This window comes from Chlamydotis macqueenii, chromosome 8, assembly GCF_036417535.1.
Source record: "Chlamydotis macqueenii isolate bChlMac1 chromosome 8, bChlMac1.mat, whole genome shotgun sequence".
Lineage (NCBI taxonomy): Eukaryota > Metazoa > Chordata > Aves > Otidiformes > Otididae > Chlamydotis > Chlamydotis macqueenii.
Genome location: NC_141563.1, coordinates 2,190,105 through 2,260,628, shown reverse-complemented (window position 1 = coordinate 2,260,628; position 70,524 = coordinate 2,190,105). Strand labels below are relative to the sequence as shown.

Here is a 70,524-nt window from a genome sequence, read left to right as displayed (position 1 = left end):
AAAGGACAGGTGGAAAATACAGCTGATGGTGAAGAGAAAGGGAAACTGAGCTCTCCCTGTTCTATTCCATGTGCTCAGCTGAACACCTCTGCCCTCTGGCCTGAACATCATGACTAGGGAAAAGTTCGCTTATCCTGCATGTGGCCTTCTGCTGTCCTTTCACCTCCTCAAAGGGATTCCCCACCAGCCCCCAAGAGACACCTTCAGGTGCTGGCCTGTCTCTCAGCACTGCCTCATGACAGCTTGCAGCCAGCTCCATGCAGAGGGATGCAAGATTTGCTTCTTGCTTCCTCCACTCATTATGACATCACAAAATGTCTCGGAACAGCCTTGCTATGACATCATCCTGGTCTCTCAGCATCCTAAGATCCATCCCATCTGGTGCAATGGACTCTTAAGGACTGACCTTACCTAAGTAACCTCTGACTCCATCTCCGTCCACTGCTGTGTTTTGGCTGGGCTCTGCCTTTTAGGCACACGCAACTCAGAGACCTTGCTGGAGAAGACAAAGGCCGAGAGTACCTCCAACCTATCTATTCCTCCTCTTGCTAAACCCAGCAGTGGCCACACATTCTCTTCCTTTCTTCTTGACCTTTTCCTCAAGTAGGAACAGCTGATTGTTGTGCCCCTGAACTCCCTTGCAAGTGTCAACTCTGCAGCTTTCCTAAAACCAACCCTATTTCTCAATTCCGTCTTTCTTTCAAGTCTCCGCATCCATCTCCTGTATGCTTCCTTTTTGCCATGGAGCTTTCCCAGGAATTTCCTGCTTCCTCCAGCTTCTCTCCTGAATATCTCTTCTTCTTTTCCTGACTGTTGGTGCAGACAGTCTTGGACTTTATTTATCATGATCTCTGTTTATTGAGGGCTTTGTCTACATATTTATAGGGCTATTAAGGTTGCACACGAGGGTAGGCTTAAACTCATTGGTTATAAGGCTTGTAGCACGCTCCGCTACTATGTGACTGATTGGCTATATGCAAATATGCACGAGCATCTACGTCTTGTTCTTCTCCCCTACTTGCAATTACATCTTATTCAGCATTCTCTCTCTTCATTGCAGTGTGGCTGTTTGTCACGTACTCAACTACGTGACCTTCAGATCTCCGTTACTGTAGCTAAAGGCTGGGTTGTGCATGCAGGCCTCAGCCAGAATAGCATGCTCTTGCTCAGTAAGAATACTCTCTACAATTCCCTCTTTTTCTTTTTGCACAACCCAGGCTTTGGCCATTACACGTTCCAAGTTCCTCTTTATACACGACATGGCACAACTTAATACAATCAGACCTATCAATATGACCAAAAGAATTCTTCCTCCTTCAAATATCAATGATTGTAACTAGCCTATGATTCCCCATTCAGAAAACAATTTACTAAGCCATCCGAGGCCATCACTGACCTGCAATTTTTGCACTTGATCCTTCATGGTTTGGATGGCTTTATGAATTGATTCAGAATAGTCTGACAAATTCATGCAGCACATCCCATCCAAATCTTCACATCCATGACCATGTGCTAACAATAAGAAATCTATAGCAGCCCGATTTTGCATTGTAGCATGTCTTATACTATCCACATCGCTAAGCGAGCCACCTAGTGCTATTGAGGTTAAATTGCTCTGTTTGGCTAACCAACATCCCAGTTTCCGCAGATTGGTTAGTGCACTTGCCACACCTACTCCTGGAACCAGGAAACTGGTGGCTATAATTTCTCCTGGAGACCAGAATTCTGCGTTAGAGTCGCATTGTGTATCAAAGGCGTGTGTGCTTCGTCTAGCTCTGCTATGGTTTCTCCTATGTTGCCAAATTTGTGTATCGTTAGGGAGGAGTATCGTTAGGTGGCCTAAACTACATGGTCCGCCCTGTAATCGAGAAGTATTGCTGGAAAGAGACAAGTTGATGCTTGTGTAGTTGCACCAATCACTTGCGTTGCGATATACTGGCAAGGTTGCATTGACAATTTGCCCCTTTTTCATGGTATTACTGCTGTAATTGAACATTACGCAGTAATCCATTTTTATAGAACCAAGAAGTTCCAATTCTTGTGGCTCTACTACTAACCCAGGTAAATGAGGTATAATTCTATCCCAGTTGTCAGTCTTGTTCTTGCCTGAGCACACCTCTTTTAGGCTCAGAGGGCAGGGCCATGCCTGGTCATCCAGTGGTACTCCTACCAAACACGTGGAAAATGGGTTGCCGGGACTAGCCAAAGATAAGCACAAGGTTGATGTGTTAGTAAGGTTAGCAAGCGTGATCCATATGTTAGTTTTAGGCAAAGCTGGAGGCCATAAGGCCCCAGCAATACCCCATAATGTGAGTACAAATAAAAACAGTTTCACCATTCTGAGAAGCGGTGATGCCGCTCAGTCGTTCCTTTGAATCATGAGTCGTCTTCCTTTTCTCGCACTGCAGGTCTAGTCCATCTGCTGGGCACCCAAATTGGTCTGCAGTCTCTTCCTCCTGTCAGACGTAAATAGTTCAATACATACAGCGCTTTTGCAAGTCTCTCAGGCCTTCTAGTAATTTTCTACTACAGCATTCTTCTACTATTACAGACATAACAACTCCAGTAACTTTCTTATCTGCAAGGCCAGTAACTAGCTTTTTTTTGCAGGCCTTTGTTGAAACAAGCCATAAATTCTGCTAACAGTGTCTTGTATCTTAAAGTTTCCCTTCTCATTCCATGGCTTTCTTCCTGCGAGCACGATTGTATCCCTCTCCCAAGGTCAGTTTGCTTTCACTGACACCATACTGGCTCGAGAAATACCACGTCTCCCCCTTTTTCTTTCATGAGAAGAGGCTTGTTTCAACGCTTTATCTATTAAAGTTTGCACCCATTTTAACACACAGAATACAGATCAAAATACATATATAAGAAGAATGAATAAGCATCCTACAGCTATTTGTAATAAACTTACATCAATCCACCAAAAAGATTTCTGAATATATCAAAATCATTACTTTGTTACAGTTTCTGTACTCCTTTTTGCAAGTTTTGAATGCTTTTGTGAAGAGATTCCAAATGATCAGACAGGTTCATGCAGCAAAGCCCATCAAAATCCTGACAACCATGATTTTGTGCTAATAATAAAAAATCTATTGCTGATCTATACTGTTACCAACCCAACTATGCCAAAGACACCACCGAGCAGGAGGGTGATTATCAGCCGGGTCAGAGCAGAGAAAGGAAGGAGGCGCAGCACCTTCAGGGCATCCCCTGTTGCAAATAAAGTGTGCTCTGGGTCCGTTCTCTCTCCTCTGCTCTGAGCCACCTCTGTTGATACCCTCAGCAGATTCTGTAAAAGAGTACTGACTAGACGTTGCTGCACGCGTGGCCAGCGCATACAACAAGGCCTGTCAAATATGTGCTCTGCAGGCTAACAGCGGTTCTGTTTTGTAACGTAGCATAGTGTATAGAATCTACATCAGTTAACAGTGTTGATAGTGCCAATGCAGTTGTATGCGTTTGCTTAGCAAGCCAAAAGCCCAATTTATTTAGCGTAGCTAACGCCTGGGCACTTGCCACATCAAGTGCAAAGACTGAAGCAGCAATAATTTCACCTGGTTTCCAAAACTCTATATTATCTTGGCAATCAGATTCAAAGGTGTGTGTACTTCGTTTAGGTCTTTCATGCTGTCTGGATTTTGATATGTGCTCGCATGATTACACCATGCTGTGTCGTTGCAATGTATAGGTCTTAAAGCATTTACAATCATTACCCCTCTAGTAACATTAGCTCCTGAATAGTTAAAGAAAATAGGCAGAAGTCCATCTTTAGGGGTCCCAAAAGTTCCATCTTTTGTAGTTTTAGCACTCAGCACTCGCGGCTGCTGTTGTTTTGCTCAGAGTTGCCGTCCCACTGGTATTTGGCAGATTGCCCAAGCAAGTTCTGAAAGGCTTATTTGCAGATGATACAGACAGACAAAGTGTCCTGTCCCGTGGCATTAGCCATAGTTACCCATACATTTATTCTCTTCGTTACTGATAACCATGGGGCTGCCACACAGCTTGTTAACAGTCCGATGAACGCAAGGCAGCTTGGAGCGCTGGCCGTACCCATCGTGCAGAGATCCACTTGTTCACTGCTCCTGTAGAGACACAAGCATATCCTTTCCCCCACGTCATAAGAGGGAATGGTCCTTCCCAATTACCTGTTTCCAGATTTTTATTTTCACCTCTTTTTTTTTAATTTTTTTTTTTTTAAACTGGTCATACAATAAAATAAACAAATTAATTTGTTTTAACATTGTCCATTCAGTGCATTGTATCACATTGACCACATAGGCAGAATCTGAGACAATATGGATGGATTCATCTTTTCACTTATACAAGGCTCGTACCACCACTGCAAGTTCTACAATTTGTGTTGAACCTTCTACCAATTGTACGTCATGATGCCACTTATCATTTTTCTTCCACACAATTACAGATTTGTGTGTTTTTCCTGATCCATCTGTAAATATTGTTAAGGCATTTTTTATGGGAGTGCAGCTTAAATGAGTTGCTGGATACAACATTAATTCTCTTAAAAATTTCAGCTTTTGGTTGCTTACGCCAATGAATGGAGACTTGTAGCAAAACTGTTTGTAACGCAGTTTGTGCTTCTGGAGTCAGTCTCCTTTAAGTATTTGGAGTAGTGGAGAAAGCAATTTTGTAGAGAGGCCTAATACTGGGCGTACCCAGCTGATAGCTCCCAGCAATTTCTGCAAATCGTTTAAGGTAAACACTGTTTGAAGGATTTTTAACTTTTGTGGCATAATTTTTTTTTACATAATTTGTCAGCCGAGATACTGCTAGGGACATACCTTTTGAATCTTTTCTTGAGCAATAACCAATTTAAATCCAGATAATGCACTGGTGATATCATTAAGAACTCTGTCCACCAGAGAATCATCAGGTGCTGCAATTAAGATATCATCCCTATAATGATAAACGAGGCTATTCTTATACAAGCGCCTTACTAGTGCTATGGCCTGTGCGACGTACCATTGGCAGATGGGTGGACTGTTTTTCATACCCTGCGGAAGTACCGTCCAGTGATACCGCTGATTAGGTTCTCCCATATTGATTGAAGGCATAGAAAATGTGAATTGTGGAGCATCCGATTTTTCTGTATTACAAACACAGGTGTATTCTAGGAACAGTCTGTTGGCTTTGTACGTCCAAGTTGTAATCACTCGTCAACACACTCATTCAAATGGTGCAGCTTTTTTCTTGCTAAAACCACTGGCCAACTCAGACGGGAGTATCCGTAAACTATGGCAGTTTTTGGGTAAGCTGCCCCCGCCAGGGGCGCCTGGCGGCGGCCGCGGCAAGAGATCCTTAAAGCCACTGTTACAGGCAAAACAGACTCAACCTGGGGAAAATTATTCATTTATTACTAAAACCAAAGCAGGATAATGAGAAAGGGAACAAGACAACCTCCTCCCCGTCCCCTCCCTCTTCCCAGGCTTAACACCATCTCCACCTCCTTCCCCGGCCCCCTGAGCGGGACTGGGCAGGGGGGGAAGAAGGAATAGGGGCCACGGTCAATCACACCTTACCTTATGCTGCAGTTTACTAAGAGGAAACCTACAACAACAACAAAGTAGAAGAACATTAATACAGACAAAATGAACAGTGTACAATTTCTCACCACTCGATGTCCAAATGAACGATACTTGGTCTGGTTTTTTTTTGGTTTTTTTTTTTTTTTTGGCCCAGCTTCCTGCACCTGCTCGTTAACGAGACTTGGAAAGCCAGACAGTGTCCTTGGTCTCATTCACAACAACTCTTATCATCAGAGCATTTTATCAACATTCTTCACGCACAAAATCCAAAGCTTCTGAGAGGAAAATTAACTCCATCCCTGCTGAAACCAAGACAGTATTCACCCCTTATTTCATACCATTTACTTCATGCTTATACGCACACACACACAAACACACCACCTCTATAACAAGGAAGCTTCAAAGACTGAAGGCTCCTTTTCCGGATCTCTGGGACCTGGATCAAACAGATTTTCTGGCTCACTGTTAGTCTTTGTTTCCATGGACGAAGGAGCGGACGGGGTAACGGGTGCTGTTGAATCTCCCTTCTGTGTGTGATTCTTCAAGGCTTCAAACATTACATGCCACACCGGTAATAACTTTTGAACAGCAGGGTCACCCCGCGTTGCACAGTCCCACAGTCCAATACCTATGGTGTTCCAGGAGCCCACTGTATAGATATTACAGAGGTTTGCGTTTGATACGTGAGCGGACACCCAAGTTAACAAGCTCTTCAGGTCAGTGTTATTAATAGCACAGTTCTGCTCCTCTAACACTTTTGTTAAGACTCGTTAAAACTGATTTATGTTCCTTTGAAGCAGTGCTTCTTGTCGTTCTGGTCTGGAGGACCGCGGCTCTATCACCCGCCGCTTTCTCCTTGGTCTCGGGGACCGTGGCTCTTTTCCCCACCAGGAAAGCGCTAGGACCCTGCTCCGCGTCCCGCGACTCCTCGGGCGCCACCTCGAAACTGGCTCCAGCCTCACTATCGCCCCTCCGTGAATTTACAAGCGGCGGAGCCGATGGGGCAGAAGGAGAGACGGAGGGCACCCCCGCGTCCTCACATCCGGGGGGTCGCCCCCTCAGCCCAGGCCCCCCCAGCAAGCAAGGCGCAACACACGGGGGAGCACACCCAAACTCCATCACCCCCTATCACTGTCAGAGGCTCTCGGCCGAACCAGGCAGGCCACCGGAGCGCCACCCCCTAGTCTCCTCCATGCCGTCTCGACCCTGTTCGTCCCCCTCCCCTTCCGAGGGCCACCCTTCTTTGATTGCAGTTAAAGCCGCAACCCACACTTCGTGCGCCTCTCGAGCCTTAGCCAGCAGTCTTTTCACCGGACCTAACGTCTCCAGCCGTGCCGCCACACCCTTTGTTCTGACCCCCCCTTCTTCCAACGACTCTTTCCCCGCCACCTGTAACCGCACCACTTCCATCACCTCTCCCGGCTTGTTAATCAAGCCCCTTTTCTGCATCCATAGGATGAACTCCGTCAATGGTGCCCTGTGCACCAGACAATTAAGATCTTTACCCAACACCTTTAATACCTTCACTGTATCACAGATGGATGCCATCCTAACAGCAGGCAGGTACGACCGCCGCGCGGCCCCAGCTCAAAACCGTCCGGACGTGTCACACATTGGGGTCACCGCTTGCCGGCTCTCTTGCCAGCTAACCTACCCCGCACGCAGTGGAGCCCCGCTCCGGGGAAAGCAGGGCATCACACGGATACCGTCAAGCCAAGCCTTCAATTTAATGCTGTGCAACACAGGGCTAAATACCCGTACACCCGCTACGCACGCGAACGCACCCACCCCCTGCGCCCATGAATCTATCCGTGCCTGCCACGCACCTGCCCCCTGCGCCCATGGACTTATCCGTGCCCACCATGTATGTGGACGCACCTGCCCCCTGCACCCATGGACCTATCTGCGCCTAGCGCGCGAATCACCGCGGACTGCCCCTCCTGCATACATGAAGCCCTGCTAACGTTACCCCACAGGGGGAGATAATATAAGAAAAAAAGACTTGAGGTTTGAGATAAGGACAGGGAGAAAATCCTTAAAGTTACTGTTTCAGGCAAAACAGACTCGACTTGGGGGAAAATATTCATTTATTAATAAAACCAAAGCAGGATAATGTGACAGAGAACAAGATAACCTCCCCCCACTCCTCCCTCTTCCCAGGCTTAACATTATCTCTACCACCTTCCCCTCCCTGAGCGGCACAGGGGGGAAGAGGGAATGGGGGTTGCGGTCAGTCCATCAGACCTTGTTTTACACCACGGCTTCAGTGGTGGGGAAAGAACTCCTCACATTCCTCCCCTGCTCCAGCGTGGGGTCCCTCCCACTGGCTGCAGTCCTTCGTGAAACTGCTCTGGCGTGGGTCATCTCTTCCATGGAGTGCAGTCTCTCCAGAACAGCTGCCCCAGAGGGGCCTCCATGGGCCACAGCCTCCTTCAGGCATCCACCTGCCCTGGGCTGGGGTCCTCCATGGGCTGCAGGGGGGACAACCTGCTCCACCATGGCCATCACCATGGGCTGCAAGGGAATTCTGCCCAGGAGCTGCATTACTGCTCATCTTCCTTCTTTACTGACCTTGGCGTCTACAGCTGTTCCGCTCACAGGAAAAAAACTTCACAGCAGGAAGGCAGACGCCTCTCAGGATCTCTTCACATCTCATCTCCTCTCCTCTTCTTTCAGCTGGGCCAGGCCGAGTTGGGCCCAGTCGGCAGCCCGGCGGGAGGCCAGAGGGTGAGGCCTGCAAGGCCCACGAGGCTCATGCCTCCCCCTCTCTGCCCCTGCTTCAGCTTCTTCACATCCTCTCTCCTTTTTTTTTTTTTTTTTTTCTTTCCCTGTCTTAAATACATTATTGCAGAGGCGTTATCACAGAACATTCTGCTGCCTTGGCCACTCAGCTCTAGGCCCGGCCGAGTCCACTGAACAAAGGGGAAACAACTTCTAGCAGTTTCCTACAGAAGCTACCACCATAGTCCCCCCTTAATAAATAAAATGAGAACACCAGGGGTGCCTGAAGCCCCCACATGGGACTGGCAAATGTGACCCAGGGCTGATGGGAGCATTTCTGGAGCAGGAGATGGTGGACAGGCAGGGTAGGCCAAAGCATCTCAGTTGAGACAACTCATTTCTCTCCCTTGAGGAGAAGGGAAAATATGAATAATGGCACCCGAGCTGTCCAGTGTTGGAGGAGAATGAGAAATGAGTGGGTCTCGATGCTGCAGAGCCTGCCTGAAGACATTTCTATAGCCCAGATCTGCTGCGATTAGCGCAGGCTGTTCAAAAAAGAGCTTTTCACTGACTTTGTCCCTTTGCTTCCCTCTGTGAATCGAGGGAGCTCATGGCTTCAGAGTGTGACATGCTGTGAGCAAATATGGACAAACAGCGTCCAGGGCAGGGAGTGCTTTGGGGGCTCCTGGGCTCTGTGCTTGGCACAAAATGTATTTTCCTTTGGTCTAAGGCCATCCACGGTGGAAAGTGAACATCAGAGGACATAAGGTGGGCTTAATATACAGCAGAGGAGTGCATTTTTTTAAAAATTGAACTGGACATTCACTTAATTTTGTTTGTTTTTCTTTTTTTATAATTAAGAAACATCGTTCTGTATCCAGGTGCACGTCATTCCCCAAGTAAAACAAGTGGAAACTGGTGTCAATGGGCAAAATGAGGCAGCTACAGGCTGGAGTGGAGAAAGCTCTGATCTGAAGAGAGGTGCTGTCAGTCCCAGGCGGCTGAGGAGAGACATGTGAGGTTGTACATGGGGATGAAGACTGCCCATAGAGTGTCTGACATACAGGGTCTTGACTTCCGTACATATTCCGATTCAATCAGGACTCAAGATCAGTATCAATAGGAGCTTGCTGATGGCACGTAATGCATAAGCAGAAAAAATGGCGTGGTGCATAAAGAATAAATTGTTTCTTACTGACATTGATCACTGAGAACTTTGTACTTTGACTACACTCCTGTAGCCTCTCAAATTAGCCACATAAGAGCGGAGGAATTGAATTAAGCCCAGAGACTTGGCTTGTTAGAGCATTTTGCATGTTAATGAGCCCTCTGCTGCCAAGTTCCTGAACTGCAGGTACCGAAAGTGGATTCAAGTGGCCTCTAGAGCAGTAAAAGTCAGCAGCAAACCTCCAAGTCTCTGGGGATGTCAGTGGGCCCCACTGAGGGCCATCACTGAAGAGACCGTGGAGGAATGATAAGGTTGCTATCCCTGTGAGCTGGTGAAGTAGGAAGTCAGAGGCACTGCTTACAGGTTGAAAATCCAGTGTTAAGGCAACTGTGAAAGCCCTTGACATGTTCCATTGAGCAGGATGATCAAGGACTGACCCCATACCCTGGGCAGGGGGATCCTTTCCCTCATGGGATGCTGAGGGCCATTCCTGGGAGCAGTGAGATGTGAGGGTGTGTGATGCTGAGTGCAGGAGAGCAGTAGGACACCTCCCAGCCTGTATGGAGAGTGGGGAATGGGAAAAAAAAAGCCTTGTGGCTGTAAGGAACTCATGTTTTCTCAGGGGTCTCACTGGAAGAGACAGCAGCCAGAGTAGAAAGGAAAATTATTTCAGTTCTGTTGCGGGCTTCCAGTCTCAACAAAGAAACCATCTCCACCCCTGCTTCCCCACCTCACTCTGACCCCATGCTGTCCCAAGTTTGACTGAACTCACAATGGCTGTGAGTTCCCCATCACCTGTGCAGCTTCTTCCAAAGCCCCGCTAATTCTCCTCAGATACTGAAGGTGCCAACCCCTGACTCCCTTGACTCCTCTTTTTAGCTCCATGTCCCAGCCCTGAACCGCGCATCCACATCCTTCTGCTGCCTCAACATCAAAACTGAACATATTTCGTTTGAGCATGACACACTCCCACCCCTCGCCATCTTCTTCCTCTCTTTTACACGCACACTGCCACACACACCCCACTGCATCCCTGCACTCCCCTGTGTCTCACAATCTTTCCTCTTCCCCTGCAGTGATGGGAGCTCACTCCAGGAGGTCTGTGCTTCTTCCATGCTCATGGATGTTTCCTGAGGTCCATCCAAGCATGGAGAGTGAAGGAAGAAAACAGAGGTGTCTCAGGGCTGAAGGCCACCCATGGCATGAAGAGACAGAGGACAGTGTCTCCATGTGTCCCTTGTGCCTGTCTCCCAGACGTCCTTCTTGTCCACTGCCAACAAGTTGTTCTGTGCCAGCCCCTCTCCCAGGAAAAGACTCCTGGCCCAGGGGCTCCTCAGGCAGCTGCAGCTCCCCAGCAATAGAGAAAGCTGCCCCAAGCTGGTGCATTCAGAAATAGGTTTCTCTTGGTCATTGACCCCCTCCTGGAAGCACAGAGTTGCTCCTTTGCTCTTCCCCAGGAATTTCCCTGCCCCCAGAGAGCCGTTCTCCAGGGCAGTGTGTCCATGCTGACCTGACGTGCTGCCCCTGACCCCTCCCTGTACTCTCCACATGGCCCTGAGCTGCTGGCCATGCTCTGCAGAGTGAGGTGGTGACAACGCCATGTGGTGAATGTGGTGACAACGCCATGTCGTGACAGTCCCAGGCAGACCCCTGTTGATCACTGTCTCCAGGGTAACCAGACACCCACATGCTAAGGCTCAGCCCATTCTCGAACACGTTGCCCTACGCCCTCCTCCCTTCATCCCATGGAGAACCCCGGCACAGCACCATGGTGCTGTGGGGACAACTCCTTCAGCTTGACCTCACCTTTGGAAGAAGAGCCCAACCTCCAGACACAGATATTGTAGGAACTTTCTTTTATTATCGTGATGCAACATGGGAGGCTAGCTCTACCATTGTGTCAGACACACGTGAACAGACCTCTGGGTCAGACAGGCTGGGTCCATGCCTCTGGTGAAGTGGAGTGCGTGTAGGCATGGACAAACATGCTTAGCATAGATAGAATACCCAAAGCACAGAAGAAGGCCAAGGTGAATTTGCAATGACTTCTGTAGAGACATGGGCAGCTTAATGCTTCTGAGGAAGGGCTGATTGAATCAGCTTCTTCACTGTGTCTTTCAGCTCCTGATTCCTCATGCTGTAGATGAGGGGGTTCACTGCTGGAGGCACCACCGAGTACAGAAATGACACCACCAGATCCAACAATGAGGAGGAGATGGAGGGGGGCTCTAGGTAGGCAAACGTGCCAGTGCTGATAAACAAGGAGACCACAGCCAGGTGAGGGAGGCACGTGGAAAAGGCTTTGTGCCGTCCCTGCTCAGAGGGGATCATCAGCACAGCCCTGAAGATCTGCACATAGGACACCACAATGAACACAAAACAGCCAAGACCAAAACATGCACTGAGCACAACAAGCCCATCTTCCCTGAGGTAGGAGTCTGAGCAGGAGAGATTGAGGATCTGGGGCACTTCACAGAAGAACTGGTCCACAGCATTGCCCTGGCAGAGTGGCAGTGAAAATGTATTGGCAGTGTGCAGCACAGCATAGAGAAACCCACTGCCCCAGGCAGCTGCTGCCATGTGGACACAAGCTCTGCTGCCCAGGAGGGTCCCATAGTGCAGGGGTTTGCAGATGGCAGCATAGCGGTCATAGGCCACGACAGTGAGAAGCCAGTACTCTGCTGACATCAAAAAGGAAAAGAAAAAGACCTGTGCCGCACATCCTGAGTAGGAGATGGTCCTGCTGTTCCAGAGGGAATTGGCCATGGATTTGGGGACAGTGGTGGAGATGGAGCCCAGGTCAAGGAGGGAGAGGTTGAGGAGGAAGAAGTACATGGGGGTGTGGAGGCGGTGGTCGCAGGCTATGGCAGTGATGATGAGGCCGTTGGCCAGGAGGGCAGCCAGGTAGATGCCCAGAAAGAGCCAGAAGTGCAAGAGCTGCAGCTCCCGTGTGTCTGCGAATGCCAGGAGGAGGAACTCAGTGATGGAGCTGCTGTTGGACATCTGCTGCTTCTGGACATGGGAACACCTGAAAGGACAAAAAGTCAGTGAAAAGCTTGAGAGACTTTTCTGAGCCAAACCAAAAAAGTTTCATACAGACTCTTCCCTTCCTAAACATCTTGTCCTTTTTTTTTTTTTCTTCCATTTCTGAAGACCTTCCTTCTCCTCCATGGCTGTAGCTCTGGTTTGGTGCTGGCTGAATGTGCCCTGAGGAGCTGGGCCTCTGCCCGCTAGCTGCCCAGGTGTCAGATGTGCTCTGCAGCAGTGATTTCATGGGAATGGTAGAAGAAGGGGCCAGCTCTGGTGCTCAACATTGTGAAAGGAAACCACGCTTAACGCAGAAGGATTTGTCAGCATCTGCATTTCCTGTTCCAAGGAAAGAAGATGGTAGAAGGCAGACTGAATGTGTAGGTTTTTGGGGGTTTGATTTTTTTTTTAAATATTTGACATATTAATAGGAAATTATTTTGAGATACCAGTAACACCCAACATCTCTGCTGCACTCAGAGAGAACAGAATGAGTCTTGTATGAGAAGAGAATTGCTGTGGCTTAGTGCAGAGTGAGGGGAGCTGGTCTGTCCCTCAGTCCCAGGGGCTCTGTGCTTGCAGCATTCTGAGATTAAATGCAATCGCACTACTATGTTTCCAAAAAAGCCAGCAAGCACTGCTGAAAGTACAGGGATGCACTGCAGACCACTAAATGTCTCACCCTTACTCGAAATCTCAGTACCCCGCTTCTAGCCCACAGCACTCAGGGCTCATTTCACCAACCCAACAGCAGGGTTCTGGCCATAGCATCTCTGTGCTGAACCATGGGGTGTTCTGGTAACACAAAGATGTTATGGTAGATGTTTTCATCCTGAAAGGAAACTCACAGCTTGGAAGGATACTAGAAGAAGTTACAGTAAGTGTTTCATGATGGTATCTCACTGAGAGAAAAGCAGCTGATGCCCCAGCCCCACAGCCTGCAGTGCCCACAGCCCCACAGGTGAAAGCTGGGACACTTGTTCCCATGGACACAGCTACAGGAAAGGACCCACAAGATCAGGGGGGGACTCTGCAGCTGGAACTCCCCTCCCCAGACAGCCTGACAGCAAGAACAAGGTCCCAGCAGCAACACCACAGAGAGGTGGAGGCACAAGGGCAAATACAGCCAGGGTGCGGCTGAGAGAGGACAGGGCAGAGGCAGGCGGGCACTGGGGACAGCGTCCCCCTCCCCCAGCTGTGCGTGCCCCCTCCCCGACACCACCATTGCCGGGCAGCTGCTCTCAGCCCCTGTGCTCTGCAGAGGGCCGTGGGCACGTGGCTGGAGAGCTGCAGCACGGCTCTGCTGGAGCTCTGGCTGCAGAGGAGGGGGTTCATGGCTGGGACCCCACAGCCCTGAGGGCAGAGGCTTGGGTGGGTGTGAGAGGAGGCCAGGGGGTTTGCTCAGAGGAAGGGGTCTGCCCTGGAGGGGATGGTACAGAGATTTCTGAATTCTCCCTCCCCACCAAAACTCTGGTTTCAGTTTCCTCTCATTCCCTCATCATATCCCTGATGCCTGGAGATTTTCCTCCTGGGAGGTGTTTCCCTGTCTGATCTGTTTTCCCTGTCAGCACTTACAGACCCCATCCCAACCTCTGTGCACTCACGCTGGCCCTACACACACCTGCCTGTTTGCAGGGCGCTGGCTGGGTGCCTGTTCCTGTTTGGAGGTTCCAAAGGCCAGGGCAGGACAACCCTGCTGGGTGCAGCAAGGGTGATGCTCGTGCTGTCCCTGGGCAGAGGAGTGGCTGAAGGCACTTGAGGAGGCTCTTAGCAGACCAACTGACCACTCACAGTTACAGCTCAGAGGTCTCAAGGACTTTTCCAAGCTTGACAGCTCCTTTTCTATTTCTTTCCCTCCCTTCTCCTCACCTGCTATCTGTCCCCTACCCTCAGAGCAGGAAAAAAAAAATCACACTCAGGAAATCTCTTTATCTCTACAGCAAACCCTGCCTTGATCTTCCTCTTGAAACATCCCCGTGGAAGTTTCCCAGTGGTGATGTGGAGCTGTGAGCAGCACTGACCCACGCAGCACCCTCTCGACTGCAGAAGGACCCTGATCGGCCACAAGTTGTTCCTCCCACCCACAGCTTCTTTCCCCAGCGCCGTGGGGAGCTCACAAAGGGAGGCTGAGTGCTGAGCCTGGCAGAGGCAGAGTCCCTGCCCCAGCACACAGCCCCTGGGGCGCAGGGACCCTGCTCTGAAGGACAGCCCTGGGCACCCCTGGCTGCACACACACATTCACACCCTGCAGCCGTCCCTGGGAGAAGGCAGCCGTCATGCTCTGTCCCTCTGGCAGTGCAGCAGGGAATCCCTGCTCTGGAGCATCTCCTCCTCCTCCTCTCCAGCAGAGAAGGTCTGAGAGTGGTACTTACAGATCCCGCAGTCTGGGGGAGGTGCCAGCTTCACAAAATCCCTCAAGAACCTGAAGCTTCGATGGCCTGCAGCCAGACACTTAATATGTCAAGGGCTGTGAAGTGTTCTCCTCCAGTGGGCTCTCAGTGGCCTCCCACCCCAGGCTGCCTTTATCCTCTCTCTGCCCCGCTCCTCTCCCCTCGGTGCCTGCAGGCAGAGCCCTCAGCCCTGCTGCGCTTGGCAGAGGAGCTGCTCCTAAGAAGATCTGTCTCTTTGCAGTGCTGCATGCTTGCTGTGAGCTCCCTTTGTCCCAGGAGCCCGGCCCAGCTCAGCAGCAGAGGACCAGCCCAAGGTGGCACTTTCTCTGCCCTCCTGGTCTCCCTGGAGATGTCTCTGGGGCTCCAAGGTCTGACAGCACCTGGGAGGCAGAATCATAGAGGAGGTAGGGTTGCAGGAGACATTTAAAGATGCAACCACCCTGCAAGCATAGGGACATCAGAGTCAGCTCAGAGTTCAACTCAAACCCGGCATGAAAGTTTCCAGGATGCAGATGGAGAATACACGAAGACAATCTCCAAAGCTCTGTTCCACAGTCTGGAGATTCGTGAGGGACATTGCTAAAAAAGTCTTTGATATAAAAGCTGGATTTTGTCTGAGAACATCCATGTTCCTATTACCTCTTGCCATAGTGCAGGCCTGAATGCTGCAGAAACCACAGCTCACTGCTACCAGTGTCATCCTCAGCCAGCACCAATCACATCTCATGGAAGAGAACGGTAAAATGTTTTCCTGAAAGGGAAGAGGAAGCCTTGGGGATTTTTATGAGTAACTGAACAGATTTTGGTTAAACAAATCTGTCCAAACTTACTGATGCATTTTTCTCCTTGAAAAGGCTGGATTCCCAGGGGAAGACAATGTCCAATGGCAGTTCCATCACAAATTTCCTTCTATTGCAATTTGCAGACACACGGGAGCTGCAGCTCTTGCACTTCTGGCTCTTCCTCGGCATCTACCTGCCTGCCCTCCTGGGAAACGGCCTCATCATCACTGCCATAGCCTGTGACCACCGCCTCCACACCCCCATGTACTTCTTCCTCCTCAACCTCTCCCTCCTTGACCTGGGGTCCAGCTCCACCACTCTCCCTAAATCCATGGCCAATTTCCTCTGGGACACCAGAAAAATCTCTTACCAAGGCTGTGTAGCCCAGCTCTTTTTGTTTTTCTTTTTTATCTCAGCAGAGTATTTTCTTCTCACTGTCATGGCCTATGACCGGTATGTTGCCATCTGCAAACCCCTGCACTATGGGACCCTCCTGGGCAGCAGAGCTTGTGTCCACATGGCAGCAGCTGCCTGGGGCAGTGGGTTTCTCTGTGCTCTGCTGCACACTGCCAGTACATTTTCACTGCCACTTTGCCAGGGCAATGCTGTGGACCAGTTCTTCTGTGAAGTGCCCCAGATCCTCAAGCTCTCCTGCTCAGACTCCTACCTCACAGAAGTCGGGCTTATTGTGGTCAGTGTTTGTTCTGCATTTGGCTGTTTTGTGTTCATTGTTGTGTCCTATGTGCAGATCTTCAGGGCTGTGCTGAGGATCCCCTCTGAGCAGAGATGGCACAAAGCCTTTTGCACGTGCCTCCCTCACCTGGCTGTGGTCTCCTTGTTTATCAGCACTGGCATGTTCACCTACCTGAAGCCTCGCTCCATCTCTTCCCGATTTCTGAGTTTGATGGTGTCATTTCTGTACTCGGTGGTGCCTCCAGCAGTGAACCTCCTCATCTACGGCATGCGGAACCAGGAGCTGAAGAATGCCCTATGGAAACTGGCCCAACAGACACAGATGCACTGCAAACAGCCTAACTCCCTTCCTCAGCATGTTTCCCAAAGTATATCTTAGGTGAAAAGTTGAATTTTTTTTTCTCCTGGATAATTCTACTTATATGTAATTTTCTAGGTTTATACTACTTGTCTTGAGACTCGATCCTGTTGTGTCTGAGTGCATGCACCACACTGTGGCTGATGTGACCCATCCACTAGCAGCCTATTCAATAAAAGGACATTTCCTGTGTGCATTGTCTGATGGTTGGGCTCTTCCTCCAACATTGCTGCACAAAAATTTCCAAGCAATTGGTCTTTTGAAGTGCCTTTTCTCCTTGCATTCTCCTGATGTTTTGGGTTAAGCTTACAATTTAATTGGGTTTAATTTCACCAGAATTTATAGTTTTAAAGGCTTTCTTCTTGGAGTCCAATGTCAGTGGAGATGGTGTATGCTGCTCTCGCTGCTCTTGCCATCCTGACATCGCTGCTCTTGTTTTACTGCTTTCGCTGCTCTTGTGGTCCTGCTTTCACTGCTCTTACAATCCTGCTTTCACTGCCCTTTCTCTCCTGCTTTCGTGGTCCTGTTTCACTGCTCTTGTGTTACTACTTTCGCTGTTCTTGTGGTCCTTATTTTGCTGGTCTTGCTGTCCTGCTTTCGCTGCTCTGTGGTCCTGCCATCGCTGCTCTTGCTGTCCTGCTCTTGTGATTCTGCTTTTCCTGCCCTTGCAATCCTGCATCCACTTCTCTTGTGGTCCTGCTTTCGCGGTCCTGCTTTCACTGCTCTTGTGGTCCTGCGTTCATTACTCTTGCTGTACTGCTTTCTCTGCTCTTTCGGTCCTGCTTTCGCTGGTCTTCATGTCCTGCTTTCACTACTCTAGTGGTTTTGCTGTCACTTCTCTTGCACTGTTGCCATCGCTGCTCTTGTGGTCCTGTCTTCGCTGGTCTTCCGGTCCTGCTTACCCCCAGTGCTGTCACAACAGGCCCTACTAAACAGCCTCTCCCCATCTTTCTTGTAGGACCCCTTGAGGTACTGGAAGACCGCTATCAGGTCTCCCCAGAGCCTCCTCTTCTCCAGGCTGAACAGCCCCAACTCTCTCAGCCTGTCCTCATAAGAGAGGTGCTCCAGCCCTTTTATCATCTTTGTGGCCCTCCTCTGGACCTTCCCCCAACTGGTCCATATCCTTCTTATGCTGGGGGCTCCAGAACTGGACACAGTACTCCAGATGGGATCTCACCAGGGTGGAGTAGAGGGGGAGAATCACCTCCCTCGACCTGCTGGCCACGCTCCTCTTGATGCAGCCCAGGATGCGGTTGGCCTTCTGGGCCGCAAGGGCGCATTGGGGGCTCATGTTGAGCTTCTCATCCACCAGCACTCCCAAGACCTTCTCCTCAGGGCTGCTCTCAATCCATTCCCCGCCCAGCCTGTATTTGTGCCTGGGATTGCCACGACCCAGGTGCAGGACCTTGCCCTTGGCCTGGTTGAACTTCATCAGGTTGGCACGGGCCCACCTCTCCAGCCTGTCAAGGTCCCTCTGGATGGCATCCCTCCCTTCCAGCATGTCAACGGCTCCACACAACTTGGTGTCATTGGTGAACTTGCTGAGGGTGCACTCTATCCCACTGGCCATGTTGCCGACGAAGATGTTGTACAGGGCCAGGCCCAGCATGGAACCCTGAGGGATGCCACTCGTGACTGGTCTCCACATGGACATTGACCACTACTCTCTGAGTGCGGCTATCCAGCCAATTCATTATCCACCGAGTGGTCCATCTAGGATAGAGAGAAAGATGTCATGCGGGACAGTGTATACTGCCTTGCACAAGTCCAGGTAGATGATGTCCGTTGCTCGCCCCTTGTCCACCGATGCTGTCTCTGCATCATAGAAAGACACCAAATCTGTTAGGCAAGATCTGCCCTTGGTGAAGCCGTATTGGCTGTCACCAACCACCTCCTTGCTCTCCATGTGCCTTAGCATGGTTTCCAGGAGAATCTGCTCCATGACCTTGCCAGGCACAGACGTGAGGCTGACTAGCCTGTAGTTACCCTGCATCCATCTCCTGTACGATTCCTTTTTTTCCATGGAGCTTTCCCATGAGTTTCCTGCTTCTATTTTCGTTCCACATTCTAACAGGGAGGTGAGACCCAATTATTTAACGATCATGACAACTAAGGCTGACTCTGCTTTTCACATCCCTCACCACATCTTCCCTCTTGGTGAGTAACAGATGCAAATGAGTTTCACCATTGTTGGCCCATCTGACACCCCATCTACAGAGACCTGTTTCCCAAAGTGTCCCAAGACCCTCCAGCAACCTCCACAAGATTTGGCATGCTGATTTGCTCCCATTCCAGGTACTCCCAGGGTGACTGGTCGTGAAATTCTCCATGAGGACTTGAATGGCTTCTTTGTCTCCCACAACAGTGTGCTCCTCAGCCTGAGGACATTGGTGCATGTTTGGCCTGGAGGTGAAGCCCATCCCAGTAAAGAAAGAGAGGATTTTGAAAGCGGTTTTGGGTGAGGACATCCTGTGATACAGGAACATCGTGAAACCTGTTGGATGAATCCATGATGGTATCATCAATGGGAAGGTTAACCGATGGGGAGAGAAGAACCAGGAGGGTTTGAGAGTGACGGAACACTTGCAGAGACCTCCGTGGGAGATGTTTTGTGTTCATGTGCTGTCATCCGTCTAGTGGATGGAGAAGGGACAGACCTTGTGTCTCTGCAGCGGTGGGATTCAGTCACTGGGCAAAGGCACTGAACTGGTCTGAGATGGCCTGGCTGGCGCCCGTCACACCGCTGCTCTGAATGGGGCTGGGCTTCCTGCACAGGGCCGCTGCTGTCTGTGCCAGCTGCATGCAGCTGTGCTGCAGAGCCCTGGTGTCTCGCGTAGCACTACAAGCCCATGCTTGGCCATCAAACCCTCATTCAACTGCCCTGATTGAGGTCAGGCAGAGGAAGGACGTATGTGGGACAAGTGTCATTCTACCCAAAGGACAGGTGGAAAATACAGCTGATGGTGAAGAGAAAGGCAAACTGAGCTCTCCCTGTGCTACTCCACGTGCTCAGCTGAACACCTCTGCCCTCTGTCTGAACATCATGACTAGGGAAAAGTTCGCTTGTCCTGCATGTGGGCTTCTGCTGTCCTTTCACCTCCTCAAAGGGATTCCCCACCAGCCCCCAAGAGACACCTTCAGGTGCTGGCCTGTCTCTCAGCACTGCCTCATGACAGCTTGCAGCCAGCTCCATGCAGAGGGATGCAAGATTTGCTTCTTGCTTCCTCCACTCATTATGACATCACAAAATGTCTCGGAACAGCCTTGCTATGACATCATCCTGCTCTCAGAGCATCCTAAGATCCATCCCATCTGGTGCAATGGACTCTTAAGGACTGACCTTACCTAAGTAACCTCTGACTCCATCTCCATCCACTGCTGTGTTTTGGCTGGGCTCTATCTTTTAGGCACACGCAACTCAGAGGACTTGCTGGAGAAGACAAAGGCCGAGAGTACCTCAAACCTACCTATTCCTCCTCTTGCTAAACCCAGCAGTGGCCACACATTCTCTTCTTCTTGTAGCACAGAACAGCATTTGGAGAGACATTTCTTTCTCTTCGTGTCAAATCTCATCTTCTTAAGCTGTACTTTCTTCTTTTCTTTTTATCTCATGCTTTTTTTTCACTGTGAAGCAAAGGTCCACCGTCTCTGAAACCACCCTTCAAGCACTCTCAGGCTACACCTGTACTGCTCTGAGCCTGTCTGCCACTGGGCCAAAGATGCCCGGGTTTCTCCTTCTCTATACATAGATCATAAGCCTGAAGCTCTGAACCCCATCTTGGGAGACCTCCTCTGGGCACTCTCCAAAATCAACAGGTAAGAGCTTCAGGGTCCAGACCATGGCCTTTGAGGGTGCTAAAACTTGATGCTATGAGCTTCAGGGGTAATGTGGAGCTGTCTGAGGCAGTGCCTCCCAGGATCCCCTTGCAGTCAATGGAGTTGAGGAGAAGTTCACCTGACTTGGTTTACATGTCACATAAACCACAGGAGGATTTGTGCCCCATATACATCTGCTCTCTCATCTGCTGAATAGATATCAGACAAGAGATCCTAGGATGATAAAAACATTGAGATTCGGAGCAGACCTTGGGACATCTGTAGAACCTCAAAGCAGCATCAGGTATATGGTCACACCTGGTTGCTCAGGGCTTGGTCCCTCTGGGTCTTGAAAATCTCCAAGGACGGAGGACTTCACAATGTCTCGTGGTGAACAAAGCTTGTTCCAATGTCTGGCTAGCCTCATGGTAAAAAAGATGAGCCCTCCCCCTTTCTGTGAGGTGCCCCTCAGCCATCCCTTCTGCAGGCTGAACAAGCCCAGCTTCATCAGCTTTTCCTCACAGGGAAAGTGATCCAGCCCCCTGACCATCTTCAGGGCCCTTCACTAAACCTGCTCCAGCTTGCCAACACCTTTCCAGTGCTGGGGTTCCCAAAACTGGACACAGTGTTCTGGATGTGGCCTAACAACCTCCACATAGAGGGGGAGTGCTTTCCCCCCATCTCCTGGCCATGCTCCTGCTCGTACAGCCTAGGGCACTGCTCTCCTCTCTTGCTACCAGGGCACACGGCTGCCTCCTGTCCAGCTCCCTGGTCACCAAGTCCTTTCCCTCACAGCTGCTCCCCAGCCTGTGCCACGGCCAGGGTGAGTGCCCTGCAGGAGCAGGAACTGGCGCTTGTCCTTGTGGGATCTGCCCAGGTTCCTCTCAATACACCCTCTCCTCCTCCTTGAGCCCTGTCGCTAAGGAGAGGCCTGGGAGACCTTATCAGCAAAGCCTGAGGCAAAGAAGGCATGGAGTGCCTCAGCCCCGCCTGTGTCTGCAGTTATGCCCCCTCCACCCCATCACTCAGCAGCACCTTCCTTGCTCAGCCTTCACTGCAAACTCAGTGACTGAAGCTCTTCATTTTCTCTTGACCTTTCCTGCAGCCTCCATCAGCTCCAGGTGATTGTCAGCTTTCCTAAACACGTGCCTGTACGCTGAGGTCACACTTCCAAATTTCTCCTTCATGGCCTGTCCTTGCTTCCACCTCCTGACTGTTGTGTTATGGCTCCAATCTGTGAGGTCCCATCCAACCATGTGATTCTATGATTCTATGATTCTATGATTCTATGAGGTAATTGGGTCAAGAAAATAACAGGTAGGAGGCCGAGAATAAGATAATTATAGGTGTAAAAGAAACAAAACGAAAACCCATACAAAGTTATAAGAAAGACACACAGAATGAAACTTAAGCCTAGCTTTTCCTGAGATACAGAGAGAGTCATAGTAGAATAATGGACACCTTATTAATCTACAGTAGCTTATGTTCAAATACTTTCCCCAGGGCAGCTTTGATTTCATTGTTCCTCATGCCGTAGATGAGGGGATTCACTGCTGGAGGCACCACCGAGTACAGAATTGCCACCACCAGATCCAGGGTTGGAGAAGAGAAGGAGTAGGGCTTCAGGTAGGCAAACATGGCAGTGGTGACAAACAGGGAGACCACGGCCAGGTGAGGAATGCACGTGGAAAAGGCTTTGTGCCGTCCCTGCTCAGAAAGGATCCTCAGCACAGCCCTGAAGATCTGCACATAGGACACAACAATGAACACAAAACAGCCAAATGCAGAACAAACACTGACCACAATAAGCCCGACTTCTGTGAGGTAGGAGTCTGAGCAGGAGAGCTTGAGGATGTGGGGGATTTCACAGAAGAACTGGTCCACAGCATTGCCCTGGCAGAGTGGCAGTGAAAATGTATTGGCAGTGTGCAGCAGAGCATGGAGAAACCCACTGCCCCAGGCAGCTGCTGCCATGTGGACACAAGCTCTGCTGCCCAGGAGGGTCCCATAGTGCAGGGGTCTGCAGATGGCAGCATAACGGTCATAGGCCATGACAGTGAGAAGATAAAACTCAGCAGATATAAAAAATAAAAAGAAGAATAGTTGGGCCACACACCCTTGATAGGAAATGACCCTGGTGTCCCAGAGGGAATTGGCCATGGCTTTGGGAACAGTGGTGGAGATGCAGCACAGGTCAAGGACGGAGAGGTTGAGGAGGAAGAAGTACATGGGGGTGTGGAGGTGGTGGTCGCAGGCTATGGCAGTGATGATGAGGCCGTTGGCCAGGAGGGCAGCCAGGTAGATGCCCAGGAAGAGCCACAAGTGCAAGAGCTGCAGCTCCCGTGTGTCTGCGAATGCCAGGAGCAGAAACTCAGTGGTGGAGCTGCCGTTGGACATTTGCTCTTTCTTGGTATGAGAACACTGCTTTAAAAAGGAAAACATAGGGAAAAATGAGGACAAACTTCTCTGAGGAAAGCCCCTCCAATTTTCATAGAATATCCCCCACCCCTCCCCACTGTAATTCTTTTTCTGTCTCCAATTCGTACTGCCTGAGTTTGCTGTGAGGAGCAGGAGCTCTGCCTGTGCGCTGCTGAGGAGTCAGCTTTGCCCTGCTGTAGTGGGTGCATGGGAGCTGGTTTTGTGACAGTTCCAGTGTTCACAAGGGATGTCAGATGTAATCCAGCTTTAATGGAAAAGTTCAGTGATTCCACTCATGGCTCTGAAGGGAGTGCGGAACAGAGTCTCCGCATGTGTTTATAATAATTGTTTTCTGTATTGGGTATTTTTCAATATCACATCTGCTGAGTGTTTGTTTCAGGGGTAGAAATCCTTGGGTTTATGACTGCAAGTGTGAAGAATCTTGAGATGGGACAGGCAAATGGCTCAACTCTGTGTCTTAGTGCAGCATCTGGAGAGCGGCAGTGTCCAATCGTAATTCTCCCATCTGCCCTGTGCTTTCACTTCTTTTGCCTACAATATGACTTCATACACATAACACTCTTATTAAAAAAAAAAAAGAAACAAACAAAACAACAAAACACAGCTGGACTATGATGAGAGCAGGGGAGCAATGTTTCAAAGAGTGGACCTGTGAATTCTTCTCCTTCCCAGCCCAGAGGTGGAGCTGTGACAGAGCAGGACACAACCCCTCTCCTTTCTTTCCAGGTACCCTCTGCCTCAATGTGCTTCTTGGAAAACGCTTCGGGGAATATCCTGTGGGTGGTTTGGAGCTCTGAACAACCCTGACCCACCCCTCTTGACAGCAGAAGGGCCCTGCTCAGCCACAAGTTGTTCCTCCCACCCACAGTTCTTTCCCCAGCGCCGTGGGGAGCTCACAAAGGGAGGCTGAGTGCTGAGCCTGGCAGAGGCAGAGTCCCTGCCCCAGCACACAGCCCCTGGGGCGCAGGGACCCTGCTCTGAAGGACAGCCCTGGGCACCCCTGGCTGCACACACACATTCACACCCTGCAGCCGTCCCTGAGAGAAGGCAGCGATCATGCTCTGTCCCTCTGGCAGTGCAGCAGAGAATTCCTGCTCTGGAGCATCTCCTCCTCCTCCTCTCCAGCAGAGAAGGTCTGAGAGTGGTACTTACAGATCCCGCAGTCTGGGGGAGGTGCCAGCTTTACAAAATCCCTCAAGAAACTGAAGCTTCAATGACCTGCAGCCAGACACTTAATATGTCAAGGGCTGTGAAGTTTTCTCCTCCAGTGGCCTCCCACTCCAGGCTGCCTTTATCCTTTCTCTGCCTCGCTTCTCTCCCCTCGGTGCCTGCAGGCAGAGCCCTCAGCCCTGCTGCGCTTGGCAGAGGAGCTGCTCCTAAGAAGATCTGTCTCTTTGCAGTGCTGCCTGCATGCTGTGAGCTCCCTTTGTCCCAGGAGCCCGGCCCAGCTCAGCAGCAGAGGACCAGCCCGAGGTGGCACTTCCTCTGCCCTCCTGGTCTCCCTGGAGATGTCCCTGGGGCTCCAAGGTCTGACAGCACCTGGGAGGCAGCCGTGTCTCTCCTGGGGAGTGTAGGCTGATGCAGAGTGAAGTAATCACTGTCCCTCTCTGAACATTGCCAAGACTGATTTTGGAAGTGAGATTTGTCCTTCCATGGTGTTGTCATCCAGGAGAGATGTCAATGCCCACCTGCCTTTACCCCGAACCCTGTCCCATTGCCAGGCAGGATACCACAGCAGGGACAGGCAGGGGTCATTTCTACCCATGCAGGGCAGGGATTTGAGTCTGTACAGGTGTCTCCTCTCTGGTGAGAAGCCCAGAGCCTGGAGTGGGGTTCACCTCTGCCCCATACACCCCACAGACCCACAGGAGTCAGGAATCCTCTTGCCTCAGCTCAGTGTGCACAAAATAGGGGCTACAGGCCAGCCACTTCCCTGAGCTCCCACCATCATCCATGGGGATGCACAGTGGCAGTGACCAGCTCACACACAAACACCTGCTAGGCACTGGAGGTGCCAGGGGTGGTCCAAGAATTGTGTACATCTCTGTAAGCTGTGATGGAGCACACATGGGACAACTGCACCTGCCTGAGTGTCAGCTGTGGGGCTGTGAGGACGGGGTCACTTTGTCACCTCAGATTGCATTCAGTGTTTAGGGCACCTGAACATCTGGTAGACACATTTCCAAGGCAGCTGCTGGACTTCCAGATGACCAAAAGGATGAGTGCACCAGAAGGGGAGTCAGATCTCTCTCTAGGTCCCATCCTCTATACTCAGTAGAACTCAGCTCACTGGAAAACTGCATGTGCACATCCCTCTGTCACAGGCACTCACATTATTTCAAGGTTTTCTCTCAATGGCATAAGAAAGGTCGCTAGTGCCATGTCTGGTCCCTGGGGTGCCCAGCACAACTGCTTGTGGCTGGAAATACAGCATGGGACCTCCAGGAAAGCCATGTCCCTCTGGAGTAAGGGCTGGGCAGAAACCCCAGAGCCTCCCAAAGGGGCCTGGTATGTGCAGCATCTGAACACCAGCACCACGGCAAGCATGCAAGATCCATCCCATCTACACCCAGGGGTACTGCAGGATTGGGAGGAACATCACACCAGGGTCACCACTCATGTCCCTGTGCTCTCAAGCCCTGACAGTTCTCCTCTCCTTTATCCTCTACCCATGTCCCTGATGACATAAAGAAAAACCACGCCACTGATGTCCACAGCGTGGCTGGATCACAGGCCCTGCCACCCAGGGACATTCTTTGTGGTCCCTTGTGTTCCTGGAGATTGGACAAGGCACTGCAGAGTCACCTCTGCTAGAAAACTCTTCTCTTGCAAGGTCCCAAGCGAGGCTAAACTACGACACATGGGAAGTAAGACAGAAGAGCAAGAGAACTCAGGTTTGAGATCTCAGAGAAGCAGACACTGGCCTGCTCAGGGTTGTTGTTGTAGGAGATCCCATGGAGTGGAAGCTCTGAAAGATAAAAATCTATGACAGCTGAGAGTCCTTTAAGGACATCTTCCTCCAAGCACAGGAAAGGTCTGTCCTGATACTCAGGAAAACAAGCCTTCATCTCAGGAAACTGGCTGGGCTAACCAGGAACCTCACGGCTCAGCTGCAGTGCCAAAAGGCAGCACGCAGGAGCTGGAAGCAGGGACAAGCTGCAAAGGTGGAGTTTAGAAAAGCTGTCTGGAGAAATAGGAATTATCTTAGGATAATTCCCTCTCCACTTTCCCTCCGCAGGAACCTGTAAAGAGCATTGAGGTCGCTCCTCAGCCTCCTTCTCTCCAAACTAGACAAACCTAGTTTGTCCTCAGTCGCTCCTCATAGGACATGCCTTCCAGCCATGTTGTCCTCCTCTGCATGCATTCAACTACCTTAAAATGCTTCTTAAACTGTGGGCCCCACACCTACACAGTGCTCAAGGTGAGGCCGTATCAATACTAAATACAGCAGGATAATCACTTCTTCTGACCGACTGGTTACACTGTATTCAAATTTAGGAAGAGTAGATGAGCTAGGTCTGAAGTACCCTGTGTCTTTTTTTCCTCTGTCTTCACTAGCAAGGTCTCTGTGATGGATTCACTGGACCCGTAGCTGTACTCTAGTTTGGGTTGACTGAGGAGCCTAAGTCAGTCAACTAAGGATAACTCATGGCCTGCAGTGAACCTGCGAGCTGTTAGGTCCTGGCTCGTGCACAAGGGAGAGAAGGTGCCTCAGAAAAAAAAAAATGAGAGGTGGTCTTGAAGCCCAAAAATGCAAGATAACCAAAGTACAGAAGAAGACACCAGAGCTAAAATGATGACGTCTATCTTGTCTGTACTATTGACCAGCAGTCAACTGCTCTATAAATACTACCATCAGGATGGGCCCAGTTTGAGCTCTCCCTGAATGGCAGCTGGACTGCATGCCAGGTGACTGTCCCTTTGAGCAGGGACACCTCTCAAGGTTTGAGATTCCTCACCTGAGACTAAGGGATCTTAGTCTTGGTAAAAAGAGTAAGGGATCTTATCTTGGCATAAATCTCTGCCCAAGGAGGGGCGATGCCTTACTGAGGACAGATCCCTGCTAAGTGACTGATAGCATGCTGAATTAATCCTAATGAAACATTACTAATCCATGTAGCTACTCAATATTAATTATCATAAACTTTGTACAGATAATTCCTTTAGACATAAACCATTGTCCAAGTCTGAAACTGAGATTGGACCTAGCAGCACCTAGGTTTCACAAGGAGTTTCTAAAGCAAGAGGATCCACTCTGAACTTCATGACTTGGCAAAAGAGACTTCCTTATCCTTTTCCTTGTCCTGGTAAACCACTGTTAAACTTTGTTAAATTCCATCCAATATGTCAAACTTTTTCTAATTATTATTTCACCTCAAGAAAACGTATTACAGCTTCTCTCTTTTGAGTGAGGCGCATTCCACTCATGTGAGAAAACAAGTCCATGGAAAAGGACAGGATACACCCAAGGGTGCTGGGCAAGCTGGACAGTGTCCTTGCTTGTCTGTCCTTGAAATTTCAGGGCCCTCTGGGAAGGCTGTTGACTGCAAAAAGGCAGATGTTGCACCCATCTTCAAAAATGGTCAGAGGGAGGAATTGGAGAACTACAGCCCAGTCAGCCTCACCTCATTCCCTGGTAAGATGGTGGAATAAATCCTCCTGGAAGAAGGTTCCAGGCCTGAAATGGACAAGATTGGGAAGAGTCAGCAAGGGCAAATAAAAATCACCCTTGACCAGCCCGCTTGCATTCTCCATGAAGAAGAATGTCACTTAGTGGGCCCTTGCTTTACTAAGGCCTTTAACACAGGCCCCCTGGTCTCTCTGTATCCAAACCACTGAGCTCTGGCGTGGGTGAATGGATCATAGGTGGGTGGAAACTTGATTGAGCCATGCAGTCACAGTACAACCAGTTATAGTGGCCTCCATCAGCGACCAACACCTAGGGCAACACTGGTAGTTATCTTTATTGATGGCCCGAACAAGGGAGCAGCGTAAACACTCAGCTTGTTTGTGGATGATGCCAGATGGAGAGGGAACTCCTGAGAAACCTCATGTCCATTGAGCTGACCTAGGTGATGTTCAGATGGCTTGTACACCCTGAGTTCCGCACAAAGTCAATGATACTGAAGAGAAGGAAGGAAGGAGCAAGAGGCAGAAGAAGAAACATGAATTATGTCAATATAGATGTAGTAGTTTCTCTGAACAAAATAACTGTCTTTATACACAAGTCTATAAATATATATGCATATGTATTTGCATATCTCTGTATTTATACTTGTTATATCTACAGAAGCACACAGGGAGATGAAATCTTGCAGGGAATGAAAAGAGAGAATGACCAGATGCCTTACAGGCTCCTTTAAGAAGTCACTGTAACACAGCTATGATGAGGTTTGTGCAGAAACGGTCATCCAAAAATTAGAGTGTTTCACTGAAACTGGTTCCCCCCATCAGCTGAGAGAGCTCGATACCTTGCTGTGACTCTGTGTCATGAGTGAGGAGAGGCATGGCCAGAGAAAGACAGGAAGATTTTGGGGAGCTCTGGGGTCTGTGCTTGAAACAAAATTCTATCAATTAATGCTGCAGGCCTGATTGTGCAGAAATGTGCAGGAAATTTTACAGAAAAATGAAACAATGAAGAAGTAAACGCAAAGATCTAAAGTGAAGAAATATTTTAATATCCTTTTCATCTTATTAAATTCTTTGTGTTCTTCTTCTACTTGGTTTTGTTCATTTTGATTTAACATACTAGTCTTTGGGGGGATTTTGTGACTGTTTTCTGTTTTTAGAAGGAAAAGCCATTTCCAAAACTGATCTGGGATGCAGCTACAGGGACACAGATGTCTTCAGGTACAGTGACACAGGCGCCTGGTGCCAGTTCAGGTGCCCTGGGACCCTCTGCCTGGCCCATGCAATCAGTGTCCAAGGCACCCTGGTCTTCTCTACGAGACCTCCTGTCCTGTCTGACAGCGACCAGTCCCAGGCAAACACCTCAGCTACAGTGGGGCCTCTACAAGAGGCACTTTATGTCCCTGGTCAGACAGCTGAGCTCTGCCTGGAAGGAGGAAGAACTGCTTCTAACTTCTAAAAATCACATTGATACCTTTATAACAGCTGAGATAATTGAATCCTTTTCCTAAAATGATGATGTCTTTCCACCATGCAAGAATAGGAATTTCCAGGAAGTATATTAATGAGTGGAGAAGAAATATTTACCTTTACTTGTATTTGCATTGCCGGGACTCTGGCCATTATACCGTGTATTCTCCCAAATCATAGAATCATAGAATGGTTAGGGTTGGAAGGGACCTTCAAAGGTCATGTAGTCCAACCCCCCTGCAAGGAGCAGGGACATCCCCAACTAGATCAGGTTGCTCAGAGCCTCATGCAGCCTGGCCTTGATTGTTTCCAGGGATGGGGCTTCCACCACCTTTCTGGGCAACCTGTTCCAGTGTTCTAAAACCCTCAGTGTAAAAATTTTTTCCTAATATCCAATGTAAATCTACCTCCCTCTATCTTAAAACCATTGCCCCTCGTCCTATCACAACAGGCCCTACTAAACAGCCTCTCCCCATCTTTGTTGTAGGCCCCCTTGAGGTACTGGAAGTCCGCTATCAGGTCTCCCCGGAGCCTCCTCTTCTCCAGGCTGAACAGCCCCAACTCTCTCAGCCTGTCCTCATAAGAAAGGTGCTCCAGCCCTTTTATCATCTTCGTGGCCTCCTCTGGACCTTCTCCAACTGGTCCATGTCCTTCTTGTGCTGGGGGCTCCAGAACTGGACACAGTACTCCAGGTGGGGTCTCACCAGAGCAGAGTAGAGGGGAAGAATCACCTCCCTCGACCTGCTGGCCATGCTCCTCTTCATGCAGCCCAGGATGCGGTTGGCCTTCTGGGCCGCAAGTGCGCATTTCCAGCTCATGTTAAGCTTCTCATCCACCAGCACTCCCAAGTCCTTCTCCTCAGGGCTGCTCTCAATCCATTCCCCGCCCAGCCTGTATTTGTGCCTGGGATTGCCACGACCCAGGTGCAGGACCTTGCACTTGGCCTGGTTGAACTTCATGAGGTTGGCACCGGCCCACCTCTCCAGCCTGTCAAGGTCCCTATGGGTGGCATCCCTTCCTTCCACCGTGTCGACGGCACCGCACAGCTCGGTGTCATGGGCGAACTTGCTGAGGGTGCACTCTATCCCACTGTCCATGTCGCCGACGAAGATGTTAAAGAGGGCCAGGCCCAACATGGACCCCTGAGGGACGCCACTCACGGCACGTCTCCACATGGACATGGAGCCATTGGTTGACCACCACTCCCTGTGTGTGGCTGACCAGCCAATTCCTTATCCACTGAGTGGTCCGTCCATCAAACCCATATCTCTCCAGTTTAGAGAGAAGGATGTCGTGTGGGACAGTGTCAAATGCCTTGCACAAGTCCGGGTAGCTTATATCCATTGCTCATCCCTTGTCCACCAATGCTGTCACCCTGTCATAGAAGGCCACCAAATTGGTCAGGCATGATCTGCCCTTGGTGAAGCCATGTTGGCTGTCACCAACCACCTCTTTGCTCTCCATGTGCTTTAGCATGTTTTCCAGGAGAATCTACTCCATGACCTTGCCAGGCACAGATGTGAGGCTGACTGTAGGCCTGCTTTAGGAATCATAGAATGGTTTGGGTTGGAAGGGACCTTAAAGAGCACCTAGTTCCAACTCCACTGCTTCGGGCAGGGACACCTTCCACTAGACCATGTTGCTCAAAGCCCCGACCAACCTGATCTTGAACATTTCCAGGCAGGGGACATCCACAGCTTCTCTGGGCAACCTCTTTAAGTGCTTCACCATTCATGTAGTGAAGAATTGCTTCCTTATATCTCATCTCGAGCTAGTCTGTTTCTTTTGAAGTCATTACTCTTTGTCCTATCACTACATATCGTTGTCAAAAGTCCCTCTCCAACTTTCTTGTAGGCCTGCTTTAGGTAGTGGAAGGCTGCTAGAAGGTGTCTCCAGAGCATTCTCTTATCCAGGCTGAATAGCCCCCACTCTCTCAGCCTGTCCTCATAGAAGAGGTGTGTCAGCCCTCTGATCATCTTTGTGGCCTCCTCTGGACTTGCTCCAACAGGTCCACATCCTTATGTTAGAGTCACCAGAGCTGGACGCAGTACTCCAGGTGGTGTCTCATGAGAGCAGAGTAGAGGGGGAGAATCACCGCCCTTGACGGGCTGGCCATGCTTCTTTTGATGCAGCACAAGATGCGATTGGCTTTCTGGGCCGCAAGCACAAAGTGCTGGCTCATGTTGGGCTCAGTGGAGTAACTGCCACAGTCATCCATGGAGTAACTGTCATCATCTTTTCTAAGCACCCCATGGAAGTCTCTGGATGTAGGAGCCCGGGCCTCCATGGGGACTTTAATGACCCTGGCATTTCTGGAAGAGGAACACAGCAGCATGCAAACACTCCAGGTGGCTTTAGGACAGCTTATTGTCACAGCTGCCAGATGGGTCAACAAGGGCAATGCAAACCTGGATCTGATATTTACAGAGAATGAGGAGCTGGTCAGTGGTGTGAAGATTGGCTGTTGTGACCCTGAAACAGTGAGATCTGAGGTGCTCGGAGGAGTGTGGAACAACAGTAGAAGTCTGCAGATTCTTGTCATCAGTGGAGCAGAATTTGGCGTATTGTGGGGAGTTTTAGTGGGGATCTCATGGTCAGCAGCACTGATGGACAGCAAAGCTCAGTGTACCTGGTCTTGAAGGACAGCATCCTCCAAGCACAGGTATTATCTGTTTCAAAACTCTGTTGAAATTCAAAAGGCAGTTCAAGGGCATTATAATAAGATGTGACTAGTTTAGAAACAATTAAAGAAGAAATAAAGATAATATGTGGACCCTGCTGAATTCAGTAAGAGTAGGTGGAGATAGATCTGAGATACTCCATGTCCTCTTTGCCTCGTATTTCACCAACAAATTCTCCTCAGCCATTGTGCCTCATGGCAAGACTCTATAGGAACACAACCAATGATGGATAGGAATCAGATCAGAGGTTACTTGAGAAACCTCAAATAGTACCAGTTAGAAGAAAACAGAGCAAAAATCTTGAGGGAAAATCTTGAGGGAAAATCTTGAGGGAACGTGTCAACAGCTTGTTCATTGTTGTCCATGGTTGATGAAAAATAAATATGAGACTCTACAGAACAGTGTCCAAGTTCTCAGAATGAAGTCTTCTTACACATTTGTTACTACGATGTCTCTTCTGCGCATGATTCAAGTTCTTCCTGATACCGTCATACAGGGGTTGATGCCGTTGCCCACACAGAGGTGGCCACTGCCTCCAGGACACCCAGGGGCACCTGAAGCCCCCACATGGGACTGGCAAATGTGACCCAGGGCTGATGGGAGCATTTCTGGAGCAGGAGATGGTGGACAGGCAGGGTAGGCCAAAGCATCTCAGTTGAGACAACTCATTTCTCTCCCTTGAGGAGAAGGGAAAATATGAATAATGGCACCCGAGCTGTCCAGTGTTGGAGGAGAATGAGAAATGAGTGGGTCTCGATGCTGCAGAGCCTGCTGGAAAACATTTCTATAGCCCAGATCTGCTGCGATTAGCGCAGGCTGTTCAAAAAAGAGCTTTTCACTGACTTTGTCCCTTTGCTTCCCTCTGTGAATCGAGGGAGCTCATGGCTTCAGAGTGTGACATGCTGTGAGCAAATATGGACAAACAGCGTCCAGGCCAGGGAGTGCTTTGGGGGCTCCTGGGCTCTGTGCTTGGCACAAAATGTATTTTCCTTTGGTCTAAGGCCATGCACTGTGGAAAGCAAACTTCAGAGGAGGTAAGGTGGGCTTAATATACAGCAGAGGAGTGCATTTTTTTTTTCAAATTGAACTAGAAATTCATTTAGTTTCGGTTTTTTTATAATTAAGAAACATCATTCTGTATCCAGGGGCATGTCATTCCCCAAGTAAAAGAAGTGGAAACTGGTGTCAATGGGTGAAATCAGGCAGGTACAGGCTGGAGTGGAGAAAGCTCTGATCTGAACAGAGGTGCTGTCAGTCCCAGGTGGCTGAGGAGAGACATGTGAGGTTGTACACAGGGATGAAAACTGCCCATAGAGTGTCTGACATACAGGGTCTTGACTTCCGTACATATTCAGATTCAATCAGGACTCAAGATCAGTATGAACAGGAGTTTGCTGATGGCACGTAATGCATAAGCAGAAAAAATGGCGTGGTGCATAAAGAATAAATTGTTTCTTACTGACATTGATCACTGAGAACTTTGTACTTTGACTACACTCCTGTAACCTCTCAAATTAGCCACATAAGAGCGGAGGAATTGAATTAAGCCCAGAGACTTGGCTTGTTAGAGCATTTTGCATGTTAATGAGCCCTCTGGTGCCAAGTTCCTGAACTGCAGGTACTGAATGTGGATTCAAGTGGCCTCTAGAGCAGTAAAAGTCAGCAGCAAACCTCCAAGTCTCTGGGGATGTCAGTGGGCCCCACTGAGGGCCATCACTGAAGAGACCATGAAGGAATGAGGAGATAAGGTTCCTGTCCCTGCGAGCTGGTGAAGTAGGAAGTCACAGGCACTGCTTACAGGTTGAAAATCCAGTGTTAAGGCAACTGTGAAAGCCCTTGACATATTCCATTGAGCAGGATGATCTTGTAGTGACCCCATACCGTGGGCAGGGGCATCCTTTTCCTCATGGGATGCTGACAGCCATTCATGGGAGCACTGAGAAGTGAGGGTGTGTGATGCTGAGTGCAGGAGAGCAGTAGGACACCTCCCAGCCTGTATGGAGAGTGGGGAATGGGAAAAAAGCCTTGTGGCTGTAAGGAACTCATGTTTTCTCAGGGGCCTCATTGGAAGAGACAGCAGCCAGAGTAGAAAGGAAAATTATTTCAGTTCTGTTGGGGGGTTGCAGACTCAACAAAGAGACCATCTCCACCCCTGCTTCCCCACCTCACTCTGACCCCTTGCTGTCCCAAGTTTGACTGAACTCACAATGGCTGTGAGTTCCCCATCACCTGTGCAGCTTCTTCCAAAGCCCTGCTAATGCTCCTCAGGTGCTAAAGATGCCAACCCCTGAATCCCTTGACTCCTCTTTTTAGCTCCGTGTCCCAGCCCTGAACCATGCATCCTCCTTCCTCTGCTGCCTCAACATCAAAACTGAATATATTTCATTTGAGCATGACACACTCCCACCCCTCACCATTTCACATCTTCTTCCTCTCTTTTACACACACACTGCCACACACCCCCACTGCATCCCTGCACTCCCCTGTGTCTCACAATCTTTCCTCTTCCCCTGCAGCGATGGGAACTCAGTCCAGGAGGTTTGTGCTTCTTCCATGCTCATGGATGTTTCCTGAGGTCCATCCAAGCATGGAGAATGAAGGAAGAAAACAGAGGTGTCTCAGGGCTGAAGGCAACCCATGGCATGAAGAGACAGAGGACAGTGTCTCCGTGTGTCCCTTGTGCCTGTCTCCAAGACATCCTTCTTGTCCACTGACAACAAGTTGTTCTGTGCCAGCCCCTCTCCCAGGAAAAGACTCCTGGCCCAGGGGCTCCTCAGGCTGCTGCAGCTCCCCAGCAATAGAGAAAGCTGCCCCAAGCTGGTGCATTCACAAATAGGTTTCTCTTGGTCATTGACCCCCTCCTGGAAGCACAGAGTTGCTCCTTTGCTCTTCCCCAGCAATGTCCCTGCCCCCAAAGAGCCGTTCTCCAGGGCAGTGTGTCCATGCTGACCTGACTTGCTGCCCCTGTCCCCTCCCTGTGCTCTCCACATGGCCCTGAGCTGGAGGCCCTGCTCTGCATAGTGAGGGGCTGTGGTGAGAAAGCCGTGGGCTGACAGTCCCAGGCAGATCCCTATGTGGAATGTCAATCGTTCACCATCTCCAAGGGAACCAGACACCCACATGTTAAGGCTCAGCCTGGCCCATTCTCAAACACCTTGCCCCAACCCTCCTCCCCTCATCCCATGGAGAACACCAGCACAGCAGCACGGCACTGTGGGGGCAATTCCTTCAGCCTGACCTCAAATTTGGAAGAAGAGCCCAACCTCCAGACACTGAGAATGCAGAAATTTCCTTGTGTCAGACACACGTGAACAGACCTCTGGGTCAGACAGGCTGGGTCCATGCCTCTGGTGAAGTGGAGTGTATGCAGGCATGGATAAACATGCTTAGCATAGATAAAATCCCCAAAGCGAAGACTGCTGAGGTGAATTTGCAAGCACTTCTGTAGAGACATGGGCAGCTCAATGCTTCTGAGAAAGAGCTGATTGAATCAGCTTCTGCACTGTATCTTTCAGCTCCTGGTTCCTCATGCTGTAGATGAGCGGGTTCACTGCTGGAGGCACCACTGAGTACAGAGATGCCACCACCATATCCAGCAATGGGGAGGAGGTGGAGGGGGGCTTGAGGTATGAAAACGTGGCAGTGCTGATAAACAGGGAGACCACGGCCAGGTGAGGGAGGCACATGGAAAAGGCTTTGTGCCGTCCCTGCTCAGAGGGGATCCTCAGCACAGCCCTGAAGATCTGCACATAGGACACCACAATGAAAACAAAACAGACAAATGCTACTGAGAGACTAACTACAAGAAGCCAAACTTCCCTGAGGTAGGAGTCTGAGCAGGAGAGCTTGAGGATCTGGGGGATATCACAGAAGAATTGGTCCACAGCATTGCCCTGGCAAAGTGGCAGTGAAAATGTATTGGCAGTGTGCAGCAGAGCATAGAGAAACCCACTGCCCCAGGCAGCTGCTGCCATGTGGACACAAGCTCTGCTGCCCAGGAGGGTCCCATAGTGCAGGGGTCTGCAGATGGCAGCATAGCGGTCATAGGCCATGATGGTGAGAAGCCAGTACTCTGCTGACATCAAAAAGAAGAAGAAAAAGACCTGTGCAGCACATCCTGAGTAGGAGATGGCCCTGGTTTTCCACAGGGAATTGGCCATGGATTTTGGAACAATAATGGAGATGCAGCCCATATCAAGGAGGGAGAGGTTGAGGAGGAAGAAGTACATGGGGGTGTGGAGGCGGTGGTCGCAGACTATGGCAGTGATGATGAGGCCATTGGCCAGGAGGGCAGCCAGGTAGATGCTGAGGAAGAGCCAGAAGTGCAAGAGCTGCAGCTCCCGTGTGTCTGCGAATGCCAGGAGGAGGAACTCAGTGATGGAGCTGCTGTTGGACATTTCCTTCCTCTGGGCATGGGAACCCCTGTAAGGAGGAAAAGTCATTGCAAACTCAGAGAGACTTTTCTGAGCCAAATTAAAGAAATTTTGTACAGACTCTTCCCTTCCTAAAAACTCTGTCCCTTTTTTAATTTTTTCCAGTTCTAAAGACCTTCCTTCATCTCTGTTGCTGAAGCTCTGGTTTGGTGCTGGCTGAATGTGCCGTGAGGAGCTGGGCCTCTGCCCGCTGGCTGCCCAGGTGTCAGCGCTGCTCTGCAGCAGTGAGTTCATGGGAATGGTGGAAGGAGAGGCCAGCTCTGGTGCTTGACTTTGCCGGATGAAATCACCCCTAATGCAGAAGGGCTTGTCAGCATCTGCATTTCCTGTTCTCAGAAATGAAGATGGTAGGAAAAGCAGATGGAAACTCAAAAATTGAAAAAAATCCCTCTTTTTTTTTTTTTTTTTTTGAGGAGTGTTTTAGCATGTAAGTAAGTCTCAGCATTTCTTCTGCACTCAGGGAGAACAGAGTGAATCCTGCATATGAAGAGGATTGCGTCTGGCTTAGAGCAGAATGAGGGGAGCTGCTCTGTCCATCAGTCACACGTGATCTGGGCTTGCAGCATTCTGAGATTAAGGGCGAGTACACTGCTGTATTTTTGTGAGATGCCACCAGACACTGCTGAGAGCACAGGGATCCACTGCAGACCACTAAATATCTCACCCTTACTCAAGGTCTCAGCACCTCACTTCTAGCCCAGCTCAACAGCATTTCTTTGGTCATAGCATCTCTGTGCTTATCTATGGGAATTTCAGATAACACAAAGATGGTAAGAGACAGTTTGGCAGGCTTGGGGGAAACTCACAGCATAGAAGGACGTCTAAAAATTTATGTAAGTGTTTTCACAATGGAAGTGTGGCCAGCAGGTCGAGGGAGGTGATTCTCCCCCTCTACTCTGCCCTCGTGAGACCCCACCTGGAGTACTGTGTCCAGTTCTGGAGCCCCCAGCACAAGAAGGACATGGACCAGTTGGAGAAGGTCCAGAGGAGGGCCACGAAGATGATAAAAGGGCTGGAGCACCTCTCTGATGAGAACAGGCTGAGAGAGTTGGGGCTGTTCAGCCTGGAGAAGAGGAGGCTTCGGGGAGACCTGATAGCGGTCTTCCAGTGCCTAAAGTGGGCCTACAACAAAGATGGGGATAGGCTCTTTAGTAGGGCCTGTTGCGATAGGACGAGAGGTAATGGTTTTAAAATAGAGGGGGGTAGATTTAGATTAGAAATTAGGAAAAAATTTTTTACGATGGGGGTTATAGAACACTGGAACAGGTTGCCCAGAAAGGTGGTGGAAGCCCCATCTCTGGAAGCGTTCAAGGCCAGGCTGGATGAGGCTCTGAGCAACCTGACCTAGTCAGGGATGTCCCTGCTCCTTGCAGGGGGGTTGGACTAGATGACCTTTGAAGGTCCCTTCCAACTCTAACCATTCTATGATTCTATGATTCATTCTATGATTCTATCTCACTGAGGGAAAAGCAGCTGATGCCCCAGCCCCACAGCCTGCAGTGCCCACAGCCCCACAGGTGAAAGCTAGGACACTTGTTCCCATGGACACAGCTGCAGGAAAGGACCCACAAGATCAGGGGGGGACTCTGCAGCTGGAACTCCCCTCCCCAGACAGCCTGACAGCAAGAACAAGATCCCAGCAGCAACACCACAGAGAGGTGGAGGCACAAGGGCAAATACAGCCAGGGTGCAGCTGAGAGAGGACAGGGCAGAGGCAGGCGGGCACTGGGGACAGCGTCCCCCTCCCCCAGCTGTGCGTGCCCCCTCCCCAACACCACCATTGCCGGGCAGCTGCTCTCAGCCCCTGTGCTCTGCAGAGGGCCGTGGGCACCTGACTGGAGAGCTGCAGCACGGCTCTGCTGGAGCTCTGGCTGCAGAGGAGGGGGTTCATGGCTGGGACCCCACAGCCCTGAGGGCAGAGGCTTGGGTGGGTGGGAGAGGAGGCCAGGGGGCTTGCTCAGAGGAAGGGGGCTGCACTGGAGGGGATGCTACAGAGTTTTCTGAATTCTCCCTCCCATAACGTTTCTGCTTTTAGTTTCCCCTCAGTCCTTGATCGTAACTGTGATGCCTGGAGATTTTCCTCCTGGCAGCTGTTTTCCTGTCTGATCTCTTTTCCCTGTCAGCACTCACAGACCCCATCCCAGCCTCTGTGCACTCACCCTGGCCCTACACACACCTGCCTGTTTGCAGGGCACTGGCTGGGTGCCTGTTCCTGTTTGGAGGTTCCAAAGGCCAGGGCAGGACAACCCTGCTGGGTGCAGCAAGGGTGATGCTGGTGCTGTCCTGGGCAGAGGAGTGGCTGAAGGCACTTGAGGAGGCTCTTAGCAGACCAGCTGAGCACTCACAGTTACAGCTCAGGAGTCTCAAGGACTTGTCCAAGCTTGACAGCTCCTTTTCTATTTCTTTCCCTCCCTTCTCCTCACCTGCTATCTGTCCCCTACCCTCAGAGCAGGAAAAAAAAAATCACACTCAGGAAATCTCTTTATCTCTATAGCAAACCCTGCCTTGACCGTCCTCTTGAAACATCCCCTTGGAAGTTTCCCAGTGGTGATGTGGAGCTGTGAGCAGCCCTGACCCGCACAGCACCCTCTCAACAGCAGAAGGACCCTGATCGGCCAGAAGTTGTTCCTCCCACCCACAGCTTCTTTCCCCAGCGCCTTGGGGAGCTCACAAAGGGAGGCTGAGTGCTGAGCCTGGCAGAGGCAGAGTCCCTGCCCCAGCACACAGCCCCTGGGGCGCAGGGACCCTGCTCTGAAGGACAGCCCTGGGCACCCCTGGCTGCACACACACATTCACACCCTGCAGCCGTCCCTGGGAGAAGGCAGCCATCATGCTCTGTCCCTCTGACAGAGCGGCAGGGAATTCCTACTCTGGAGCATGTCCTCCTCTCTGCTCTGGAGAAAATGAGAGACTCCTCCTTGAAGATCATATATGCTTTGGGATAGCTTTTGGGTGTCCCTCCAGCTGCATTGCCCTGCATCCAAAGACTTACCATATCCAGGGCTGTGAAGATTTCTCCATCACTGAGCTCTCAACTCTCCTCCCACCCCAGGCTGCCTTTCACCTCTCTCTGCCTCGCTCCTCTCCCCTCAGCTCCTGCAGGCAGAGCCCTCAGCCCTGCTGCGCTTGGCAGAGGAGCTGCTCCTGGGCAGAGCTGTCTCTCTGCAGCGCTGCCCTGTTACCATCAGCTCCCTGCATCCCAGGAGCCCGGCCCAGCTCAGCAGCACAGGCCCAGCCCAAGGCAGCACTTTCTCTGTCCCCTCTGGGCTCCCTCCAGCTGTCCCTGGGGCTGCAGGGGAGCCTGCTGGGAAACAGCCTGAAGCCATCACTGATGGTTCCATTCTCAGCTGCGGAAAGAGACTGTTTTTCAGCAGAGTAATTCCTTTTTTACTGACAGAGTCTCTGTAAATATAAACTCTTCTTGGCACATTGTTAGACAGGACACCCAGATAGAGATGGGCAGGGATCACCTTTACCTTTGCTGAGGGAAGGGATTCAACTGAGTTTGTGAATGCATCTTCTCCTCAGTTTGTGTTCCTGGGGCTGGAAGGAGACTCAGCTCCCTCCCATGCCCGCAACAAATGCCCAGGAAGTGGGATTCCTCTTGCCTCTCTTCAAGTGGTCATTAAATAGGCGCCTGCATGTCACCTCCTTAGGTCCCTTCCAGATGGTGGGAACCGCAGGGGATGAGGCACTGAAGAGGCCTCTGACCCACACACAGCACGCAATGCAGACCTCACCCATAGACGACATTCCTCTGTTCTGATCAAGCTACTGCAGGAACGTCTCTCAAAAGCCAAACTCTTTTCACCATCTCTACAGTCAGACAGAAATGATGTTCTCATGAGAACACCTTCCCGCATTGTTGGATACAGGCAAGGCCATGCAGGAGGTGTAAGGGCCAGTGCTGGGTGGGTGCTGCCCGCAGGCTCCGCTGTGACAATGAGCTGCTGAAGTTGTCCTGCAGCCAAAGGCTCTGCTCTGCACAGCACAGGCGTGAAGGCCAGGCTGCACGTGCAGCGCAGCACAGCTCCATGTACAACGGTCTGCTGGTCAGGGTCACTGCTCAGGTTTCCCTCTGAGAAGTCTGCACTCCACCCTGGTGCCACGGCTGAGCCACTACGGCCCAAATGTGCACAGCCAGGAGGAGATGGGTCACAGGCAGGAGGAGCTGGAGCCCCAGGGCTTGTCACACAACTGTGGTGGTTTAGGATTAAATGAGATGTTGTGGGACAGCTTCCTCACATGGGGTTTTGCAATGCAGGAATAGAGGCTCTGCTGGAGAGACTGTCAGGGAGGATGAGCATGGAGGATGCCCTCTGTGTTGAAGGCTATGGTTTGTTGGTTCTCTTGCTATGGAGGTGAACAACCAGTTGTGGATGAGGATCAACTCAAGGGCTAGTTGAGCAAACTCAAGCACCATGACAGAAATGGAGATGTGTGTTCTGATCAGATCCCTGAACACAAGTGTTGGGATGCCATTACATTTGAGACTCCATTTTTCAGTCCAGAGGACTATGATGCCTCTTGAGGTGTCCTGAAATATCTCCTGACCCATGTGGTGCTTTAGTCTGTGAAGAGAATCAAAACAATGCCTCTGACTGCAGTAATATCTTCTTCAGTACTGATATACAGAGCAGACAGAGGGGTCTCAGACCTTCCAGACACTCTGCTGAAAAGTTAGGTCTTCAGAGCTCCAAAGCTAATGGTGGTGTACCAGTGTCCATCCCATGAATATTTGCCCTTCTTTGTGCTTTTCACCAGTTTGGGATCTGTCCTTGACATTTTTGGGCAGCAAAATAAACTCCTCTCACACACAGTTGAAATAAGGATGAAAGAGAGCAGAAAGGAATGAGGGGCAATATTGTCTGAGAGGTGTTACCATGAAATGATAACACAGAGTGTGCAGTGAGAGGGAAAGCATTGTTCTAAAAACTCCATACCAGAGTAAACTCTGTTATGTTACAGCTGCCCAGTCAAGTAAGAAGGAATGACAGGAATAAAAGTAAAGAAATTACATTTATCATCATCAAGAAGGGGAAGAAATTGTAGAGCATGGTACTGTTACTCTTTGAAGTGAAAACAGAAATACGTCCATAACGTGGCTGTTAAGCCCCCATCCAGCTGCTCGCTCACTTGTCTCTCCTGAGGGATGAGGAGAGAATCAGAAAGGGCAAAGTGAGAGAAACTCCTGGGTCAAGATGATGAAACTTGAACAAGTAAAGTAAAAGCTGTGCCCAGAAACAAAATAAACCGAGGGATTCATTCATGACTTCCCATTGGCAGACAGGTGCTCAGGAAAGCAGGATTCTATCACAAAACTCTAAATATCCGCCTCTTCCTTCTTCCTCCAGCTTGTATTGCTGAGCATGACATCATGTGGTACAGAATATCCCCGTGGTCAGTTGGGGTCAGCTGTGCTGGCTGTGTCCCCTCTCAACTACTTGCCCACCTCCAGGTAGGGAAGTGTGAGGAACAGAAAAATTCTTGGCACTGTGCAAGCACTGCTCAGCAACAGCTAAATCAATGATGCATTACCAACACTGTTTCGGTCACAGATCCCCAAATTGTAACTACGCGGACTGCTATGAAGACAATTAACTCCATCTCAGCCAGGCAGGGTAGGCTGGAGGTCTTGGAAGCCGTGAGGATGGTAACAGTGAAGAACTTGTGAGGGGGAAAATGAGCCAGTAAATTAAAGGTGAGGCCAAGGATGTCAAGATATCTGTGGAGTAACAGCTTCCTAAGCAGGATCACACCAGGTTGCTCTTGGCTTTATCCAGACAGGTATGAGAAACTTCCAGGGATGGATGAAGCGCACACTCTCCAGGAAATGGCTTCCCATGTCTCACTGTCCACGTGTTGCAACAGTGTCTCCCTATATTGAGCCTGACCATCTCTTCTTTTCACTCCTTGCCTCCTGTGCTCCTGCCTTTCACCAAAGTGTCTTCTGATAACCCTCACCGTAGGTAGTACAAGTCTGTGACATCCTCCCCTCAAAGCCCTCCATCCTCCTCACACCACAGGAGTGAGAGCTCCTTTTGGGAGGTGTATTTTTCATTTTGTGGTTTTGTCTTTTGTTTAGTATACATTGCACACTGACCAGTACACAACATGAAATATCTCTCTCTTAAGAACATCAATACAGCTTCATGCTATGAAGACTCAATGACATGAAAAGGAGGCAAATGTTCATAGCACTCTGCAGACACACACACAGTGCGGTTCCCTCCAGGAGCTGGTTTTAGACCCTCTGTCTATCCAGCAGCTAGCCCTGGGATCCCCTCATCCCCCCTGTTCCCCCATGCCCACACAAGCACACACACACACACACAAATGGCTCTCTCCAGCCCAGAATTTCAGAACCATTGAGGCTGGAAGGCAATCAGCTTCCACCCTCTCTGTGCTGCCTCTTCATGCTTTGTTTTAATCAGGAGGTCCTTTCTCATCCATGCCAGCCCCCTGACAACTATGCATGACTTCTTGTCTCTTGGGGTGGGCTGTTCTGGAGCTGGGAGAGACCCTTGACCATCCAACAGCTCTCTGCACCCTTTTTCTCTGCAGTGCCATATCCCATGGGATTCATCAAGGCAGGTCCCTCAGTAGGCCAGAGCCTGCTGTCCTGAAGCCCTGCTCTTGGCCTTGTCCCTTTCTTTCAGGAACCTCAACTCTACCTTCTTACCCCTGGCTTCTACGTTTCTGACCATCTCGTCCTTGTTTGAAAGTATGACGTCCCACAGGGCACCTCACCTCACTGGCTGCTCTGTCACCTTTGTCAGGAAGACGCTGTCAATGTGCTCCAAAAACCTCCTTGCTATGTTGCCCCTTCAGCAAATACTGGGATAGTTCAGGTCTGCCATGAGGACCAGGGCCTGCAAACATGAGGCTTCTTTTTACAATGAGAGTGGTGAAACACTGGACCAGGTTGCCCAGAGAGGTGGCAGATGCCTCATCTGTGGAAACATTCAAGACCAACTTGGACAGGGCACTGAGCAACCTGATCTGGTTGAAGATGTCCCCGTTCCTTACAGGACGGATGAACTACATGACCCTTAAAGGTCCCTTACAACCCAAAATAGGCTATGATTTTATGATTCTATGATACTTGTAGTTTTCTGCAGAAGGCCTCATCTACTTCCTCTTCCTGATCACGGTGTCACACCAGACATCCACCAACCACAGTGTTGCCCATGTTGTTCTGCCCTCTCATGTTGACCACTCAGCTCTCAGCTGACTCATTGTCCCCAGGCAGAACTCCAGGCCCTCCTGCTGCTCTCTCCCATAAAGGGCAACTTCCCCTCCGAGCACAGACCCGTGGCCTTGTGACTTGTAGATCCCCCCGGCCCCACAGTTTCTCCCGGAGGTGTTATTTGTAGTGCCCTGCAACTCCTGCTGCTGTTACCTTGTGAGAGACACCACTATCATGGTGAGCCATCTGCACACAAACATGAACAGCTGGCTCAGTGCAGAGAAACCTTGAGAAAACCTGGGATTGGGCCAACAGAAACCTCTGGAAGTTTTACAAGGAGTAGTGTCCAGTTCTGCAAAGGGGAGAGATTAACCAAATTCATAAGGGCACGCTGAGACCTGACTGGCTGAGCACGGACCCTGAGGAGAAGGGTCTGGGCACTATGAGGGACACCACAGGAGCCAGTGGTGCACGCTCACCATGAACAAGGCCAGCTGCATATGACGCTGTATTAAGGAGGAGCATGGGCTACCCAGACAACCTGAGTTAACATCCTTCTCTTCTCAGAAGTTGTGTAGCCCCACACACACAGGTGTGTCCCAGTGTGGGGATCTCCATTTAAAAGTTGGAAGGAATTGGAGAGTGTCCAGAGAAGGTCTGCTGCCAAGGTGTTTGGGACCTGGTGCATGTGACCTTTGTGAGACAGCTGAAAGACAAGGGCTTCTTTGGCCCAAAGTTCTGGATGCTCCAGAGAATACAGGAGTAGCCTGAGAGTTCTTGAAGGGTGGTTTCAGAGATGGTGGTGCTGTTCTTTGTAGTGCAATACAGTATAAGAAAGAAATAATGCCCTAATGTTCATCTTGGAAGGTCCAGAGTGGTCGTAAGGAGAAAGAAATGTCACTCAAGAGCAGTGTTGTTGTGCAGCAGGTCACCCTGGATCAGCCCAAGGCTCTGTGTTTCACGGGAGGGCCAGGGAGGACAGAGAGATATCAGTAAAGGAAGGAAGATGCTCAGGTGAGAGCGAGGTGCAGTAGCAGGGTGGATGTGCACAGCCTGTGGGGAAGGAGGCAGAGGTGAGGCAATGCTGTAGGGCAGCCCGTGGTGGAGATGGCAGGGGAACGTGGAAAGGCTTAAAGTCCCCCGAAATGATGAGGTCTTTTTCCCGTTGTCAATGGCTGTTGTGTCAGCCACTGATGGCTATGAGACACCCTATCCGCAGAGCATTAGGGCGTCCTTGCCTCCTTGTCCATATCCAGCAGCCTGGGAGGTGTTGTACCATAGTCCTGCCCTTGGCACCACACCTTCCCAGATCACAGTGCCCCAGGAAGAGCCCTGAGCCACTTGTGAGGGACAGCATCTCCCTTCCTAGGGGCTGGGATTTAGGGCTGGAGACACTTTGGCTTAATGTGACACACCCAGGTTCGCTCAGCATCAGAGCCACCTCGACATTGCCTTTGCCTGTCACCTCTGCCTCCAGGTTTCTGCTCTCACCAGCCCCAGGGAGGCTTTGTCAGTAATGTCCCTCAGTGGGACCCATTAAGGCTCCAAGAAACTTTGGAGTTTGCATCTGACTTTGAATTCTGGAGAGGTTTCCTCAACTTCATCTCAGTGTCTGAGGTTCATGGACTCCTCCCGAAAACCACCAGAGAGGTTATTAAAATGCCTTGGGCTGGTCCTCTGCTGATGAGCTGCCCTGGCCCTGGGGCTCCTTAGGCAGCTCCCACATCTCTCCAGTCTCACCTCCCTGTGCCTGTTTGGCACTGACCCGATGTCACTGGAGAGTCTTGTTTGTGGGAACCTTGATTCACTGCTTCACTTGTGAGAAATTTCACCTTTGAGGGAGTTTCACCTTCTGAGTCTCCATTCACTCCCAGCCCAAGGCACATGGTGAGTCCCCATCCTGTCCTGACCTCTCTAAACTAATTTACAGAGAGACTGAACATGCCATCAGTGCAGTCATACATGATGCAGCCTGAGGAGATAATAGGGAGCCCATACACTGTCTCCACTGTCATTGGACTCCAAGAAAAGAGCTTTTAAAACCACGATTTTTGGTCCAGTTGAACCCAATTTACTGTGAGCATAACTCAAAACACCAGGAGAACACAAAGCCCAAAGGTTCTTTAAAAGATCAATTCCTTGGAAATTTTTTTTGGCAGCAACTTTGGCAGAAGTACCCAGCCTTCAGTCACTGCAGGCGGTACATATAATTTATTGAGGAGCTGCTATTGGACAGGTCACATCTGACACACTTTGGTACAAGACTCAGACGCAAGAGGATCAAGCCTCAAAAGAGGTAATAGAACATAGAAAATCATACAGAAGTAGAATTATCACAGATAAGATAACCTCTAAGAAACGTGCAGAGAAGGGGAGGTAGGTTGTTGTTAGTGAAAATACATCAACTGCATGAGTTTCCATAGGGCATCCTTGAGCTCCTGGTTCCTCATGCTGTAGATGAGGGGATTCCCTGCTGGAGGCACCAGTGAGTACAGAACAGTCACTGTCAGGTTCAGAGATGCGGAAGACATTGAGGGGGGCTTCAGGTAGGCAACCATGGCAGTGCTGACAAACAGGGAGACCACAGCCAGGTGAGGGAGGCAGGTGGAAAAGGTTTTGTGCCGTCCCTGCTCAGAGGGGATCCTCAGCACAGCCCTGAAGATCTGCACATAGGACACAACAATGAACACAAAACAGCAAAATGAGAAACAGAGACTAATCACAAGAAGTCCAGCTTCCCTGAGGTAGGAGTCTGAGCAGGAGAGCTTTAGGATCTGGGGGACTTCACAGAAGAACTGGTCCACAGCATTGCCCTGGCAGAGTGGCAGTGAAAATGTACTGGCAGTGTGCACCAGGGCATGGAGAAACCCACTGCCCCAGGCAGCTGCTGCCATGTGGACACAAGCTCTGCTGCCCAGGAGGGTCCCATAGTGCAGGGGTCTGCAGATGGCAGCATAGCGGTCATAGGCCATGATGGTGAGAAGATAGTACTCAGCAGATATAAAAAAGAGAAAAAAAAAGACCTGTGCAGCACATCCTGCATATGGGATGTCCCTGGTGTCCCAGAGGGAATTGGCCATGGATTTGGGAACAGTGGTGGAGATGCAGCCCAGATCAAGGACAGAGAGGTTGAGGAGGAAGAAGTACATGGGGGTGTGGAGGTGGTGGTCGCAGGCTATGGCAGTGATGATGAGGCCGTTGGCCAGGAGGGCAGCCAGGTAGATGCTGAGGAAGAGCCAGAAGTGCAAGAGCTGCAGCTCCCGTGTGTCTGCGAATGCCAGGAGGAGGAACTCAGTGATGGAGCTGCTGTTGAACATTTCCTTTCTCTGAACATGGGGGCCTGTTGAAGCAAGACAAAACAGTAAAGGGTTTTGAGGAGCTGCTGTTGGACAGGTCACATCTGACACACTTTGGTACAAGACTCAGTCACAAGAGGATCAAGCCTCAAAAGAGGTAATAGAACCTCTGAGAAAATCTTATTCAATTTCTTGTAGAACCATTACCCTCCCCAAAGACTCTGTTCTTCCAGAAAGACCGTCATGCAGCTCCCTGGCTGAGCTCTGCGTTCTGCTGGCTGAGGGTGCAATGGGGAGCAGAGGATTCTGCTGTGGGCTCCTGAGGAGTCCGTGCTGCTGTGCACCAACAGGCAGGCAGGAACCAAGAGTGATCTCTGTTTAAATCTCCTCATGAAATCAGTGACATTTCAGCATTACCCCTCCCAACTCACCCAGCTGCAGAGCAGAGCTGTGGGGGTTGGTTATGTTTCTTTTACTTTTTGAAGCAGACAGCCTTGAAATTTCTGACACACTACAAGTGCTGCTTTGAGAGACCTGGGCTGCAAACAGGCAGACCCTTAGTGGAGAGGGATGAGAGCCAGTCAATCCATCAGACTTTCTCCCAGGTGCCCTGGCCTTGCACCTCTTTATTCTGGAGCACGATCACACCCAGCTGTTCCCTTCAAAAGAAATTAGGATACTTCTGAGAGCAGAGGAATCCAGTTTAAAACTCCCCTCCCCAGTAAAACTCTCCTCAGTAAAGATCTGTGAGCTTTCTGATCCCTTGAAGATGGGGTGTCTGGCAAAAAGAGCCAGCTTCATCCTCACCCTCTGGACTGCATTGCCCAGAGACCCACAGGCCAGAAGAAGGCTTGGGCATCTTGCTCCCATGGACACATCTGCACGGCAAGGCCTGCAGGGTCAGTGGCTGAGCTGCTGCTGAACCCCCACCCCCAGAGAGCCCAAAAACAAGAGCAGCAGCAGCAGGGGCAGGTGGAGAAAGGAGGAGAAATGCCCCAGTGCTTCTGCCCAGGGAGGCAAGACCATGGAGGGACAGAGGGGCACTGGGGAGAGTCTCCTGTGCTGGAGCTCTGGCTGCAGAGGCTACAACTCACCCACCCACCGTGTGCTCACCCCTGTCATCAGGACAGCTCCGGGCAGCAGGACCCTGCCCAGGCCCATCTTTCTGTTGGCCAGCCCTAAGGAGCAGGTCAGAAAACCACTGAAGAGATAACTGAGCTTTCTGTAGGCAAAGGAATGGATGAAGGAGCTTTATCAAGTTCCTAGTAGACCTGCTGATCTGTCAGTGTAACGCTATAGTAGCCTCCTTCTCTTGTCCAAACACAACATCTGCATTGCTGTTCCCTCACAGTCACAGCAGGAAACCGAGAGCACAGACCCTGGAAAGCACCTTTCCTTCCAGGTAGCCCCTGCCTGCTTGTGCTTCTTGAAAAGCTGCCTCTGCCCATGTCCTGGGAGTGACCTGGAGCTGTGAGAAGCTCTGAGCCATGCAGCACCATCAAACTGGAGAAGCACCTTACCATGACAGAGGTCACTCCTTGCCCCCACAGCTTCTCCCCACAGAACAACAGGGAGCTCACAGGACCGGCTGAGTGCTGAGCCTGGCAGAGGCAGAGTCCCTGCCCCAGCACACAGCCCCTGGGGCGCAGGGACCCTGCTCTGAAGGACAGCCCTGGGCACCCCTGGCTGCACACACACATTCACACCCTGCAGCCGTCCCTGGGTGAAGGCAGCCGTTGTGCCCTGTCCCTCTGGCAGTGCAGCAGGGAATCCCTGCTCTGGAGCATCTCCTCCTCCTCCTCCACGCTGGAGAGAGATCTCTGTGGGCCATGGTAGCTGGACGAGATGCCTCCAGGAAGCTCCTGTACATTGCCCTGCAGCCAGAGACTTACCGTGCAGAGGGCTGTGAAGGTTTCTCCTCCAGTGAGCTCTCAGCCCAGGCCGCCTTCAACCTCTCTCTGCCCTGCCTGTCCCCACTCAGTGCCTGCAGCAGTGCCCTCAGCCCTGCTGCGCTTTGCAGAGCAGCTACTCCTGGGCAGAGCTGTCTCTCTGCCGTTCTGCCTCCTTGCCGTGAGCTCCCTGCGTCCCAGGAGCCTGGAGCAGCTCAGCAGCAGAGGAGCAGCCCAAGGCATTGTAATAAACTCTCTGGTGGGTTTGGGGCCAAGTCCATGAACCTTGGACATGGTGGGGAATTATAGAATCATACAATGGTTAGAGTTGGAAGGGGCCTTCAAAGGTCATCTGGTCCAACCCCCGTGCAAGGAGCAGGGACATCCCTGACTAGATCGGGTTACTCAGAGCCTCATCCAGCCTGGCCTTGAACGTTTCCAGGGATGGGGCATCCCTCCCTTCCAGCGTGTCGACGGCACCACACAACTTGGTGTCATCAGCGAACTTGCTGAGGGTGCACTCTATCCCACTGTCCATGTCGCTGACAAGGATGTTGAACAGGGCCGGGCCCAGCACGGACCCCTGAGGGACACCACTCGTGACTGGTTTCCACATGGACATTGAGCTGTTAACCACCACTCTCTGAGTGCGGCCATCCAACCAACTCCTTATCCGTCCATCAAACCCATGTTTCTCTAGTTCAGAGAGAAGGATGTCGTGCGGGACAGTGTCAAAGCTTTGCACAAGTCCAGATAGATGATGTCCGTTGCTCATCCCTTGTCCACTGATGCTGTCACCCATCATAGAAGGCCACCAAATTGGTCAGGCACGATCTGCCCTTGGTGAAGCCATGTTGGCTGTCACCAACCGCCTCCTTGCTCTCCATGTGCCTTAGCATGGTTTCCAGGAGAATCTGCTCCATGACCTTGCCAGGCACAGCGATGAGGCTGACCAGCCTGGAGTTGCCCGGGTCTTCCTTGTTCCCCTTTTTAAAAATGAGGTTATGTTACCCCTCTTTCAGTCATTGGGGACCTCACCGGACCGCCATGACTTTTCAAATACAAAGGCCAGTTTCCCTTCATATCATATAATTCTTGGCATCCTATCTTCTTGATATTTTTTGATCCACATACCTCATGTACAAATGGAGCCAGACTGCACTGTAGAGAGACACAATAAAGAAACCAGTACAAAATTATTTCTTCAAACACCCATCTCTATTTAACTTCCCTGGAGCAAGGTGCAGTTGCAGCATGCAGGAGGGGTTCAGCAGCCAAGAGCCCAGATGCCATGAGGGGACCTACGGCCTTTCCATTGCTCTCCAGTTTCCCCCTGCCCTTGCACCTTGTTCAGAATCAGATCCCTCTCAAGTACCCAGGTGCTGCTTTGAGCTTCAAGGAGTCAGAAGCCTCGCCTCGTCTGTCAGCAACAGGATTATCTCTTCAGCCAGCTCCTTCACTGCGTTTGTATCTATCTATCTCTGACAAACATCTCTAGTGAGGTTATCCCTTGCGGGCGGTGAACCTCACTGGAAACACCTTGGACGGATGAGAAGCATGGGTCCTTGTTTATTAAACTTTACCATCCTCTCCTTCTGTTTGTTTGCAATGAAGGAAACCCTGCTGTGCCTGTGTGCAGCCAGGTCTCTCAGGAAAGCAGGTGGGAGTTGGTGCAGAGGAGCTGTCACCTCCAGCTGCATTCTTGGGTGGAGAAGTCTGATGTCAGGAAAAGTGATGCAAGTCCCAGGAGGTCGATGAGAGGAATGGTGGGGCTGGAGTGGTGAGGAATCAGATTGTCCATGCAGTGTCTGACCTCCAGGAGGAGCTGGTCCTACCCATCCTGATACCATTAGCAAATATCCCGCATCCATATCAACTGGAGAATGCTGCAATCACTCCTTCTGACAACTGAAAAAGTAATAAAATTGAAAAAAAAATAAGAAACTTAAAAAAAAAACCTTTTCTATTGAATATTTATTGAAAGCTTCCCCTTTACCTACACTCTGGAGACCTCTCCAATTATGTCTCCAAGAGTTGAAGATTGTAGGAAATAACTGGAAGAGACATGGCCTTTTGCATTTTAATGAGCCCCAGGGTGTACCTGGTGCTGAGACCATGAAGCTCAGACACTGAGAGGAGCCTGGACAAACCCCTGAAGAAGCCAATGTCAGAAGCAACCCCTGCAGTCTCAGGGAGTATTAATGGGTCCCACTGAGGATCGTTACCAACAAAGCCTCCCTGGGGGCTGCTTAGAGGAGAAAATGGGAGGCAGAGATGAGAGGCAGGCAAAGGCCATGTAAAGGTGGCTCTGATGCTGAGTGAACCTCCATGTGTTGCATGAAGACAAAGGGCCATGGCCTGACCCCCAGCCCCTGGGAAGGGAGATCCTGTGGGTCACACATTGCTCAGGGCTTTTCCTGGGGCAGTGTGATGTGGGAATGTGTGGTGCCAAGTGCAGGACTTCGGTATGATGCTTATGAGTCTCTCCTTGGTAGGATGAGGAGGCCTTCATGTCCTGGTCCCATCAAGTTATGGTGTCTCCTCACAGGCCTGGGTTGTCCCAGTAACAGCGATAGTGTGGAGGAAGACCTTTTCTCTGTTGTGGGCTTCTCGTCCTTCCACAGCTCTTAATCATCTCCAGCACAGGGTGTCCTGGAGGGTCTCACACCTACAGCTCTTGCCTTGCATGCTGTCAGTCTTCCTGCACGCTCCCAGTCTTCCTTGCTTACCCACCTTGCTCTCTCACTTCAGGATCCCATTACCCTTACTTGTATCTTTCCATCTGCTCTAGCTGTTGCTTAAAACACGAAATGATGGGATGGTCCAGGAGCTCTGCTGGTGACCTGTACAACACAGAATTACCCTTGGAGAGATATTTCTTTGTTTTATTCCCCTCATCTCAACGTCCTAAGTTGCACCGTCTTTCATTATTTCCTTGTCATGCTTTTATTACTGTGAAGCAAAGCTCCACCATCTCTGAAACCACCCTTCAAGCACTCTCAGGATACTCCTAGACTGCCCTGAGCCTCTTTGCTGCTGAGCCGAAGATGCCCAGGTCCTTCTTCCTCTATACTCAGAACATATGGTTGAGGCTCTGAAGCCTGTCTTGGCAGACCTCTTCTGGGAACTCTCCAGCTCCTCCCAACTCCTCCACATGTGGAACTGCAGACAGGGACACACCTGTGTATGGAGCCACACCAGTGCTGAGGTGAAGGGGAAGGTAACTCAAGTTGTCTGATTTGACACATTCTTCCTAATGCAGCCCCAGCTGGCCTTGTTCATGGGGAGCATGCACCACTGGCTTGTATGGCATCCCTCGCAGTGCCTTCTCCTCAGAGTCACTTCTCAGCATGTCAGCTTACAGTTGGCCCAATAAATGGGGTTATTCTCCCCTCCGATGCAGGACTGGCTACTTCTTCTGGTAAACTTCAAGAGGTATCTCTTGGCCAATTCCCCAAGTTACTCAAGGTTCCCCAAGCTCCATTTGGTCGGCTGTTAATGTCTGTGTGCTCATGGCTCACCCTCACTCAGGTGTGTCTGACACAATAACAGCAGGAGTTTCAGGATACTATAGAAAATAAAAGACGTACTAGTTTAATTTCTGGCCCAGCTATGAATTATTGTGACAACTGTCTGTGCAACAGCAAATGAGGATACAAAGCAAGCAAATCAAGCACCAGTGGAAATAGACTTGATGAATGTTGGTGTGCCAGGCTGTGTTAGTGGAAAAAGTTATTCCTATATAGACAGACAGACAATATGACTCCCTCAAGGAGCTGGTCTTCAACCCTTCTGGCCAATGTTCTTCTGCCTTCTCCTGGAGACCCCTCAGCTCTCAGCTGACTCAGATGCAAAAATGAGGCATGTAGGTGGTGAAAGCAAAGATGAATAACTGGGAGAAACAAACATCCAAGTATCCAGGAATGAAGTTAGAAAAGCTAATACCCAAATGGAATTGAGTCTGGCCAGGGATGTCAAAGACAACAAGAATGGCCTCAATAAGTACATAGGTGACAAAAGGAAGAATATGGAAAAAATACGGGCCCATTGCTCAACGATCAAGGGACTGGCTTACACAAGACATTGATACCGTGGACGTACTGAACACTTTCTTCACTTCTGTCTCCACTAGCAAGGCTTTGACGAATCTCAGGTCCTAGAGACCAGTGGGAAAGGTTGGAACAAGGAAAATGCACCCTTCGTAAAAGAGTATCAGGTCAGGGAACAGTGACTTTTTAATGTCATTCTGAGGTCACCCTTGATAATCTTTGATCGATGATGGTGACTGGGAGAAGTGCCTGGAGACAAAAGTAAAGCAAATGTCAGACCCATCTTCAAGAGTGGCACAAAGGGAGAACCAGGGAATTGCAGGTCTGTCAGCCTCACCTTGATCCCTAGGAGGCTGATGGAACAGCTAAATCTGGAAAACAATTACCAGGCACTTTGAAGACAATAAAATGATCAGGAGTTTTCTGCATGGCTTCACCAAGGGGAAATCATGCTTAACAAACTGATAAACTTGTATGATGAAGTGATTGGCCTGGTAGATGAGAGCAGAGCAGCACTCAGAGAGTGGTGGTCAATGGCTCTCTGTCCAGGTGGAGACTGGTGACAAGTAGAGTTCCTCTGGAGTCCATATTGGGGCAGATCCTGTTTAAGATCTTTGTCAGTGGCATGGACAGTGGGATAGAGTGCACCCTCAGCAAGTTTGCTGATGACGCCAAGCTGTGTGGTGCCATCGACACGCTGGAGGGTAGGGATGCCATCCAGAGGGACCGTGACAGGCTGGAGAGGTGGGCCTGCACCAACCTCATTAAGTTCAACCAGGCCTGCATCAAGAGAAGCGTGGCCAACAGGTCGAGGGAGGTGATTCTCCCCCTCTACTCTGCCCTGGTGAGACCCCACCTGGAGTACTGTGTCCAGTTCTGGAGCCCCCAACACAAGAAGGACATGGACCAGTTGGAGAAGGTCCAGAGGAGGCCACAAAGATGATAAAAGGACTGGAGCACCTCTCTTATGAGGACAGGCTGAGAGAGCTGGGGCTGTTCAGCCTGGAGAAGAGGAGGCTCCAGGGAGACCTGATAGCGGTCTTCCAGTACCTCAAGGGGGCCTACAAGAAAGACGGGGATAGGCTGTTTAGTAGGGCCTGTTGCGATAGGACAAGGAGTAATGGTTTTAAAATAGAGGGAGGTAGATTTAGATTGGAAATTAAGAAAAAAAAAATTTACAATGAGGGTTGTAGAACACTGGAACAGGTTGCCCAGAAAGGTGGTGGAAGCCCCATCCCTGGAAACGTTCAAGACCAGGCTGGATGAGACTCTGAGCAACCTGATCTAGTTGGGGATGTCCCTGCTCCTTGCAGGGGGCTTGGCCTAGATGACCTTTGAACGTCCCTTCCAACCCTAACCATTCTATGATTCTATGATTCTATATCCTTGGCTTCACCTTGTATTATTATTTACCCACTTTTGCCCTTCCTGAGTTATTCCTTTCTATCTTCCCCAGGCCCTCCCATACAAACAGCCTACCTCCGGTTTCCTTTCCTCCCCAGCCCTGGTTTTACTGTCTCTGTACCCTCATTTGGTGATTCTGGGAACATCACCAAGTTGATACATACCTTGGCCAGCAATTTCATTGAACTAGTATGTTCTCACCAAGGCAGGCTCAGACCTGACTGGATGAGGAGGAATGTCCGGAAGAGGGACCTGGTAATTGCAAAGGCTGCCAGACCAGCCAGTGGTGCTCAGCGTGAGTATGGCTGCGTGCATGATGGGCTGCACTGGGAGGAACATGGTCACCCAGAGAAGGGGAGTGATCATGCCTCTTTGACTCAGCACTGGCATAGCCACTTCTGGAACAGTGTCTCCCAGTGTGGGGCACCCCATTCTGGAGGAGAAGAGCAGAACTAGAGAGGGTCTGGCATAGATCTGCTAAGATGGGGTTAGGGACCATGTGTTGGGAAGCTGAGAGACCTGGGCTTTTTAGGCCTGGTGAAGTGAAGGCTCAGGGAAGTATAGTCGTACTTTGATAAAGCCTGAAAGTGGATTTCAGAGACTATTGGGGGTTTTTGTGGTAGTGAGAAAGAACATAAGAAAGGAAAACCAGTACAAATTCCAGCTGGGAGACTCAGACTGGACAGGAAGAGAAAGAAATGTCACTGCAAGGCTAGCGCTGTGGTGCAACAGGTCACGCAGAAGGACCATAGAATCATAAAATTGTTTAGGTTGGAAAGGACCCTTAAGGTCATTGAGTCCAGCTGCAAACCTAACTCTGCCAAGTCCACCACTAAACCTTGTCCCTAAGCACCACAGCTACATGCCCGTCAAATACCTTCAGGCATGGTGACTTCCCCACTTCCCTGGGAAGCCTTTTCCAAGGCTTGACAAGCGTTTCAGTGAAGAAATTTTTCCTAATATCCAATCTGAATGACCCCTGGTGAAACCTGAGGCCATTTCCTCTTGTCCTGTAACTCATTACCTGGAAGAAGAGACTGATACCCACCTCGCTCGAACCTCCTTTCAGGTAGCTGTAGAGAGTGACAAGGTCTCCCTTCAGCATCCTTTTCTCCAGGCTAAACAACACCAGTTCCCTCACCTGATCCTCATAAGACTTAGTCTCTTGACCTTTCACCAGCTTCATTGCTCTTCTTTGGACGTGGTCCAGGACCTCAATGTCTTTCCGTCAGTGAGAGGCCCAAAACTGAACACAGCATTGGAGATGCGGTCTCATCAGTGCCGAGTTCAAAGAGACAATCACTTCCCTAATCCTGCTAGCCACACTGTTCCTGATACAAGTCAGGATGCTCTTGGCCTTCTTGGCCACATGGAATGCTGTTTGCTCATATTCAGGCAGCTGCAGACCAACACCCAGAAGTCCTTTTCCACCAAGCAGCTTTCCAGCCATTCTTCCCCCAGCCTCTAGCATTGCCTGGGGTTGTTGTGACCCAAGTGAAGGACCCAGCACTGAGCCTTGATGAATCTCATACAATTGACCTTGGCTCAATGATCCAGCCTCTCTATATCCCTCTGAAGAGCCTTCCTACCCTCCAGCAAATCAACACTCCCACTCAACTTGGTGTCATCTGCAAACTTACTGAGGGTGCACTTGTTCTCCTTGTCCAAATCATTGCTAAAGATATTAAACAGAACTGGTCCAATTACTGAGGCCTGGGGAACATCACTTGTCATTGACTGCCAAGTGGTTTTCACTCCATTCACTACAACTCTTTGGGCCTGGCCATACAGCCAGTGTTTTACCCAGCAAAGAGTGCACCTGTCCAAGCCATGAGCAGCCAGTTTCTCCAGGAAAATGCTGTGGGAAACAGTGTCACAGACTTTACTAAGGTCTAGGCAGACAACATCCACAGCCTTTCCCCCATCCACTAAGCGGGTCACCTGGTCATAGAAGGAGATCAAGTTAGTCAAGCAGGACCTGCCTTTCCATTAGGAGACACTCTGCATCAATATCAATTGGAGAATTCTTCTATCACTTCTTCAAAGTGCTCACTGAAAACTTCCTCTTTCTCTACCCTCCTGAAACCTCTACAATTAGCTATACAAGTCTTAAGGACTTGAAGAAAATTAGAGAAGGGATACAGGTCATTAGCACTTTCTGCATTTTAATGAGCCCATGGTGTATGCAGTGCTGAGTCCATGAAGCTCAAGTACTGAGAAGAGACTGAACAAACCTCTCAAGGAGACAAAGTCAGAGGCAAAACCCAAAGTACCTTGAAGCATTGATGGACTCCACTGAGGGCCATTACTGAGAAAGCCTCCCCATGGACTCGTTAGAGCAGATAATTGGAGGCTGTGAGTAAAGGTAGGCAAAGGCACTGTGCAGGTGGCTCTCATGCTGAGTCAAGCCTTGATTTGGTCCATGAAGCAGAAAGGCCAAGCTCTGACCTCAAGCCTATGGGAAGGGGGATCCTGTCCCTCACACGTGGCTCAGGGCCCTTCCTGGGGCAGTGGCTGTGGGGTCCGCAGTGTCCAGTGTAGGACATCAGTACAACTCTCCCAGCTTCCCCGTTGGACTACAAGGAGGAAGTGAGGCTGCAGTGCCAGGAGGACAACATGTCTTCTCACAGCCCTTGGTCGCGGAGAAAACTTCCCCACCTCCTGCGTGCTGCCTTTCTGTCCTGGAGCTCAGCTCTCTAAGGAGAGCAGGTGGGAGATGGTGCAAAGAAGCTGTTATATCCAGGTGCAGACTTCAGTGGAGAAGTCTGATTTCAGGAGAAGTGTTGCAAGTCCCAGGTGGCCAAAGAGAGAAATGGTGAGGTAAGGGAGGTGAGGAGGAAGGTTGTCCACACGGGACTGCTATTCCTACCTGTCAAGACCTCCTGAGGAGACACTCTGGACCAATACCAATTGAAGAATGCTGCTATCACCTCTTCTTTCAACTGAAAAGTAATAAAAAGTAGCCTTTACAATCAAGAACATCTTTTTAGGTGCACTAGGACGTCTTCCTCCTTAACTACACTATGAAACCTCTCCAATTAGCTGAACAAGTCTCGAAGAAAATTACAGAAAGAGACATGGCTCGTTAGAATTTTCTGTGTTTTAATGAACCCCACAGTGCTTTTGGGGCTCATTACATGAACCTCAGATACTCAGAGGAGACTGAACAAATTGTGCAAGTTGTTGAAGTCAGGAGAAAAACTCCAAGTACCTTGAAGCATTAATGGGCCCCACTGAGGGTCATTACTGACAAAGCCTCCCCATGGACTCGTTAGAGCAGATAATTGGAGGCTGTGATTGCAAGTGGTCAAAAAAGCATTGTGCAGGTGGCTGTAATGCTGAGAAGACCCTTGGTTTGTTTCATGAAGCAGAAGGGCCAAACCATGACCCCCAGGCCCTAGGAAGGCTGATCTTGTCCCTCACATGTGACTCCTGGGGGCAGTGGGGTGTGATGGTGAGCAGTGCCCAGTGTAGGAAAGCTGTACAGCACATCCTGGCTTCACCAAGAAGGGATGAGTAGGAAACAAAGTCCAGAACCTCAAAATAAGGTTCATCCTAGTAGGCCTCAGCGGCAGAGGCAACTGCATATTCAGCAGGACAAAGAGCTTGGTCTTTCAGCCTTGCCAGAGCCCTTGGTCATCTGTTCTGCAGGTTTACCCATACTGTCCCCTTCATGCACTTTTTTCCCTTCAGGCTGTTGACATCCATCTTGCTTTCCTACCTAGCTCTCACCTCAGCATTTCTATATCTTCACTGATGTCTCCATTCTCATTGGCCATTCCTTGAAACACAAAGCCATGGGCTGATCCAGATTCCCACTGGGTGACCTCCTGCACCACAATGCTACCCTTTGATGGAGATTTCTTATTCCTCCCCTGCAATCTGAACCTTCCAAGCTGCACTTTCTGGAAGGGTCCTTCTCTTCCCGCTACCAAGAAAAGTTTCACCACTTCTGAAACCATCCTTCAAGCAATGGCAGGCTGCTGCTATGGAGCCCTTGGCCTCCACTTCACCAGGCTAAAGAAGCCCAGGTTTCTCAGCCTCTCCACAAAGGCCCCAAACCTCATCCTGGCAGATCTCCTCTGCACCCTCTCCAGTTCCTCCTTATTCCTTCAGAACAGTGAGCCCCACAGGCAAATACACTAGTCCAGGTGTGGTCACAGCAATGCTGGGTGAAAGTGGATGATAACTCCCTGTTTGGGTGCCCACAGTCCCCCACATGCAGCCCCATGTGCCATTGGCCTGATTCACAGTGAGCATGCATCACTGGCTGACGTGGCATCCCTCTTAATGCCCAGTCCCTTCTCCTCAGAGTCCCTCCTCAGCTGCTCAGGCCTCGGTCTTCCCTTGGAAATGGAGTTATTTTGCCCCCAGTAAAGGAACTCCCACTTCTTGTAAAACTATAGGAGCTTTCTATTTGCTGAATCCCAGATTCCTTCCCTCTGTCCCTGTGGATCTGGGACAAAATTTCATGGTCACTACAGCCAAGGTGGACACTGGTGTTCATGTCCCTCACAAGCTCTTCCCCTTTTGGCAGTACCATGTCCAGGGGAGCAGAAGACTGGATGCCTGGTTTGGCAGCTGTGCTAAGAAATGTTCCAGAAGCACCACAAGAAACCTCCTGGACTGTTTGCATCCTGCTGTCTCACTTGGCCAGTGAATGCTGGGGAGACTGAGTCCCCCATCAGAGCCAGGCTCTGTGATCCACAGATTTCCTCACATCATTTAAAAGGCATCGTTCATTCCTCACCCCGACTCTGTGACCTGTAACTCTGTCCTGGACCTGGCTGGGATGGAGTTAATTCCCTCACAGCAGTGCACAGGGTGCTGTGCTTTGGATCTGTAACTAACCCAGCACTGATAACACAGCAGCGTTTTGGCTGTTGCTGAACAGCCCTGGCAGAGCACAAAGGCTTCCTCTTTCTCACACTCTGCCCCCACAGCAGGTAGGCTGGAGGTACGCAAGAAGTTCGCAAAAGCACAGCTGGGAAGCTGATCCGAAATGACCAAAGGGATATTCCATTCTGTACGATGTCATGTTCCACAAAAACCTCAAGGAAAGACAGAGGAACAGTCATGGTCACTGTGATCTCAAGTCATTGACACGTGTGATTAAGCCCTGCTTTTCTGGAAATAGCTGAACGTCTGCCTGCCGATGGAAAGCATGGAATGAATTCCTTATTTTGCTTTTTGCACACAAAGCGTTTGCTTCCCTCTTTAAATTGCCGGCTCTCTTGCCAGCTCACCTACCCCGCACGCACCGGAGCCCCGCCCCGGGGAAAGCAGGGCATCACACGGATACCGTCAAGCTAAGCCTTCAATTTAATGCTGCGCAACACGGGGTTAAATACCCGTACACCTGCTACGCATGCGAACGCACCCACCCCCTGCGCCCATGGATCTATCCGTGCCCGCTGCACACCTGCCCCTGCGCCCATGGACTTATCCGTGCCCACCACGTACGTGGACGCACCTGCCCCCTGCGCCCATGGACCTATCTGCGCCTAGCGCGCGAATCACTGCGGACCACCCCTCCTGCATACATGCAGCCCTGCTCACGTTACCCCACACTACCATAAAAAACCCCAATCGTTTCTGAAAGCCACTGTCAAGCTTTATCAAACTTGCTTTTTAACTTACTTCCCTAGGACTTCACTTCACCAGGCCTAAAAAGCCCAGGTCTCTCAGCTTCCCAACACATGGTCCCTAACCCCATCTTAGCAGATCTATGCCAGACCCTCTCCAGTTCTGCTCCTCTTCTCCAGAATGGGGAGCCCCACACTGGGACACACTGTTCCAGAAGTGGCCATGCCAGTGCTGACTCAAAAGGGCATGATCACTCCCCTTGTCTGGGTGGCCATGTTCCTCCCAGTGCAGCCCAACATGCACGCAGCCATACTCACGCTGAGCACCACTGGCTGGTCTGGCAGCCTTTGCAATTACCAGGTCCAATTACCTGGACGTTCCTCCTCATCCAGTCAGGTCTGAGCCTGCCTTGATGAGAACATACTAGTTCAATGAAATTGCTGGCCAAGGCATGTATTACCTTGGTGATGCTCCCAGAATCACCAAATGAGGGTACAGAGACAGTAAAACCAGGGCTGGGGAGGAAAGGGAAACCAGAGGTAGGCTGTTTGTATGGGATAGCCTGTGGTGATCAGAAGAAAGAACTCAGGCAGGGCAAAAGTGGGTAAAAGATAATACAAGGTGAAGCCAAGGATATTATCAGGTCTGTTTGGGGGTATCTGTCTGTTGGATACCTGGAATATCAGGGGCACTTAGTGAATAATCCAGACCGAATGGAATTGTTATGTTTGTGAGCAGCAGGCCTCAAGGACATCACTGAAGCCGCTTGTGAGAAAGTACTGACGCTGCCTGTAAGAAAGTACTGAAGCCACCTGTGAGAAAATAATGAGGCCGCCTGTGAGAAAGTAATGAAGCTTCCTGTGAGAAAGTAAACGAAGCAACCTTGAGAAGAAGGAAAACAGCTGGCATACGTGACGGGGGGCTGAATGTGAAGCAGGGTGCAGGTGGAGAGAGCCGTGTGCGTGAACATAGAGACTTAAGGAATCATATTTTAGCTAGGAGCGTGTGCATGATATAGTTAACCAATTAGTAGAGAGCTTGCACATGATACGGAATTAGAAGGGCTATATTAACCGGGATGTATCAACAATAAATTGTCATTTGCGTGATCATATTGGTCATCAGCAGTGTCCGTGACTTCCGTGTCAGCACCTGCCAAGCAGCCCTTCAGCTGGGAAAGAATGACTGAAGTGGACAAGAAAGCCGCACTTGATCTGAAGACCATATTTACACCTGACTTCCATGGTCCCAGGGATCCTGAGTTCTTTTCCCACCATCATGAAGGGAAGAGCCCTGCACGGGATAGAAACACAGAGTCCTTCAGGCTGGAAGGGACCTCAGGAGGTCTCTAGTCCAAACTGCTGCTCACGGCAGTGTCAGCTAGGAAGTAACTCCGGGTCACAAAGGACTTGATTCATTTAGGACGTGAAAGCCTCCAAATACAGAAACGGCACCAACTCTGGGAAACCTTCTCATGCTCGTTGGCCCTCTTCCTCCCATCAAGCATGACAGTCAAGAGCTTAGCTCCTCCTGAATCCCTTCTGATGGGTGTCTGAAGGCTCTTCTGTGCTCTGCCCAAAGCCTTCTTTACGCCTGAATGAAGCTTCTGTAAGAAGCTGCTAGAAATTTTTTCCCCTTTGTCCAGTGGACTTGGCTGGGCCTAGGGCGCACCCGCTGCTGGCCAAGGCCAAGCCAATTCGTAGTAGAATGTTCTGTGATAACGCCTTTGCAATAACGTATTTAAGAAGGGGAAAAATAAAAAACCAAGATGTGAACAAGCTGGAGTGGAGGCAGAGAAAGGGGGAGGCGCAAGCCTTGTGGGCCTTGCACCCCTCACCCTCTGGCCTCCTGCCGGCAGCCGACTGGGCCCAACTCGGCCTGGCCTGGCTGCAAGAGGTGGAGAGGAGATGAGATGTGACGACAACCTGAGAGGTGTCTGCCTGCCTGTTGTGAAGAATTGTTCTTGTGAGAGGAACGTCTGCAGACGCCAAGGTCAGTTCAGAAGGAGGGGGAGCAGTAATGCGACTACTGGCCAAGATTCCCCTGCAGCCTGTGCTGACAACCATGGTGGAGCAGGCTGTGCCCCTGCAGCCCGTGGAGGCCCACGGAGGAGCAGAGATCCCCCTGCAGCCTGGAGAGGACCACATGCCAGGGCAGGCATTTGCCTGAAGGAGGCTCTGGCCTGTGGAGGGCCCGCTGGAGCAGCTGTTCTGGAGGGACTGCACCCCATGGAAGAGATGACCCACGCCGGAGCAGTTTCACGAAGGACTGTGGCCCGTGGGAGGGACCCCACGCTGGAGCAGGGAAGGAATGTGAGGAGTTCTGCTGACAATGAAGCAGCAGCGTAAAACAACGTGTGATGAACTCCATTCCCTTTTCCTCCCTGTGCTGCTCGGGGAGGGAGGGAAAGGAGGTAGAGATAATGTTAAGCCAGGGAAGAGGGAGAGCTGGGGGAAGTTATTTTATTCTCTATCTCATTATCCTGCTTTGGTTTTCATAATAAACAAACAGTTTTCCCAAACTCGAGTCTGTTTTGCCCATAATGGTAATTTTAACGGACCTCTCCCTGCTATCCTTATCTCGAACCTTGAGCATTTTTTCTTATATTTCCTCTCCCTATTCCCTCACAGGGTGGAGGAAGTGAGCGAGAGACTGTGTAGTCTGGTCCTGAGCGGGCCTAAACTCTGACAGACGCTCACATGCAGGTGTCTATTCTGTGCAGACGTGCACAGAGGCCAGAGCAATCCCACCTCCTCTGGGTTTGTGTTGTGCGTGAGAGGGAGATGAGTCTCCTTCAAATGCTGGGAACAGAAATGAATGCTGAGATGCCTTTGTAGCCTCAGCTGAATCCCTTCTCTCAGCAGGGATAAAAGAGATACCTGCCTGTCCCTGTCTGGGTGTCCTGTCCAATTAAAAAAAAGTTATATCCTTGTCTCTGAGAGGAGAAATTGCGCTTCTGGAAAGAAGCATCTCTCCCCAGCTGAGGCAGGGACCATCAGTGATGGCTTCAGGCTGTTTCCCAGCAGGTTACCCTGCAGCCCCAGGGACACCAGAGGGGACAGAGAGGGTTTCTGGTGTGCATGGCAGGGAGCTGAGGCCCCTTCCAGCCCCAGGACTACAAATGAAGGATACTATGACTCGTATGAGTCAGTTGAACCCCCTCCCTCAGCAGGGGTAAAAGGGATCCCTGACTGTCCCTGTCTGGGTGTCCTGTCTAATGATGGGGCAGGAAAAGTTGGTGTTTAACTATCTCTCAGCAGGGAAATGCCACAGCTGGAAAGAAGCCTCTCTCCCCAGCTGAGGCAGAGATGATCAGGGTTTCCTTAAGCCTGTTTCACAGGGACAGCTGGAGGGAGCCCAGAGGGGACAGAGAAAGTGCTGCCTTGGGCTGGGCCTCTGCTGCTGAGCTGGGCCGGGCTCCTGGGATGGAGGGAGCTGCTGGTAACAGGGCAGCGCTGCAGAGAGACAGCTCTGCCCAGGAGCAGCTCCTCTGCCAAGCGCAGCAGGGCTGAGGGCTCTGCCTGCAGGAGCCGAGGGGAGAGGAGCGAGGCAGAGAGAGGTGAGAGGCAGCCTGGGGTGGGAGGAGAGCTGAGAGCTCAACAGGAGAGAAATCTTCACAGCCGTCTACATGGTAAGTACTTGCATGAAGTGCAATGTGTCTGTAGTTTGTGGAAAGACTTCCAAAATCTGTCACATCCTACAGTCAGGAGGACTTTCACAGTAGGGAGCAGAACATGCTGCACAGCAGAGGGACAGGGCACAACGGCTGCCTTCTCCCAGGGATGGCTGCAGGGTGTGAATGTGTGTGTGCAGCCAGGGGTGCCCAGGGCTGTCCTTCAGAGCAGGGTCCCTGCGCCCCAGGGGCTGTGTGCTGGGCTCTGCCTCTGCCAGGCTCAGCACTCAGCCACCCTTTGTGAGCTCCCCACGGCGCTGGGGAAAGAAGCTGTGGGTGGGCGTAACAACTTCTGGCCGAGCAGGGTCCTTCTGCTGTTGAGAGGGTGCTGTGTGGGTCAGGGCTGCTCACAGCTACACATCACCACTGGGAAACTTCCAAGGGGATGTTTCAAGAGGAAGGTCAAGGCAGGGTTTGCTATAGAGATAAAGAGATTTCCTGAGTCTCTGTTTTTGTTTTCCTACTCTGAGAGTACGGGACAGATAGTGGGTACAGAGGGAAATAGAAATAGAAAAGGAGCTGTCAAGCTTGGACAAGTCCTTGAGACTCCTGAGCTGTAACTGCGAGTGGTCAGCTGGTCTGCTAAGAGCCTCCTCAAGTGCCTTCAGCCACTCCTCTGCCCAGGGACAGCACCAGCATCACCCTTGCTGCACCCAGCAGGGTTGTCCTGCCCTGGCCTTTGGAACCTCCAAACAGGAACAGGCACCCAGCCAGTGCCCTGCAAACAGGCAGGTGTGTGTAGGGCCAGGGTGAGTGCACAGAGGTTGGGATGGGGTCTGTGAGTGCTGACAGGGAAAAGAGATCAGACAGGGAAACACATCCCAGGAGGAAAATCCCCAGGCAGCAGGTATACAATCAAGGAATGAGGGGACACAGAAACCAGAAATGTTGTGGGAGGGAGAATTCAGAAATCTCTGTATCATCCCCTCCAGGGCAGACAAGAAAGAGCTCACTGTGCGCTAAGCCACTGCCAGTCCTTTCCTTTGCAGCACTCTACGTTTTATCTCCGAGTGCAGCTGAAATGTTGAGGCTTCTGACATCCAGGAATATTCCTGAGGGGAGAAGGGGGTAGCGCCCTAAAAAAACCCCAAGCCCATCAGCCTGCCTACTCCAATCCTGTTTCCTTAGCACTGGCAGTGCAGATGCTGACAAGCCCTTCTGCTTTAGGAGCGGTTTTATCTGACAAAGTCAAGCACCAGCATTGGCCCCTCACCCCGTCATTCCCATGACCCCACTGCTGCAGAAAGGGCTGACTCCTCGGCAGGCAATGGGTGGGGGCTCTTCTCCTCACAGCACATTCAGCCAGCACTGACCAGAGTTCCAGGCACAGAGCTGAGGGAAGGTCTCCTAGAAAATGTAAAGGACGTGCATAGCAGAGGAGGGTCTATGAGATACGGATTTTATCTTCTCAGAGAAATCTTCCCTAAATTGTCACTGTCTTTTCCTCCTTGCACAGGTTCACGTAGCCAAAGAGAAAATGTCCAACGGCAGCTCCATCACTGAGTTCCTCCTCCTGGCATTCGCAGACACACGGGAGCTGCAGCTCTTGCACTTCTGGCTCTTCCTGGGCATCTACCTGGCTGCCCTCCTGGGCAACAGCCTCATCATCACTGCCATAGCCTATGACCACCACCTTCACACCCCCATGTACTTCTTCCTCCTCAACCTCTCTGTCCTTGACCTGGGCTCCATCTCTGTCAGTGTTCCCAAATCCATGGCCAATTCCCTGTGGCACACCAGGGCTGTTTCTTACCAGGGATGTGCAGCTCAAATATTTTTGTTTTTCTTTTTCATTTCAGCAGAGATTTATCTTCTCACTGTCATGGCCTATGACCGGTATGCTGCCATCTGCAGACCCCTGCACTATGGGACCCTCCTGGGCAGCAGAGCTTGTGTCCACATGGCAGCAGCTGCCTGGGGCAGTGGGTTTCTCTATGCTCTGCTGCACACGGCCAATACATTTTCACTGCCACTCTGCCAGGGCAATGCTGTGGATCAGTTCTTCTGTGAAATCCCCCAGATTCTCAAGCTCTCCTGCTCAGATACCTACCTCAGAGAAGTAAGGCTTCTTGCTTTTACTGCTTTTCTATTTTGGGGTTGTTTTCTTTTCATTGTGGTGTCCTATGTGCAGATCTTCAGGGCTGTGCTGAGGATCCCCTCTGAGCAGGGACGGCACAAAGCCTTTTCCACGTGCCTCCCTCACCTGGCCGTGGTCTCCCTATTTATCAGCACTGGTGTCTTTGCCTACCTGAAGCCCCCCTCCATCTCGTCTCAACATCTCGATCTGTTTCTGGCAGTTCTGTACTCATTGGTGACTCCAACAGTGAACCCGCTCATCTACAGCATGAGGAACCAGGAGCTGAAATTCACACTGAAAAAACTGATTCGGTGTTTTTTCTGTCAGCAGGAATAAGTGGCCCATGTCACTTCTGAAGTGATTTCTAATTCATCTGAGAATCTTTTGTGCATTCAGCATTTTATCTGTTATAACTGTGTTTGTCCAGGAATGCCTGCATCCACTACACTTCTCCAGAGGCATGAACCAGCCTGTCTGAGCTGGAGGCCTGTTTACATGCATCTTGGATCATCATACCGCTGGTCTCCTGTGTCATGTCTGAGTAATAAAAGGATATTTCCTCCATTCTGATATTTAGAGATTGGGCTCTTCTTCCACAGCAGTGGTCAGGCTGAAGAAATTGCCCTTATGATCCTTTCCTGCTGTGCTTGGGTCCTTCATGAGTTCAGGGGAGGAGAGCATGGGGCAACATGTCAAGCAATGATCTTAGTTTGAGCCCCTTCACCTGTGGGGGTCCAGTGCCCCCAGAGATGGTGAATGACCTACAGGGATGTGTCTTGGAGTGTCTCCCCATGGTTTTTAGGCACCACGAACTGCTCCCTGTGCAGGGCAGCACCACCAGCTCGAGACCCTGCAGGAGCACATGGAGGGGCAGAAGGGGTCGGTCAGACCAGCATGGACACACTTCCGTGTGTAATTTTACCCCACTTTAACAGGGGATAATCTTACTCTACATCTTCCAAGCAGTCACTGATCCTCAGGAAGGGTCTCATGGTAACAGGAAATACAACCCTGTTGCTGATACCAGCTGCATCATCAAGCGTTGACCCTCAAGCTCTTCTTGCTCACTAGCAGGATCAAGCAGAACACCACCTGGGCCACTATACCCTTGGCCTTCATGCCTAGAGCCATGTAGTCACACTCCATACTTTCTCCATTGGGCTACATCCTTGGTACCTCCATGGAAGCGCAGCAGAGGATAACAGTCCAAGGGCTGGAAAAGCTTCAGCAGACTCTAAACAATGCACAATTTGATCAAGGGCAGTGGACAGAGTTGGTTGGGAGCTTGTTGAGGTTGCTCACATCTTTCTGAGAGTCAAGGAATCCTGTGGCTGTTCCTACCTGGCAGCAAAAGGCACCCTCAGCTTTGTTGGAGGGTTCCCAGGAGTGCCCAAGGATGTTGGACCAAGTTCCTGGAAAATATTTTCAAGACATAGTTGAATAAAACTCTGAAGAATGGAATGGGAAATCACTGTTCTTTCTCGTGTCAGTGCAAGATTAGTCTGAAGTCCTCCCAAGGTTCCTTCTGACTTGAATGGCTCAGTCGTTCTGCCACCTCTGGTGACAGTTACTGTGATTCTTACAGTCTTGAATTCCTCCTCTGCACGTGCATCTGCGTCATGCACGGCACCTACAGCACCAGTCTGTTCTTTTGTCACTTTGGATTTGAAACATTTTAGCTCCAACGTTAGATAGTGAATGACTAATTGTTCAGATTGGGTTCTCCTCACAGCCTGCAGCATCTGTACATGACACCATGGTGACAAATACGAGTGACACTTGCAGAATGCCATGGCACAAGGGTGATAATATTCTAATAGCCCTGAAGTCTTTTGCAGATCCAAGAGAATCCAGTAGCAGTGGAAGACCCTTAAACATCTCAGGCACACATTTGTTAAGATTGACTTTCTCACGATGAGAAGGGTAAGAGAACTGGATTTGTCCACTCAGGAGTAAAGAAGGCATTCAGGAGAGCACAGAAGAGCCTTCAGAAAACCATCAGAAGGGATTCAGGAGGAGCTAAGCTCTTGACTGTCATGCACGATGGGTAGAAGAGGGTCAATGAGCATGAGAAGGTTTCCCAGAGTTGGTGCCGTTTCTGTATTTGGAGGGTTTCAGGTTCTGAATGAATAAAGTCCTTTGCGACCACAAGTGACCTAATAGCTGATGCTGCCGTGAGCAGCAGTTTGGGCTAGAGACCTCCTGAGGTCCCTTCCAGCCTGAAGGACTCTGTGTTTCCATCCACTATGGGGCTCTTCCCTTCATGATGGTGGGAAAAGAACTCAGGATCCCTGGGACCATGGAAGTCAGGTGTAAATATGGTTGTCATACGAAGTGCAGCTTTCTTGTCCACATCAGTCATTCTTTCCCAGCTGAAGGCCTGCTTGGCAGGTACCCCCAAACAGACCAGATCATATCCTTGGCTTCACCTTGTATTATCTTTTACCCACTTTTGCCCTTCCCAAGTTCTTCCTTCCGATCATCCTCAGGCCCTCCCATACAAACAGCCTACCTCTGGTTTCCTTTCCTCCCCAGCCCTGGTTTTACTGTCTCTGTACCCTCATTTGGTGTTTCTGGGAGCATCACCAAGGTAATACATGCCTTGGCCAGCAATTTCATTGAACTAGTATGTTCTCATCAAGGCAGGCTCAGACCTGACTGGATGAGGAGGAACGTCCAGGAGAGGGACCTGGTAATTGCAAAGGCTGCCAGACCAGCCAGTGGTGCTCAGCGTGAGTATGTCTGTGTGCATGTTGGACTGCACTGGGAGGAACATGGCCACCCAGACAAGGGGAATGATCATGCCCCTTGACTCAGCACTGGCATGGCCACTTCTGGAACAGTGTGTCCCAGTGTGGGGCTTCACATTCCAGAGGAGAGGAGCAGAACTGGAGAGGGTTTGGCGTAGATCTGCTAAGATGGGGTTAGGGACCGTGTGTTGGGAAACTGAGAGACCTGGGCTTTTTAGGCCTGGTGATGTGAAGGCTCAGGGAAGTATAGTCGTACTTTGATAAAGCTTGACAGTGGATTTCAGAGACTATTGGGGGTTTTTAATGGTAGTGGGAAAGAACATAAGAAAGGGTAACCAGTATGAATCGCAGTCTGGAAGGCTGAGACTGGACAGGAAGAGAAAGAAATGTCACTCCAAGGCTAGTACTGTGGTGCAACACATCTTCACGCAGAAGGACCATAGAATCATAGAATGATTTGGGTTGGAAAAGACCCTTAAGGTCATTGAGTCCAGCTGCAAACGTAACACTACCAAGCCCACAGCTAAACCATGTCCCTAAGCACCACAGCTACATGTCTGTCAAATACCTTCAGGGATGGTGACTTCACCGCTTCCCTGGGAAGCCTTTTCCAATGCTTGACAACTGTTTCAGTGAATATTTTTTTCTTAATATCCAATCTAAATCACCCCTGGTGAAAACTGAGGACATTTCCTCTTATCCTGTACTTTGTTACCTGGAAGAAGAGACTGATACCCACCTCGCTCCAACCTCCTTTCAGGTAGCTGTAGAGAGCGATAAGGTCTCCCTTCAGCATCCTTTTCTCCAGGCTAAACAACCCCAGTTCCCTCACCTGATCCTCATAAGACTTAGTCTCTTGACCCTCCACCAGCTTCATTGCTCTTCTTTGGACGTGGTCCAGGACCTCAATGTCTTTCCGTCAGTGAGAGGCCCAAATCTGAACACAGCATTGGAGGTGCGGTCTCATCAGTGCTGAGTACAAAGAGACAATCACTTCCCTAATCCTGCTGGCCACACCGTTCCTGATACAAGTCAGGATGCTCTTGGCCTTCTTGGCCACGTGGAACACTATTTGCTCATACTCAGGCAGCTGCAGACCAACACCCAGAGGTCCTTTTCCACCGGGCAGCTTTCCAGCCATTCCTCCCCAAGCCTGTAACATTGCATGGGGCTGTTGTGACCCAAGTGAAGGACCCTCGTACAAGTGGCTTTGGCTCAATGATCCAGCCTCTCTAGATCCCTCTGAAGAGCCTTCCTACCCTCCAGCAAATCAACACTCCCACTCAACTTGGTGTCATCTGCAAACTTCCTGAGGGTGCACTTGTTCTCCTTGTTGAAATCATTGCTAAAGGTATTAAACTGAACTGGACCAATTACCGAGGCCTGGGGAACATCACTTGTGATCAACTGCCAAGTGGTTTTCACTCCATTCACCACAACTCTTTGGGCCCGGCCATACAGCCAGTGTTTTACCCAGCAAAGAGTGCACCTGTCCAAGCCATGAGCAGCCAGTTTCTCCAGGAAAATGCTGTGGGAAACAGTGTCACAGACTCTACTAAGGTCTAGGCAGACAACATCCACAGCCTTCCCCTCATCCACCAAGCAGGTCACCTGGTCATAGAAGGAGATCAAGTTAGTCAAGCAGGACCTGCCTTTCCATTAGGAGACACTCTGCATCAATATCAATTGGAGAATTCTTCTATCCCTTCTTCAAAGTGCTCACTGAAAACTTCCTCTTTCTCTACCCTCCTGAAACCTCTACAATTAGCTATACAAGTCTTAAGGACTTAAAGAAACTCAGAGAAGAGATATAGGTCATTAGCACTTTCTGCATTTTAATGAGCCCATGGTGTATGCAGTGCTGAGTCCATGAAGCTCAGGTGCTGAGAAGAGAGTGAACAAACCTCTCAAGCAGACAAAGTCAGAGGCAAAACCCCAAGTACCTTGAAGCATTGATAGACTCCACTGAGGGCCATTACTGAGAAAGCCTCCCCATGAACTTGTTAGAGCAGATAATTGGAGGCTGTGAGTAAAGGTAGGCAAAGGCACTGTGCAGGTGGCTCTGATGCTGAGTCAAGCCTTGATTTGTTCCATGAAGCAGAAAGGCCAAGCTCTGACCTCAAGCCTCTCGGAAGGGGGATCCTGTCCCTCACACGTGGCTCAGGGCCCTTCCTGGGGCAGTGGCTGTGGGGTCCGCAGTGTCCAGTGTAGGACATCAGTACAACTCTCCCAGCTTCCCCGTTGGACTACAAGGAGGAAGTGAGGCTGCAGTGCCAGGAGGTCAACGTGTCTTCTCATAGCCCTTGGTTGCAGAGACAACTTCCCCAGAGAAGAAAAGAAAGACCTGGGTTCTATTGGTTCCTTCCACCCTTGCCAGCGCCCTTGGCAATGTCCATCCCAGGCTGTCCCACACCTGCCCCTGGTTTCCTGCAGGCTGTAGACATTCAGTTTGCTTCCC

General features: G+C 50.5%; 4 protein-coding genes and 1 pseudogene across 4 annotated transcripts; 1 reads left to right on the top strand and 4 right to left on the bottom strand.

Annotated features, from left to right (window-relative positions):
- Positions 1-11,502: 11,502 nt before the first annotated feature.
- LOC147599825 (olfactory receptor 14A16-like) lies at positions 11,503-12,438 on the bottom strand. Its single transcript, XM_086753625.1, has one exon. The coding sequence runs from the start codon at positions 12,436-12,438 to the stop codon at positions 11,503-11,505; it is 936 nt and encodes a 311-aa protein (XP_086609751.1).
- A 9,533-nt stretch (positions 12,439-21,971) lies between these two features.
- LOC147599824 (olfactory receptor 14A16-like) lies at positions 21,972-22,898 on the bottom strand. Its single transcript, XM_086753953.1, has one exon. It carries the CDS (start codon positions 22,896-22,898, stop codon positions 21,972-21,974), a length of 927 nt encoding a protein of 308 aa, XP_086610079.1.
- Positions 22,899-34,895: 11,997 nt separating this feature from the next.
- Positions 34,896-36,117, bottom strand: LOC147599823 (olfactory receptor 14J1-like; annotated as a pseudogene).
- Positions 36,118-45,729: 9,612 nt separating this feature from the next.
- LOC147599822 (olfactory receptor 14A16-like) lies at positions 45,730-46,659 on the bottom strand. The gene has a single exon (XM_086753624.1). The coding sequence runs from the start codon at positions 46,657-46,659 to the stop codon at positions 45,730-45,732; it is 930 nt and encodes a 309-aa protein (XP_086609750.1).
- Positions 46,660-64,716: 18,057 nt separating this feature from the next.
- LOC147599821 (olfactory receptor 14A16-like) lies at positions 64,717-65,652 on the top strand. Its single transcript, XM_086753623.1, has one exon. The coding sequence runs from the start codon at positions 64,717-64,719 to the stop codon at positions 65,650-65,652; it is 936 nt and encodes a 311-aa protein (XP_086609749.1).
- Positions 65,653-70,524: the final 4,872 nt, after the last annotated feature.

Coding starts and splice junctions, on each gene's coding strand:
- LOC147599822 (XM_086753624.1), bottom strand. CDS start 46,659: ATGTTCAACAGCAGCTCCATCACTGAGTTCCTCCTCCTGGCATTCGCA.
- LOC147599825 (XM_086753625.1), bottom strand. CDS start 12,438: ATGTCCAACAGCAGCTCCATCACTGAGTTCCTCCTCCTGGCATTCGCA.
- LOC147599824 (XM_086753953.1), bottom strand. CDS start 22,898: ATGTCCAACGGCAGCTCCACCACTGAGTTTCTGCTCCTGGCATTCGCA.
- LOC147599821 (XM_086753623.1), top strand. CDS start 64,717: ATGTCCAACGGCAGCTCCATCACTGAGTTCCTCCTCCTGGCATTCGCA.